The following is a 72,089-nucleotide window of genomic DNA, read 5'->3' as shown; positions in this document are numbered from 1 at the left end:
GATCTAGTTCTTCCCTTATTATTTGAATCTCATGGTCATCTTTACATGCCTCATATGTACTCTTAGGTTTAACTTGATAAATCTAGCATAATTCCTCATTTATTCTATTTCTTGTCATTACTCCTTTGTCTTTGCTTCCAATTATCTGCTCTATAGGGTGATTCTTTATCAAGTTCTTATTAGGTGTAGGATTTTCTATTTCAACTCTTATCTCTTCTCTTGGTTATGATCTCTATTCATCTCTTTGCTCAACAATTTTCACATCATTTTGTAGGTCATTGTTAGTCTCAAAGAAAACTTCTACATTCTATGTAACAATTCTAGAATTTTTATCTTCTTCATCAAAGTTATAATCCATCATCCTCTCTTTAAGTCCAAACATTTCATCAACTTTTACATTTTCACACTCAAAAATTGTCTTAGTTCTATGATTAAAACATCTATAATCTTTCTTTTCAATGAATAACTAAGGAACTTACCTTCATCACTTCTTAGTTCAAACTTACCAATATCATCATCTCTCTTTATGTAACACTTTGTTCCAAATATTCTAAAGTACTTTACTAAGGATGTATGACCAAACCACCATTCATAAGGAGTCTTTTTTTAACTTCTCTGATATGTACTCCATTCATGGTGTATACTACTATATTGATTTCTTCTCTCCAAAAATTCTTGGATACATCATTTTTAAATATCATTACTCTCACTTCCTCTTATACTGATTTGTTTCTCCTTTCTTCTATCACATTCTTCTCAGGGGTCTTAGGTGATGATAATTGTCTCATGATTCCATTCTCTTCACAAAATATGTTAAACTCTCTAGAAGTAAATTCTATACCTTTATATGATCTCAAACATTTAATCTATTTACCAGATTCATTCTCAACTCTATTCTTGAATATCTTGAACTTTTTAAATGCTTCATATTTCTCTTTAAGAAATGCTACCCACATCATTCTAATGAAATCATCAACAAAAATCATAAATTACCTTTCTCCATAGAATCCTCTCATTTTGGTGGGGCCACTCAAATCTATATGAACAATCTCTATCTTCTCTATAGTATTGAAGTTCTTGTTGGGAAATGATATGTTCTTATGCTTAGCCATGATAGGCTCTTTGCAAACAACATTAGTAGGCTTCGTGATCTTAGGAAAATATTTGACTGCAAATATACTACCAGCCTTCCCAATATTATCAAAATTTATATGATAAAACCTTCTATGCCATAACAAATATTTATCCACTTTTGCATCCAAACATGTCATCTCAATAGGATTCAATTGAAACACATTACCTCAAGATCTTGTATGTATTCCAATAAGCTTACCATCCTTATCTTTGATAATATAGTTCTTCTCTATAAACTACAATTGATAACCTTTATCCACCATCTATCCAACACTCAACAAGTTATGCTTTAACCCATCAAAAAAGTAAACATCATGAGTATTAGTCTTTCCATCAAGAGTAATAGATCATATCCCTGTGATAGGTTGTATTGTAAACAACTCTAACAATACCTCCATCTTGATTTATGAATTTAACAAACTTTTTCATATCACCAGTCATTTGATGTGAATATCCATTATCTATTATCCAATCAGATTTCTTTTCAACTTGGGAAATTAGGGATTTTTCTTCTCTAATTTCTTTATCAAGATCGTCTTCTTTTATGACTATAAATATTAGTTCATTTTTTATCACTTTAACTCTTTCCTATGACTCATCATCTTCATTTTCATACAAGCAACCTCTAAGTCTTCTTGGCTTAAAATTTCTCTTATACTTTTTCTCTCTTTTATGACACTTAGATGTATAATGACCAAATTCATTACAAGTCCTACATTTAAAGATTCTCTTACCATGAGGTTCTCTCCTTACACGTAGGGCTATACCTTCTTCAATCTTTATGTTCTCTTTGAATCTAATTTTTTTGTTGTTTCCAGCATAATCTTTGTGGGTGTCTACACTTCTAGACAAGCATGGACAAAGACTCAAGGAACTAAACATTTTCTCCACTCTTGGAAATTCCCAAAACTATCTCAAACTTGCTTCTACTACTTCCAAGAAAATTTTCCTTAGAAAATTTCTTAGTACAAGGTAGCCAAAGCTCAATCATCTATCCTACTTGCTTGAATGGTGGTGTCAAATTTTTCAAAATATTCTATTTAATCTCATCTTCTTCCTTGGATCTTCCACATGATTTGATTCCTACAATAGTCTTAAATATCCTACCAGCATATCTTCTCATAGATTCATCTTTTGACATTTTAGTATCTTGAAACAAGCATATCCAATTCTATAATTGTGTTCTCTTTGTATGTTTATCCCCTTCAAAGGTAGATTCCAAAGCTTTCCAAATATTATGAAATGTTTCTAGTGATTTTACCTAACTATGTTCATTTTTAGGCAAAGCCATCAATAAGGCTTCTCTGGCTCGCATATTACACATGATTAGATCTCTTTTAGCTTCACTGCATTCTTCAAGCTTCTCTTCTTTCATAATTTCCTTGTCACTCTTTTTCAAAAGCCAATAACTTGGACCCATACATAGAAAATGAGTTTTCATCTTTTCTTTCCATCTACCATAGCTAACCCCATCAAACTTAGGATTATCTTTTCTAAAGTGACTCGCCATTGATCTCCCAAAGTTGTTAAGCTTTCTCTATAAGCACCTAATGCACTAATACCAATTGTTAGAATATAAAGTCCACTGATATAACTAGGAAGAGGGGTGAATTAGTTATCCAGCTACTATCACAATTATCAATCTTATAAATTCTTAACCATATGAGCAATATAATCAGAAACCATAACAAGATACTCATACACAATAACACCAGATATGTTAACTGAGGAAACCCTTGATGAGAGAGAAAATCGTAGTGGGGATGGTACCCACAAAATGATGTACTAATATAAGTATTCCTTGTTAGAGGATGGATCCTATTAGGATTCTATGAAATATATTCAGTACATATCTGTCCCTATTATGAGACTTTGAATTCATGTTAGGAGATTCCAACCATATTAAGAGTTGTTCCAACCCTATCAGGAGTTGTAGAAGGAAAATGGACTAATTGTCCAAATAGCTTTAGGGGCAAGACCAATGAACCAACTATCCAAATGATCTTTGTATTATTCCTTTTTAGAATAATAGAAATTAATTAAACTTTTACTTCCTCTTCCTCTATCCTTTCAACCTTTACTCACATATGAATTTAGTACCATTTTCTCATCCTCATCAAAATATTCTTCAATAGAAACATAGGAAACTCCATCATGAATTTTAGACTCATTATCATTTTCTTCTTTAGTAATGTAACAATATTTCTTACCTTTATCTTTGTAGTCTTTTTTTTCTCCTATTATCTTAGTCATCTCTTCTTCCTTTGTAGTTTCTTTCCTTTCTCTCATCCTTGACTTATTTGTCAAGACACCTTGCAACAATATGATCAGATTTTTTACATGAAAAAAATATTATAAGAAGTTTACCAATGTATTTTCCTTTTCCTCTTGAAAGTCTTCTTGCCATCAATACGTCAAGCTCATCAAGATCATCATCAAAAACATCAATGTCCCTTTTCACACTATTGGTGCTTGTACAGTACCAAACAACAAAATACTAGATACCAAGATGGTAAAGATCAAAATAACCTAAGGATTAGCTATTTACATGATTAGCTAGATGATCTTCAAATCTAGACCCAACTTCAACAAAATCATAAAAGATTTTCTACTCTTTTGGCTCTGCAAAACCAAGGTGGGTGCACCTTAGGGATAAAAGATTTAGAACTTGATACTACTTTCACATTTCACTCATTCAATGACATTTTATAATTATACCCTGTAGTAGATTGATCACAATTCTTCTTAGATCTACAAGTAATTCTAGGTAACAATATCTAACAAAAACACAGAGATTAAGTGTAAACAAGTATTTACTAGCTATGACACTCTTCATACATTTAAATTAAAATTGATTTTGACTTTAAAATTGTGCTTGATGGTTATCCATAATTTCTTCATATGCAAACATAACTAATTGATTAGTGACTTATCCATTGGGATTCAGAGTCTATCCAACCTTTTGACCTAATTGACTACATTACAATTAATATTATCAGTAGTTCTCATTAAAAGTCATTCTTACACAAATCCTTCTTACTAATTGAAGACCTTATCATACTCACTAAATCACTTACTTAATTCATTCAATTAAAAGAAATAGTGAACTAATATACAACTTATCCTAGTTGCATTTAAATTGAATAAGCTTTACTCATACAATCTCGAAATAACCAGTCATTAAAAATGGAGACAAGATTCAAAGAGAAAAGATATGGTAGCAGTTCATCTTTGTATTAATTCTCTTTGAAAATTATGTAACATTGAAATAGAACTCAAAGAAATTTTAGACAAGACACTATGATCCTAGAAAAATTAATGTATTTTTAGATTTGCAGAGGAAATACATCATAAAACTTGCATCAAGGACTAGACCAAATAAAACAAAACTAAAAAGTTATACAATGACTTGGATCCCTTCTCTAGCCTTGGAATCTCACTTATATAATGTGAGATGCAACAAGCTTCAAGTCTAGAAAGTACCAACATCTTTCCTTAAGACAAAAAGATATTTACAAATTTATTGTCAGTAAAGACAAAAATTAGTACAACAAAAAGATTTTACATTATGAATATACTTTTGTGGGGACCACTTTCTACTACACTTTTTGCTACTAAGTGGTTCATGATTGGCTTTATTATTGTTGTTGTTCCTTAGAAGATATAACCAATGAACTTGTTGTGATGGACATTATTCTAATTTGTGTAGACTCACTTCAACTCGAGGTTCTCCATCCACATCATCATTTACTAACAAACTAACAATTACAAATTATTCTCCTATTACCATGTCATCAGTTTGGATTTTTGTGATTGTTATTTAGCTGATTGTTTTTCTTTGTTCTCTTCTACTTTAACCAATGTGTCAATTATTTTCACGTCATCCTATTCCATTTATCATCATTAGTTTCACCATATGTGAATTGTTTTGCATGAACAAAATGTTGGAAATATAGGATTAACTGAGAGGGGGGGTGAATCAATTACTAGTAAATTATATCCCAGATCCCTTAGATGTCAACAATAAAATTTAAACTAAGAAATTTGATTGTTGTTTTTATTTGGTACACACAAAAAATGTTGTAACTCAGTAAATAAAAAGTGTGATCTAATTTTAGCTGATCTTAAACATTCACAATGATTAATTTGCAAGAATAAGAGAAGTAACGTGAACACATGAGATACCAGGATTTAATGTGGAAACTCAATATGGGAAAAATTGCCAATTTAACTAGTTACTATTTTTCACTCTTTTGAAGTGAGCTCTATTAGGAGCCAACTTGGTTAAAGGTTACGAAACACACTATTAGGTGTGACCTTGTTAGAGGATTCAATCACCCTATTAGGAGTGGCCTTGCAAGAGGTCTTAAAAAAAATCAATAGAATTATCACCTTGTTAGAGGATTTAAAACTAGTTGTTAAACCAACATTGTTAAGATATTCTAGATCACTGCTACAATGGTTAGAGAGTAATAATGAGATAACCTGATTGTGATGCAACTAAATTGCTGATTACAGATCTTTATTCTACTTTGTACTTGAACCTTCTTGATTGAATAACACTTTTCTTCTCCACAAGGGTACCTACTTATCTTTTAAGTTTTCTCTCACTCTTTCCTTCTCAATACACTCAACACACTTGCACACATACTAAAAATCTCAACTTGACCTTTCATTTATATCATCCAGTTTGTTAAGTTGACTCAAGTTCAAATTATAATAACCAATAATCATCACCATAGTTAGCTAGAAACAATACTTAAAATAATTAATCTTCTTATGCCAAAACAAAAAAATCCTTCATTGGCTAACCCTACTTGGTAAACACTAGTTTTGAGATGATTTCCTATGTTAACCAATAGAAGCTTGGTTAACACTATGAAATTACAAAAATATCCTTTAGCAATCGAGTGAACTCTATGAACACTGACTCTGTCCAGCTTTTCTTTGCTAACCATCTGAACTCAGTTAACACTGTTTCCTGCTTGAGTTTGGTCGACACCCGAGTGAGCTCGGTAGACACTATTTTCATAGAGTAATCTTCAAGAACACTCAGTAGAAAAGGAAAACTATCTTGCTAACCAAGTGATCTTAGTAAGCACTGACTGACAACTGTTATGACATTTGTGTAACATCAAAGACAACACACAATTAGACAATTATATCCAACACAAAATCTTCCATCTACTTGTCAAAAAGTGTGTCATTAGGCCAATTAAAATTTAGAATATCATGTTGTTTCTTGATCGCATATTCTCCCAATTTGTCAATTTCAATAAAATCTTCACTCGAAGAATCATAAAATAATTGTACTTTTACAACTTCTTTAGTTGTACTTGCCCACCATGCATTTCCCTTTTCATTTATGACCCTATTCACCCTAAGACATAATAGGTCATCCAATTTTTGGGCTCATTCCTCTTTATTCCTCAACTTATCCTTTCTATCCAAGGCATGAGGGAAGAGTCTAAAAATTTTACTCTTATGTTTTTCTAGAGAATTAATGATTCTCCTTTGTAATGCAGTTTTGCAATCATCAAACTTAGAGAGATCACTATTCAAGTCATAAGTTTCTCTGTATGTTCACAAGATAGAGTAATAACTAAAAAACACAATAGAGTGACATTTTTTTCCCTTTTGTTCCATTTATTGACAACTATCTTTAAAGCACCATTATTACCTTTAGCTCATCCCATATGTTTATTATTTTTTATAATTTTTCATAAAATATTGGCCAACCAATTTTATCAACTAAATATATCATAGCTTTCCTCAATCTATCCTCATATTGGATATTTAGCTCTACATGCAATGCCCACAATTTATTCTTTTCCTCTTCAAATTCCTCAGTAGTATAAAATTTTAGCCTCTATGGGGCATCTGATAGCTCTACAATATGAGTTGATTTAAATGCCTTAACTAGAGGATGAAGATAAGTAATTCTAGGCTGGCTAGATTCTCCTACCATTCTTTTTCCAAGTTGTTTATCCATTTGAGCAACTTGAGCTTCTAGTTGATGTATCTTGTTTCCCCTTTCATCATATGCCTTAAGCATCTCTTCTAACTTGGCATTGATCTCAAGGAATTTGTTTTTTTTCCTTTGCTACCAGCACAATTCCAAAGTCCACCATTTCCTTGGTCATTCTAGACCCTTTTTCACTATCTGCATCCTCTACTATGTAGACCATGAGGATGCCTATATGCTTAGCATCTAAAACTTCCTAAATTCTAGTCTTGTCCCTTTTCTCAATGGACCATACCACCAATTTCTAGTGGTCATCACTATATTTCAATCCTTTGTGTGTGTTAGAGTTCTTTCTTGTAAGGAACATATCAGGTTGATTTAAACCCGATACTAGGAAACAAAGACAAGGACAAGCCTAAGGATGAGCTAAATCCTATATTCAACAAGGCTAAATCTTAGTTATGGACCAACATTAACAAAGTCATTAGGACTCACTTCACTTTAGGCTCTGCTAAGCTAAGGTGAGAAAACCTAAGGGATTTATCTTATAAACTTGATATTCTTCTCTACAAGACAATCCCATACAATAGAAATGGTCAATATTCTTCTATAATTTGTTGACAAATTTTCTAATTACAGTAGCTAATTACAACCAAAAAGTAATAGAAAATAAGCCATGACCAACACTTCTAGCTCTTCAATACATAAAAAGGGAAATTGATATTCAATTAAAGTATGAATCTCAACATAACCCAGGTATGCAATAATAGAGAACATGTAACCTCCAAGTTGACTAGTCCTTTATCCATTGGGAATCAACTAAACCTTCACATACAGATGGACATCTTAATATACTCATATGCTTAGACATATGATCTATCTACCTGACTTGCAAATAGACATCAATCTTCACAAAAATTCTCATACTTATGGTATATCCTCCTAGTGTAACCTACAACTATGTCAATGTAAACAAGCATTTACATGGATCTTTGTTCATCTAGAAAGTTTATCCAGACATAAAACCTTACAAGACTGCAAATGAGTTTAAACTCTTCGTTCTTAAGCACAAAAGATTGCAAATTACAGAAGCAGGAGATGTGAATTAGAATGAAACTAAAGGAAATGAAGCTCTTGCATTAATCTCATTGAAATCAATACATCATCTATATGTCAAAACTTAGAAAATACACAAAGAGATGACTGTGTAGTATACAATGCTTCAAAAGAAATACACTACTATTGTTAATAATAGAATAACACTAAGGAAAATGGTATCACAACTCTCAGGAAATTCTCCAACTCTAGAACCCATCTAGTCTCACAATCCTCAGAAAATCTCCAAAAAATTGGAACCCTTACAATGAGTAGAGAGGAAGAATATATAGAAGAGAAGATATTTCAGGCTCTGGAAGCTGAATTTGACATGTGTCCCACTGAAAATGTCTTCAATTTGAAGTTGTTGAAACTGATCTTCTTCGTCTGCCTATAACCAAAAAACCATAAATGATGCCACAAAAATATCTAATATATCCCTCAAAATAAATCAACAAAATATCTCCATAAGAAAATATCAGATACACATCAAATCTAAGTTGGAGCCACAAACCTAAATTAGCTAGTCACATCCACTTTTGCCATTAAATTCATCTATTTTGCTGGAAAAAAACATAATTACTTCCAACTGCCTTAAAAAATAATCAAATCATCCTCTAATTTTTTGATGAAAAACTAGCCATTTCTTATCTTAATTTCATCTAAAAACAAAATTCTACAAATTTCACTAAGAAGCCTCCAAAATCACAAAACCTCTTGTAGTAGTCTCTAACAAATACCTGTGCAAAAATTGACAACAAAAATAGAAAGTTCATTCTTTGCCAATTCCAATGGTATGCTACACTACATATTTTTGACAAAAATTGTGTTTTTATGATCAATCTAAAAATCTGGTTCCTAGATCATGAATAGAGCTAAAATAAAAAATTTAATGATTATATAGTCAGAACTATATAAAAACATTTAAATCATTTAAATCTTTAAACCATTTGAAATTTTGAGCATTGAAAATATTTTCTAAATTTTTATTTTAATATTCATTTTATATACTTCAATTTCATTTATGCCAAGTGTCAAAATCTCATTTGCCAATATTACTCAACGGGCCCCACATCCAACTTTGCACTTTAAATCATCCTTTGTAATGTCGCAGCCCCATATTTTTTCTTTCCCAATCATACAACAATGGATCTTACCTTCCCGTAACATCGCGCGCCTCAAATTTTGCTCCCCCAACCTTATGACAAGTCCACAAACTCATCATTTTTGTGATATCTTGTGCCATGACTTTGAATTTCCTGATGTCTTGACCATCCCAATCTTATGACGAAATCATAACTTCTCTCACTTTTAATTTTTGTCCTCTGATCCCACTTCAATCTCCAATCTCATAACTTCGTAGGCTTCAAAATTCCCTCTTCCAATCTCATGGCATGTCTTAACATCTTACCACTTCATAATGAGCCACATGATCTCATGCTAGGACTCCCAGATATGCCACATGGATTTCTTTTTTTGTGCAGTTAAAACTTCCTCTTGTTGCCTCCAACTAGACCCCTCTATGTGAAGGTCTCGCACTATTTAATAAGTGCATGCTTTGGACACTAAAGGCAAAGTGTGATGTGTATTTGAAATAAAAATAGAAAAAATGTTGGACACATGTGGGACTAGATCAACCCTAGACAGGATGTCATGTATGTTGGCACATTTGATCTTTTCCTATCAACATCTACAAGGTGCCTCTTTGTTGTATGTTTGGGAGTCCCCTGCCAGAAAGCTCTGGTCCTTTCCTTCAAAACTATGGAGTTTTTCCTTCCTTCGTGTGGTGCTCCCACATATGGCCTCCTTTGCAATGGACGTAGACTACCTTATCAATGTGGATGCCTTTCTAGAAGGCATAGATATGGGTCTTCGTTGTAGATCTTAAGACCCATGTCATGATCATTTTGCCTCCTCATGTGGACTACACCCTCCCATGTTGTGGCCTACTTCAAAATGTGGGCATCTTGTATGCCTCCAAATTGCAAAGTGCAGAGAATGGATTGGAGGAAGTCAAAAGGAACAAGAGGCACATTTTTTCTCTGATCTCTCCTTAATGTTGTGGATTCCTTGACACCTCTACCCTTCTTTTAGCATTATGGAGCTTATCTCCCCATGCTGCAGCTTTCATTGGGATAGATGCTACCCTTTACTTGGCATGGAAAGCCTTTTTTTGTAGCCATGGACACTCATATATCAATGAGGAAGTAGGAACAACTCCTTTGACTTTACTCAACAATAATGTTCTATTACATATGAAAAAGGATTTCAAATAAAAGTTCTTCATTCTTAAATCCATTCACATATTCCATTACTGCCTCTTTATCTTTATTCTTCTTTCCCCTCAAAAATCTAGCTAGTGTACACATAGGTATGTAAAAAGGTAGCCTAAGAAAAGAATATTGAATAGCCTTTAATTTGCATTTCCCTCAAAGGAGTTGCTATTATAAATTCGTATTTCATCAATGACCATTCTTGCATCGAGTTCAAGCACACATTTATGCAACTTATTTCCTCTGATGGAACATCCAAACATGTAGAATTTTGTGGAGACTCATTGTCGATGTTTTCATAGATTACAGCCCCAACATCAGAATATTTAATGATAATAATCATTAAAAAAACCTCTAAGAAATCTCACTCCCTAACCACTTATCAACCTGATGCAATAAGTTGGGCCCCAAAGTAGCTCTAGCTATAAAAAAATTGCTTTCAAATAATTGAAAAATAGATTGATCCATTGATCATCTCAAACTGATTGAAATTGAATTTGACCATGAATTCACCACTGAATACTTATTTTAAATCATTTATGCACCATTGTGAACTTTGTGTCATGACTCTCATTGGTTAGCTTTAAAAATTGATGAAAACATCTGGCCAGGCTCTGAAACTCTGGATATCTTGTCTATCTAACATATTCAATAGGCCTGCCAAATCTTGTCATATTACAACATCAAGGTCAAAAGATATTGACCCCCAACGTTGCTTACTTATAATCACCTGCAAATAAATGTCAAAAAACCAAAAATTGGATTTGTTTTGGCAAACTAGGCAAATGAGCACTTGAGGTTCTAGAAACTAGGGTATTGGTAGACACTAACATAAAGAATATAAACATCCAATTTTGTCTCATGATGAATGTTTGGAAAAAATTGGAAAAGGTCTAAAGTTGGCTACCTGGATTTGTAAGACTAGAAACATCAATAGAAAAGTATTTTTGCAAATGGAAACACCCTGGTAAAGTGTGCAGACGGATTTTTCAAGACTTGAAAAGTGACACACTTATAGTATTTTCATATTAGAATGCATGAGAATAAACCATTCAATCTAGGAAATCACTGATTTAAAGTTATAACATCACAAACAAGGGTATCGACCATTCTACACTTTATAACACTAGTAAAAAGTTATAAATTGCATTTAAAATCACATTTGAAAACTAATCAAACATATTCATCATAATCTCAAATCAAGAACGTAGAGAGTCTCTGACCCCTAGAGAATGATGCAAAAGGAATTTCTTATTTGGGTCAACTGGTCAAAAGTTATAACTTGTCAAGCAAGCCTGTCTGGAATTATGAACAATATGCAAATTTACAACAAAGGCAACTAAACAACTTTGAGACATCCAAAACCTAGTCAACATATGTCAAAATGACTTGAAACTTGGAACATAGGTTCTTTATTATGCATAATAAACATCCTCAAAGTGGAAAGTCATGAAAAAATTTTGGGTAATAGATATTCAAAATTCAAACTGGGCTTCTGTACACTATTTGACACTAGGGCAAAAAATGCAGAACTGAGGACAACTTAAAATGGAACTTTGTAGAATGGTTTAGAATGCAAGATTATCATTATAGAATGGATAGATAGGGTGAATGCAAGGTGTTGGAAACATAAAACACCTCCTAGACCTCAATACAATAGTCAAGTACTCAAGCAAGAAAATATGTTTATAGGGCTCAAAGTGACTCAAAATTTGAAATGGAAACTTAAAATGGGAATGCAATTTTGAGTACCAATAGTGTGCTTGCAAAACCTCTTCCTCAATCTAAAACTGAGTGTCCTTTACCTTCCTTACAACATCAAAAATCATGGCATTTCCTATGTTCCATTTAGGTAAGATCAAAATTCCTGAATCCTTTAATAATTATCTTCCCCTTTTAGGGGTTATTCATGCAAACTCTTCCATGAAGTTAGATTTAACTTCCTCTTCAATTTTAGAGTCCTTTTTATTGGGTTTCTTTGATTTAACTAACTTGCACTTGTTCTCAAAATTATCAATATTTCTCCTCTATAAAAATTAGACAAAAGCTCTAGATTTTACAAAAATTTCATCATCAATAAACTTTTTGGTAGCATGTGCTATCACAAGATCTATTTCATCAGCTTTATAGTCTCCAATAGTGAGATCAAGTGATGGCACAAGAGGTTCTTCTGGTAGTTCTTCAATATCTATAGTTGTGACCACAATATCCCTCTCTCCTTCAATTTGTTTCAACTATTCTCTCAAGGATATTACATCATCTATCCTAAGTGGAGTCTAAGTAGGCACGTATTCTTCAACATTGGAAGATGATCCTAGTTCCAACTTTTGTTTTTTGGGAGCATGTGCATCAGGTGTACTCTTAGACCTTGGTCTTTTGTATGGAGGAACGTATTGTACACTCCTAGACACTATATACCCACCTCTTTTCTATAATGTATATTGCCCCGAGGTCAAAATCATTTTGCTTTCAAGCCTTTTGTCCACCTCAATGGCCTTATCTAGGTATGCTTGCTTCAAAATTTCTTTCTTCTCATTTAATGTTTGCATAATTCTAGCAAAATTATCCATAAGAATATCTACTTTCATACCCCAATATTTTCTATCTACTAGGGGATCATAATATGGCTCAAATGAATTTATAAAATCTAGGACTTTACTATAAACTATGATCCATTTTTCCTTCCTAAGCTCTTGTTCTTGCAATGAGAACTAATTTCTAACTATATCCTTAAGAAAGTATACAATTTGCCTCTAAATTTAAGCCTTACTTCTTTCTCTGAAAAGGTCATAAAATCCCTCTGGGTCTATAAAATGAGCATGGGACTAAGCCATTTGATATCTATCTAGAAATTTCTCCAAATTTCTCCAACCCTTTTTAAGAAAAATTAAATTATGCACAATAGTAAGCTATGGAAAGAATGTAACTTTAGATTTACACAGAAAATATCTCTCCTTAACTGATCCAATTTTCCACAACAATTTAGCAATCCCTATTTTTAAAGGTACTTGGTATGGTAGCACATGTGGTTCAACCAAAAAACCATAAACTCTAAAAATAGTTGACATTGTATATGGGATGATATCTCCCCAGTTATGGTCACCGTCATCCCTTTAGTATGGTCTTTAAGTCTAATCAATTTTAATAGAGGTCATGGTATTCTACGGTTGTCCCTATTAACAACATTCTGAGCCTAGAAGAAAAATATCTATCAAACTTGATAAAACTAGCATCAATCACCTCCCATGTCATATCTATACTCCATAATTAAATAGGGAGCTTCTCTCCATCTCTCTCCAATTCCAATTTTATCTCCTTAGAGAAAAAGGTAACTCCCTCATATAACCATATATACATCAGCATGGAGTACCAATAGAAGGTCTTATCAACCTTAGCCTTTTCAATTCCTATTAAGCCATTATGAATCTCCTCTACTAAGTGAGTAGAAAAATCAAAAAATGAACTCATTCCATATTGAAAAGTTTGACCAATAATGAAAAAAATGGAGTTTGGGATGTGATCTTTCTCATACATGCCAAAGATCCTTCAAAGAGAAAAATACAAGGCCTGTTCCCTAGGGCTGAAATACTTTTTCAATAGAGGTTGCAATGGTCCTCCCCTTAGATATATTATTTGTGCATAATACCTAGCTTGGAGACCTTCCATGTCTATTTTTCCATGAACTACATGGTTAGGGTTTAGCTTAAAAACTTCTCTGATTAGTTCTAGTGAAACCCTAAAAAGATTATCACCTACATGGTTCTTTACAATTCTAGTAATTAGGTCATACTTTTTTTCCATCACTAACGATAAATCGTCATCAAAGAAAACTCCTAGAACAATCAATTTACCTATATTGAATTCTCATACATTGTTTACTAGAGTATCTAATTTTCTTTTTCCAAACCATTTTTGGAAAATCCCTAATCCTCCAATAGACACTTTAGCATCCCTTACCTAGTTTTCTTTGTCATAAAAACCCTCACTAACCAATAACCTAGGGTTTTTTGGAATGAGCTCTTTTCCCCTAGCTAATTCATTCATAGACTATGGTATTTTTTCTAGGAAATCATCATGTATCTCTCTCTTCAGATAATCTACTTTCCCTAAAAAACCCTTTTGTGGAGGCATGTTTAAAATTTACCCTAATGTAATTACAACTTCTCAATTTTCCAAAATTTTAGATGACATACTCATTTTTCTTGCTTTTTCTTCTCTATAAATCGCTCAGCAATATGTTGAAACCTTTAAAAATTCAACCCTTCACTCTGGAAATCTTTACACTGTGAGAATTTTGTAACATAATTGCTCAATAATGGAGAATTGGAAGTTTTATTACAATATTAAACTCATACAAAATACCATTAATCAAAATTAATACTTCAACAGTTACATTCAGTGTCACACCATAAAGTTTGAAATTCCATTGTTGATCTTCAAGAGTTGGATAGCTTAGTTTGAAACAAAAAAGACTGCATTAACCCTTTTTGGAAATGGTTATAGGTCAACAAGATACTTCCCTACATTTCATAATGTTTGAGAACTTCTATATTGTGGGAAAGTGTTGATCATTGATCTTCCAAAGATCGACGATCATGAAAATCCTTACAACTTTATAAGACTTACTTTAAAAAGTTAGGCCCACTAATACAATCACTTTCCAACTCATCAAACACGGAGACCACTCTACCAATCACTCTATACCATATCGGCATGTTTTCCAACTTGATGTAACTAAGCAACCCTTTATATGACTACCCACACTTTTCCACATGGCAATATGGCACTTCCCCGATTTAGTCAAAGTTTGGGCATTTTCATGAAGTGATAAAGCACCTTCCATTGATCTTTCAAAGATCAACGATGTCATATATCTTACCCCTTTATACAATCTAGTCAGCATCAAGAGCCAATAGAATGCATTGCTTTTTCCAACGCGTCTGACATTCACCAACTATTTCAACACCTTTTTAAAAGTGGGGGCGCATGACCTCACCAAGTACATATGTTTTTAGGACACTTTCTTACATTAGTTAAAACTCTCACATGTTTATATTATGGTAATGTGCCTATTGTAGATCTTTCCAAGATCAATGGTGTCATGCTATAATGCAAACAGGTAACCCCACCATTTAGCTTGAGTAATAAGATGACTCAAAATCCTTGATGGGACTCAAAATTGCATTCCCATTTTGAGTACCATTCCAAAAATTTGAGTCTTTTTGAGCCCTATAAATGCATTTTCTTGCTTGTGTACTCAGCTATTGTTTTAAGGCCTAAGAGGTTTTTTATGTTTCTAACACTTTTCATTCAGTATATCTATGTGTCCTATATTGATAAAATGACATTTTGAGTCATTCTATGAAGTTTCATTTTGAGCAGTCTTTATTTTTGCATTTTTGCATAAGTGTCAAATAGCAGTAGAAGGCCTAGTTTGCATCTGAATATCTTGCACTCGGTAATGTTTCATGAGTTACTACTTTAGGAGGAGGTAGTATGCACATCAAATAACCTATGTTTCAATTTTCATGTCATTTTGATATGTTTTGACTAGGTGTTGAATCCCCGAAGTTGGTTACTTATCTTTGTCATGCTAATGCATATTTCTTAGAAATTCAAGAAGCCCTATTTGACCGATTGTAACTTTGACCCAATTGACTATATTAAGAAAATTGCTTTTGCATTACATTTTAGAAGTTATGCACTTTCTATGTTTTAGATTTGAGCCTATCAAGAATTTGTTTAATCAATTTTCAAATGTAATTCCAAATGTAATTTATAACATTTTACTAGTGTCAAGAAATGTAGATTGGTTGATACCCCTATTTGGGATGTCATAACTATGAATCCTTAATAGATAAAATAAATTTTTTTCTACCATTTTTTTTTTCTTTGAAAATACTTTTAGTGTGCCAGCTTTCAAGTCTTGACCAATCCATCTACATACTTTCCCAGGTCCATTCCATTTGCAAAAACCATAGTTCTACAATTGTCAAATCATGTGGGTCGAAGACAGATTTGTTTGAAGGGGAAAAATAAGAATGATGGAGGATTATTTTGTTTAAAGAGAAGTTTTAAGCCACAAGGCAGCTATGCATGTAATGGGCAGTTCTTCATTCATGCAAATGGGAAAGGTAGGTTGCAATATCCCATATTGCATGTGGAGTGCTATTTTATGGTGTTTAAATGTCCCAAAATGCCATCCCATATTGTCTTCAAGACACACAACTTTTGAACCATATGCATGCATGAGGGCCCACCCACTTGGATGGATATTAGATAACTGGAGGCAACCAAGGACATATTTTGACCAAATGCATGTGGTTTACAAGGTGCCACATGATATTCTCCAAGCACCCATTGTATGATCGAAAGAGCTAGGATAAAGGCTTACAATCTTACATAAATCATCAGATTGGGATATGGAAAATGGAGGCCTATGGTGCTATGATCCATTGTAAGATTGAGAGGCCCAAAAGGAAGGTGTAAGATGCTATTCTCAGTGAGAAAGTTGTGTGGTCAAGAGAAGTAAATTTGTGGCTTGCGATGTTACATAAATGCCTAGCTTGTTAAGAGATTGTAAGTGAAAGTATTTAGAACTAAAATGATATGATTTCATCATAAGACCAAGAAGAAAAAATTTCAAGCTTGAGATCATATGATTAGGAGATGTGGGGGCCACTTGAGTAAAATGGCCAATATGATTGTGACAAGTGGCATCCAGTGGTATGAGGAGACAAAAAAAAAATTGTGAGAAATTAAAATCAAATGATTTCTAATCTAAGTGCTCACTCACATTGAAGATTTAAAATAAATTTGATCTATTATATAGTTAAAACTATACGGTCATTTCAATTTTTCCATTTATTTTCTCTATTCATGGCCTAGGGCCTGGAAATTCAAATTGACCTCAGAGGCATTGTTTTCACCCAAAATATGTAGTGTGATATATCATCAAAACCAAGAGAAGATGTACTATCCATTAATATAGTTGATTTTTACATAGGTAGAAACCAAAAGAAGTTATAGGTGGATTTGTAATTTTGCGGCGTCCTCAGTGATAAATGTAGTTTTGATGTTTTAGAGGGAAATAAGATCAGATATGATCATATTTTCATAATATTTGATTCACTGACAACTTTAAAGGAAGAATTGAATGTTAAATGTGTTGTAAATATAAGAGAAGTAACTGAGAGAGTGGGGGTGAATTAGTTACTACAAAAATAAATCCTAGATCCCTTAGATGTCAATATAAAAGAATCTTCTAAAAACTGAATGTTGTTGATGCTCGGCAAACACATTGTAAATGTTGTAACATGATAAACACTGTAATTTCTTGGCAAACACTTTATATGAAAATATTAAGATGTTATCTATGATTAATTATTGATTTAACTTAGTTGCAAACACATGAAATAAATAGCATGAATACATTTGACACTAGGATTTAACGTGGAAACCCAATTTGAGAAAAACAACCAATTGCAACTAGTTATTGATTTCCACTTTTTTGAAGTGAGCCCTATTAGGAGCCAACTCTATTGAAGGTTGCAAAACACACTGTTAGGTGTCAACCCGTTAGAGGATTTAATCACCCTATTAGGAGTAGAGGTCTTTAGACAATTCAATAGAACTATCACCTTGTTAGAGGATTTAAAAATAGCTATTAAGCCAACTCTGTTAAAATATTTAGATCACTGCTACAATGGTTAGAGAGTAACAATGACATGATCTGATTTCTAATGCAACTAAATTGTTGATTTCAAATCTCAATTTTGGCTTATATACTTGATCCTTCTTGATCAAATATATCTTTTCAGCTTCTTAAGGATATTCTTCTTATCCATCTAATTCACTTCCTATCTACATCATTAGATTTTCAAAAATCTTCCATGCATTCAGATATACTTCACACTTTTTAATCCTCAACTTTACCTTTTATTTATACCTTTCATGTCATAAAGTTAGCTCAAATACAACTTAGAATAATTAATATGCATCTTCTCATATGGTTAGAACTATCATATAAATCAATTAAACTCAATATGTCAAAACAAGAAAATCCTTCATTAGCCGACCTTGCTCACTAGACACTAACTCAGAAATGATTTTCTTATGTTAACAAGTGAACTCAATTAACATTGCATACTTGCTAAGTTCCTTTGGTAACTGAGTGAGATTGGTTAGCACTGGTTCCATCCAACATTTCCTTCATTAACTGAGTGAGCTTGGTTAACACTCATCTTCCACAAACTTTCCTTTGGTGCTCGAGTGAACTTGGTAGATACTGCCTTTTGAACTAGGCAAACTCTACATCACTCAATAGACATAGAAAACTATCTTCAATGCTTGAGCGAGCTTGGCATACACTAATTTGAAATGATATGACATTTTCTGTAGTATTAAAGACAATACACAATTAATCAATTATTCCAACAATCTCCCTCTTTGACATTGATGGCAACACAACATGTCATAATACAATGAAATTTTGGAGCAAGAATAAAGTAAGGAACATATCCTTAGTTTCATTTTGATTTTCATCAATGAGAACTCCCATTTTCAGTGTGAACTTTTTCTATAGTTTCTCCCTTTATTAAAAATCTTCTTTCTAGTAGAACTTTTGCCAAGTTCATTCTCCCTCTTTGAAAATTCTTTACAATGGTTTTATGATAACAAACTTCTCCCTCTTTTCAACAAAATTTCTATGAGATATGAAAGTAAACTTCTCCCTCTTTGACATCTCATGTCAAAGACAATGTTTAGTAAATATTAATGTAGCTTAAGTATAGATTCATTTACAATATGCCCTTGCCAATTGTGCATCAAATGATTAATCTTCAACATGCTCTGGTTGATGCATCACTAAACTTCATCTAGTGAGCTCTAGATAGGGGAATGAACCCCTAGCTTACCTCTTAGATACAAAAATGCATTCTTAGGTAATGGCTTGGTCAATATGTTTGCAATTCACTCTTTAGGATTTACATATTCCAATCTGACTTCTTTCTCTTGGACCAATTCTCTCAAAAAATGATATTTTATAGCAATGTACTTTGTTTTGGGATACATCACTAAATTCTTTGATATATTGATTGCACTGGTGTTATCACAGTATATGACTACTTAATCCCTAATCTCTACCCTCATATCGATCAATAGTTGTTTGAACCAAACAATATTAGAACAATTTACTATTGCTACCATGTATTTTGCCTCTAATGTCGACTAAGAGATACAATTTTGTTTCTTTCTTGTCCAAGACACTAGTCTTTTATTAAGAGAGAATGCTCCACCACTAGTGCTTTTTTTTTCATAAATAATTCCTACCCAATCAACATCTATAAATACTTTTAAGTCCAAATTGCCTCCTATTTTGTACCATAAATCATATTCTTGAGTATCTTTTAGATATCTCATGATTCTTTTAAGTGCCATCATGTGATTTTCTTTAGGATTTGCTGAGAATCTTGCCACCATACCAACTACTAATGTAATATTAGGCCTTTTATGCACTACATACTACAATTTTCAAATCATTGATCTGTATGTGGTCTAATCTACCTCTTTAGAATCATCATTTTTGGAAAGCTTATGTCTAGTAGACATAGGTTTCCAACTGGTCTTGAATCTTCTATTCCAAATTTCTTTAGTATCTTCTTGATATATTTAGATTGAGTAAAGTAGATACAATCTTTCTTCTATTGAATCTATAATCCAAAAAAGAATTTTCTCTCTCCAAACATAGACATCTCAAATTCCTTACTCATTTCTTCTTAAAATGCCTTGCACAAGTCATCATTTCATGTGAATAAAGTGGCATCAACAAATATTTTTTCCAACACAATCTTCTTATCTAGTCTTTCTTTGATATATAGACTACTGTTATCACTTGTTCTTTGAAAACCAATTTTTATCAAGTAATTGTGAATTCTTTCATACCAATCTCTAGGGTCTTTCTTGAGACCATATAATGCCTTGTGTAATTTGTAGACCATGTCCTTTTTACTAGGATCTACAAAACCTTCTAGTTGTTCAATGTAGACTTCCTCATCAATAATTCCATTCAAGAATGTAAATTTTACATCCATTTGATAAACTTTGAATCCTCTGTGAGTCGCATATGCTAGCAAAGTTCTAACACCTTCTAATCTTGCAGTAGGAAAAAAGGTTTCAGCATAATCAATACCTTCTTCTTGGGAATAGCCTTTACATACCAACCTTGCTTTGTTTTTGAGAAATTTTCCATCTTCATTCAACTTATTTTTGAACACCCACTTTGTGACAATTACATTTTTATCCTTGGGTCTAGGAACAAGAGTCCTAGTTTTGTTCTTCTCTATTTGTTTAATTTCTTCATTCATTTCTTTAGTCCAACTCTCAGTATCCAAAGCATCTTTCACATTTCTAGGTTCAAATTCAGCAAGTAAACATGTACCTTTCAACTTGCTTCTTGTCATTATTCCATTTAATTTGTCTCCAATGATCTGATCAGGTGCATAATACCTTTTGACATATCTTGCTAACACAAATTCTTTGGATTTGGAATGGATTTCACTAATTTCATCATGAACTTCAGTATCAAGCTCAAGTCCTATTGTCTATGACTCAGGTCCATCAGACTCAATTTTCTCTAGATCAATAGCCTCTGACTATGACTTAAGTCCTTTAGACTGTGACTTGGGTTGCACTATCTACAACTTGGTAGTTGGAGATTTTGGGAACTCTGGAGGTGAAGCCTCTTTTCCTTCAGATAAATTTGGCAAGGTATTAGGTTCATAGTAGACAAATCTTATGTAATTCTCAGGGTCTTTGTTGCTTTCTTCTTCACTCTTTTTTGCAAACTCATCAATTCTAACATGTGCACTTTCTATGATTTTATAAGTAAAAAAGTTCAAACATTTGTATGCTTTACTTCTATAGGAGTATCCTAGGAAAATGTCTTCATCACTTCCTACATCAAATTTTCCTTTTCTAGATTATTTCAAGATGTAACATTTTTTGCCAAATACTATAAAGTAACTTATATTATGGTTTCATCCATAGCATAGTTCATAAGGAGTTTGATTTGAGTCTTTTTTCAACTGTACTATGTTCAATGTATGAACTACAGTGTTGATTGCTTCCTTCCATTATTTGACTGTAACACTCTTTTCTATCATCAATGTTCTTGCATAATTCATGATGGATTTATTTCTTCTTTTAGCTATATCATTCTTCTCTAGTATACTAGGGGTTGACACTTGTGTTTTAATTCCTTTTTCAATGCATAATTCATTCAATTCATTGGAGATGAATTCACCACCTCTATCTAATCTCAAACATTTTAACTTATTTTCAATTTCTTTTTCTACTCTCGATAGATACCACATGAATTTGTGAAAAGGTTCTAATTTTTCTTTTAAATACATTATAGTCATCATTCTAGAGTAATCATCAACAAAGAGAATAAAAAAAATTCTCTATTGTAACTCTCTATTCCAATAGGTCCAATAAGTATGCATGCAAAGACCCATATCAAGTTTCCTCAAGCTATGAATACCTCTTACTCTTTTATGTTTGCTTATCTTAACCAGATTATCAAAGTTTACATGACATAGTCTTTTGTGCTATAACTAGCTTTCTTCTATTTGAGCAATAAAACATGAACATTCACTAAGATCAAGATAAAATAGATTGCCTTTTGTTTGCTTGCTAGATCCAACCAGATTTACTCTTCCATCCAGTAGTTTGGTCTTCCCATTCATAAATTCTACCTTGAATCCAATGTTATTCAACTATGCCACACTTAGTAGATTATGCTTTAGTCCTTCAACCTAATAAGAATTATCACATACAAGTTCATTGGTCAAAGAAATACATCATTTTCCTTTTATCCAACAAGGCTCAATATTAACAATATAAAAAATTATGAGTGAGAGTGGATGGAGCAGAGGAATGGAGATTTTCAAAATTTGAATTCACATAAGAGCAAGATTTCTTTGGATCATCAAGATCAGATCCCTGGATTGAACACAAATCAAAGGGGGGGATGGTCAAGAAACTTTAGGTAGTGGGAACTAGACAGAGATCATGGATGGGGACCCAGATATCCCCCCCAAGGAACTGGTCAAGATTCCTTCAATTTCCAAAGTAGACCGGCAAGGAGCTACAAAATTGTACTCTCTTTTTGAGGTCAAACCCCCAGGTAAGTCCTCTTTCCTGTCTGTCAAAACTCTACCTAAATCTGAGAAAGGCTCTTGTGCCATTGCCATCCCAGATGAGATTGTGGATCATAGCATTCAATTCATGGCTTCAACACTGATTAGGAAATTTTTGGGGCCTAGACCAAACATTGATGATGTTAGAACTCACATCAAGAAGCATTGGGCCCTCAAAGGCCAAGTCTTGGTCATGGCTATGGTGAAGGGTTTCATGTCATTTGATTTCACATGCATGGAAGATTTGGCCAATATTCTTTGTGAAGGACAATGGGCTTTTGGTCGATCCACTCTGGTGCTATAGAAGTGGTCCTCCAAACTGAATTTGAGCGACTCCTTTTTTGTTCAAGTCCCTATTTGGGTTAGATTACCTGAACTGCCTTTAGAATTTTGGAATGAGGATTTTTTTTTGGGGCTTGCAAGGACTTTTGGTGAACTCATCTCTATGGATATTGTCATGGCTTCCAAGCATTGTCTCAACTACGCACACATCTGCATAGGTGTTAGAGAAGGCATAGACATGCTTGAGACTATGGCCTTTCATTCCAAACTCGGAGTGTACATCTAGAAACTAATATATGAAACTATTCCTTTTGCCTACTTTCTTTGCTTGAAGGCTGGTCACAAGGCTCATTAGTGCCCCAGGGCAGAAAAATAGAAGACCAAGGAGCTTCCCTTCTCACTCTTCTACCAAAGGAAAGAAGAAATTGATCTAGAGGTGCAAACCCTTGAAGCCTTTAGAGTCACGGGAGAGAAAGGAAGGAAAATAGAATGCATCCAAGTAGATTAATTCTAATGTGGGTGATCCAACTCAAATGGTGTCAACTGATGTAGCCTTCCTGAGGAAGCCACGGCTAAAGAGAGAGGTATATCACCGAAAGAGCTTGCATAGCACGACAAGAGGCAGAATGAAAAGAGGCAAGAACCACCCTTCTCCAATGAGAGAGAAGCTCTAAGGATGGAGACCCCCTACTCCAATAGCAATTAGGTATCTCCTCAAAAGATTTCCCCCGGGCCTTTGGCTTCCCTAACCCATCCCTCCAGAATAGATTCTGGGTAGGAGATTGCCCCATCTATTCCCAAGGGATTGGAGGAAAAAATCCTTCAACTCCTCAACAATGCATCTCCTGACCAGATCTCTCATTGGGAAGACTAGATTGATAGTTGCTCTCCTGACAGCCTTAATAGTTGGTGCATGACAAAAAAGAAAAAGAAGAACCAACTTCATGACCACCCCCACTTTGTCCCCTATGACAACTAGAAGCAAGGTTAGGGCTGATGTTGGGACAACCCCCAAGCAAAAAGGAAGGAAGAAATCCAATCAACTGTTGCAAGAAGAAACCAAAAGAAACCTAGCAAATAGGAGCTAGAGAACCATCAAGGAATTCTTAGGAAGTAAGAAATGAAGGTCATTTCTTGGAACATAAGGCGCCTTGATGGGGCTCATAAACAAGAACTAGTTAGAATTTTGATCAAAGATGAAAGACCCAATTTTTTTTTGATCTAGGAGACCAAGATGAAAAGGGAGTTGGTTAAAATTATTTCTTTTAGAAAACTCATGAACTGTGAGGCCATTGACTCAATTGGTGCCTCGGGAGGGGTGATGATTCTTTTTAATAATAGGGTGTTTAGGTTGATCCCCATCTTCAATGATGATAATGCTCCCCTATGTAAGGTGTCTCATATCCATAGTGATGACTCTTGGTTTATCTTGAACTTGTATGCCCCCAACTCTAAAAGGAAAAGGAAAGCCTACTGCGATAAGATCTTTGTTGTCATCACCAATAATGATCTCAACAAAGGGATCATCATGGGGGACTTTAAATCTCCGCTCATTGATGATGAAAAATGTGTTGGTCTTGCCTCGAATTAGGATACCAATCTTGACCTCTCCAACTTCATCCTCAACCTAGCTTTCATGGACGTGGACCTCTAGGGAGGAAGATTCACTTGGTCTAACTGAAGAGTTGGTGGTGAATGTATCCGGGTTCATCTTGATAGAGCCCTCAGCTCTCCTAGGTGGCTATAAACACACTCTTGTAGATTTCCCTTCTCCCTAGAATAGGCTCAGACCATTCTCCTATTTCTCTCTTTGTCTCTCCTTTTTCTATCAAAAGGACATTCCCTTTTTGAATTGAAAAAATGTGGATTACCCACCTAGCTTTGGAATCCAAGATCTCTTCATGGTGGAATATTGAGGTTGAAGGCACTGCTATGTATAGAGTTCCCTAGAAATCTAAAAATGTCAAGAGAAACATTAAGATCTAGAATAAGTTAGACTTTGGCCACATTTTCCAGGATAAAGATGAGAAGACAGACCAACTCTGCATCATCCAAGAAGAAATTCAGCATTCCAGATATAATGACCAAAATAAGATGGAAGAGAGGGCCATCCTCTCTAATCTCTACAACATTATATCAAAGGAAGAACATTTTTGGAAACAAAGATCTAGAGTCAACTAGTTGAGAGAGGGTGACAAAAACTCAACATTCTTCCACTTTACCACTCTTAAACATAGGGAAAACAACAGGATCTCTTACATTAAGAAGGGCTAGGCTCAATTATACAAGGATGAAAAGATTGTGGATGAAGCTATTTAGTTATTCTCATCCCTCCTCTCCTAAGACCCTTCTCTCTTGACGCCTAATCAAGTAGACATTTTGTCTGCTATTCCTTCCTTGTTGCAAGCACATCATAATTCGATGTTGAAAGCTATTCCCTCCCCATGGGAAATCTTCTCAGCTCTCAAATCTCTTCTAGGGGACAAGGCTCTTCTCCTAGATAGTTTCCCAACCTTCTTTATCCAGGTCTTTTGGGAGGTGGTCAATAGGGATGTGATTAAGGCTATTCAAGAATTCTTTGGAGCCATAAATCTTTTGAAAGAACTCAACGCCATGTTCCTAGTTCTCATTGCCAAGATTCTGGGAGTTAACTCAATGGACAAGTTTAGGCCTATTAGCCTTTGCAATTCTTTCTACAAAATCATATCTAAGGTCCTTACTTCCAAGCTCCTCAACATTCTTCACTTGATCATTTCTCCTTAGTAGACTAGCTTTGTCCCTGGGAGGCAAATCCTTAACTCCATTGTCATAGTCCACAAGGATATCCACTCTCTTAAGGCTAGTAAGAAGGAAGGTTTTTTGCTGAAACTGGATATGTCTAAAGCCTATGATAGGGTGGACTAGAATTTCCTTATGGCTATCCTTCAGGCTTTTGGGTTTAATGCTCAAGTTTGTAAGTTCATCTCTCAACTTGTTACTTCTCCTTCTTTACTTATTTTGGTTAATGGCTCCCCCTCTCTTTTCTTCTTCCCTTTGAGAGTACTGAGGCAGGGTGATCCCTTATCCCCTATCCTCTTTATCATCCTAGCTAAGTGCTTGGGAAGACCTATCCAGAGGAAAAGTAAGGATAGGAGTTTACAAGGGCTCAAGCCTTGTTCATCTCCCTATTCCTTCACTCATCAACAATTTTTGGATGACACTGTCTTAGGAGGAGAAGCCTATATTAGAGAGGCTAGAGTTTTTAAGGATCTCCTTAACACCTATACTAGGGGCTTAGGCCAGGCTATCAATTGGGAGAAGAGCTCGGTTTACTTTATCAATACCCCTTTGGAGAGAAAGAGGAAAATTGCTCGCATCTTGGGAAGTGGCATTGGGTCCTTGCCAGCTAGCTATCTTGGCTTACCTCTAGGCACTAGACCACCAGATTCATTCTAGAATAACATCATTGATAGATTCAATAGGAAGCTTACTAGCTAGAAAGGGGCCACCCTAAGTCAAGCTGGCAAGTGTACTCTGGTTAAATCCATGTTCCAAAACCTCCCTACCTATGCCTTAAGCCTCTTTGGTATCCTGGCCAAACATGCAAACAGAATGGAGAAGATTTAGAGGGACTTCCTTTGGTCTAGGTCTAAAGATCACAAGAGATACCACCTTGTTTCTTGGGACCTTGTTTTCCTTCCAAAATGCCATGGGAGGCTAGGTATCAGAAAAATTAGACATCTCAATAATGCCCTTTTAGTTAAACAGCTATGGCACATTTTTCAAAGAACGAGTGTTTGGAGGGATATCCTATTTGAGAAATATCTAAGAAGACAATCCCTCACTTTCCTGATTTATGAGACTAAGATTCCCCAGGGCTCCTACATTTAAAATGGGATCTTGAAGGCCAAACCCCTAGCCAAATCCAAGGCCAAATGGAAAGTAGGCAAAGGTGACAAAATTTTATTTTGGTAGGACAATTGGATGTGTTAGGGACCACTAATCAACCACCCCAACTATGGAAGATGGGGAGAGCAATACATAGAAATTTTTGGCATGAAAGTTAGTGAGTATAGATCAGAGAATGATTGGCACAACCTGTCTGTGATATCCCTAGACCTTAACCCCCTAATAGTTTTACTAAATGCCACCTTCATTAACAATGATAAGGACTCCATCATTTGGGGAGACTCCTTGAATGGACTTTATTCTATTGCTTCTAGCTATTTCTCTTTGTGGGATAGGATGGAGAAACCTATTTGGGCCAAAGCCCATATTTCTAGTCTCACAACTAAAATCAACATTTTCTTCTAGCTCCTCCTACAAGAAAAAATTCTCACCTTGGATGATTTAGCCAAGAAAGGAAAAATTATCCCCAATAGATGTTGCCTCTATAAGCATGAACTGGAAATGGTCAATCATTTATTCATCCACTACCCCTACTCTTCCAAGGTGTGGATCTTCTTGACTAAGGATCTTGGATTAAGTTGGTGCCCCCTAGCCAGTATCCTAGATTTCTTCTACTAGTGGAGAAGCCATCACTCTAGTTTGAACTCTCGGTTAATGAGCTCCTAGACTCTCCCACACTTCTACTGGGGAATCTAGAAAGAGCACAACAATAGAATATTCAAAGAAAGAGAGTCTCCAGGGTTCATAATCACTAAGAAAATTGAAGGTCTCATTCTAGAGAACTTTGCAATAATGAAAGGAGGAAATATCAAGGAAGGTGGAATGAGAAAAGCCAAAAAGAAAGATAGGGCCATCAGAAGATAGAAACATGATGGTCTTTTCCCCCTGAGGAATGGCACAGAGCCAAATTTGACAGTGCGACAAAGGGGAACCCTAGTCTAGCTAGAAGCAAAGGCATAATCAAAAATAATTTGGGTGGAGGAATTGTGTCCATTTCATTCCCTCTTGGTCACTAGAAAAACCACTTTGTGAAAGCTAGTGTAGCTAGACATATTGTTAAATTGGCCTTGGTCTTCGAGATCGAGAACCTATGGCTTGATGTTAACTCGCTAAACATTCTCAATTGCATCAAAGGTCAATCTGTGCCTTCCTAGAGGATTGCCAATATCATAGAGGACATCAAATATGACTTGGGCAAGTTCAAAAATACTCATGTCAACCAAGCTTACTAGGAAGCCAACTCGGTTGCTGACTGGTTTGCCAAGGATGTCATCGCCAAAAACTCAGTGATGACATGGAGGAATGGAGATGAAATCACAGTTACGACGATTGAGTTGATCCGATAGGATAGAATTTAGGGTACAAATAAAATCTCATTTTAATAATGAAAGGATTTTCTAAATTGCACATCAAAGGGGGAGTTGTTAGAAATCATGCAGAGCCCTTTTCAAGCCATAATTATGCGTATGGAAGGCACACTTCAAGGGATGGCAAGAATAGAACCACTAAATATCATAAAAATGTTTTCATTTTATGCACCCAAAGGAAAATTGAGCACTGTAAAATAGCCAGTGGTATAGGGTTTGCAGAGCTGAAGGCAACCATGGTCAGAGAGAGGATCAAAAGAGAGCCTTTGGGGGGAGTTAGAGAGCTAGAAGGAGAAGAAGGTGTGGCACAAACTCGAAAAAGGTGACATCACTAGGTTCATGGAAAATTTTCATGGCTTCAAATCTAGGGTGGCCAAGATCATAGTGGAAACATGGAGCAATGAGAGAGTCAAAATTGATGGTGTCACCCATCAAATTTTTGAAGGCTTGATCACGAAGGTGACGGACATTCCACAGGAAGGCATGACTTTCTACAGAGACAAAAAGATATTGGCCAATGCAATTAGTGTTTTTGTCAAGGACAAAATGGAGAAAGATAATCTTGTCAAGATTGACACCTACTATGACATAGAATTCATCAAAAAAAATTGGTGGTATGTTCTCAAGATCCTCATTGAGTATATCACTCTCGACCCTAGGTTTGATAGGATAAGAATGCACCATTTTGTTTTGTTAAACCACTTTAGGCATGGTGTTAAAATTTCTCTTCCATTTTATCTTTACACTTCCATGTCTAAGAGTATTGAGGGTTTCAATAAAAAACTTGTTACCAACCCTACCCTCCATTAAGGCCTTCTTCTCCTAGTTTATGAGTTTTTGAAAACTCAAACCAAAGGAAAATCCCTCGGTGACCTAGGTTGTGCTTCAAAGGACACTGCTAGTTCTAATTCTGGGTATGTTTAGGTAGTGAAAACTGAAGATGAGGAAAATGCCACCAATTCCATCTCTACTTGAAATCCCCACATTCCCAATAGAAAGAACCCTAGATGCCTCCCTCCCCCTCTCCCCAAGCCTAAGCCTCAAGAGGCAAATAGTGAGGAAGACAAGGAGACTAACTCAGAGTCTGAGCATGAGGATAAGGGGCTAGGGAAGGATAATTTGATAGAAGAGGACAAGGGGAGAGAAAGTGACAAGTAGGAGGAGGCTCTTGACACCCCCCTAGGAAACCCTAGGTAGACTTAAAAGCCCAGAGTGTTGAGACCCCTGGCCTTTTCCCACCCACATCACCGCTTGAGGAGATGATTTAAATTATGGTGAAAAAAAGTGAGGAGGTGAATAGGAAGAACAGGAGGAGGGCTTAGAGGAATTTTAACTTGGATACTGCAAGTTTGGGTATTGTTAGAGAGCCAATGAACATCTAGTTGTTGGAAGACCTTGACAGCAGAACCCACTATGATGGGCTAATTGACCCTTCTTTGTTGGTCATTTTTGACAATGCGTGGGAAACCAGCTTCAACCTCTTGAATAATGCAAAGAATATCTTGATTGATAATTTTCGTTCTATCAAATAGTTGTTTCAAGAAATTGAGACTTTAAAGGATAAAAAAAACCAAAAAAGCAACCAAAACATCCGTAGGGACCAGGTGACCATAGGAAGGAAGAGAGATTAGGAAGGAAGTCAAAATATCTACAATGGCCAGGACACTAGAGACAAATAGGAGGGCAGACTCTCCTTGGTTGAACAAAAAGTCTAGAGGTTTGATTCCATCCACCAGATCATGATAAAACAAATCATGGATACTCTACACACCCTGAATGAGAACATTGTCAATCTAGGGGATTCTCTTATGAGAGCTAGCCTTGGTGGGGACACAATGTAGAAGACTAGGCTAGACTTTGGCCAAGAAGAAGTTTCTCAAAAAGACTCTAGGGACTAGGTGAACCAGGTGGACCAGGTGGAAACCTAAAACAAGAACTAGGAAGGAATGGACAATCAGAATGATAACAAAGCTACAAAAACTCTATAGGATTTGGGTAAGGACAACCATTAGTCTATTTCTCTTTTGGTTTTTCTCATAGTTTTGTTGGGTTTTGTCTTTTGCCTCCTGGCCTTGGGCCTTATGTTGGTTTTGGCTTTTCATAGCAGTTTCATGTTAGCTGGATTTTTTTAATTTCTATCTTTATGCTGTAAAACTTTTGGGTTTCAAGATCCCTGTAAAACCTATTTTACTTAATCAAAAACAAGGCTCAACATTTCCAAATCTTACACTACCACCATCATAATATTCCATACGTTCAAACTTTGTTTTATCTCCAGTCATATAATGTAAATAGCCATTGTCAATAATCCATGTATCATAATTACTAACATGAGAGATAAATGTCATCTTATCTCCTTCATCATCAGATTCATCTTTTACAGCAATATATACCATTTCATTTTCACTATTATTAGAATCTTTAGCCATAAAAAAGGATTTCTTAGCTTTGTCCTTTTACTTATTGAATTGCTTCTTGCCTTTGTACTTTTTACTTTTCTTTGCATCCTTGTTTTCTCTATTTGGGCACTTGGCAGAAATATGACCAATTTCTTCACAAGAAAAACAAATTAGAGGAATCTTGCCTCCATACTAATTGCTAATGCAATATCAGGCCTTGTATGCACTACATACTACAATTTTCCAATCATTGATTTGTATGTGCTCTAATACTAATTGTTGGAAATATAAAAGTAGTAACTTAGAGGGAGGGGTGAATCAATTACTAAAAAAATAAATCATAGATCCCTTAGATGTCAGTACAAAATAATCCTCTAAAAACTTAATACTATTGATGCTTGGCAAATACACTGTAAATTTTGTAACTCAATAAACAATATTATTGCTTGGAAAACACTTTATATGAAAATCTTAAGATGTTATCTATGACTACTTATTACTTTAACTTAGTTGCAAACACATAAAAGAAATAGCATGAACACATTAGACACCAAGATTTAATGTGAAAACTCAATATGGGAAAAACCACTAATTGCAACTAGTTACTGATTTTCACTCTTCTAAAGTGATCCTTGTTAGGAGCCAACCCTATTAAAGGTTACAAAATACACTATTAGGTGTGACCCTGTTAGAGGATTTAATCACCCTATTAGGAGTGGCCTTGTTAGAGGTCTTTAGATAATTCAATAGAACTACCACCTTGTTAGAGGATTTACAAATAGTTGTTAACCCAACTTTGTTAAGAGATTTAGATCACTACTACAATGGTTAGAGAGTAACAATGACATGACCTAATTTCTGATGCAACTAAATTGTTGATTTCAAATCTCAATTATGTGTTCTATGCTTGATCCTTCTTGATAGAATATATATTTTCAGCTTCTCAAGGATATTCTTCTTGTCCTTCTAATTCGCTTCCTTTCTACATCATTAGATCTTCAAAAATCTTCCATGCATTCACATATACTTCACACTTTTTCACACCTTTTAATCCTCAACTTGACCTTTTATTTATATCTTTCATATTGTCAAGTCAGCTCAAATACAACTTAGAATAATTAATATTCATCTTCTCAGATGGCTAGAACCATCAGATAAATCAATTTAACTCAATATTCCAAAATGAGAAAATCCTTCGTTAGCTAATCCTACTTGGTAAACACTGACTCAAAAATGATTTTCCTATGTTAACCAAGTGAACTCAGTTAACACTGCATACTTGCTAAGTTCCTTTGGTAATTGAATGAGATCAGTTAGCACTGGTTCCATCCAATATTTCCTTCAGTAAGTGATTGAGCTTAGTTAACACTCATCTTCCACAGACTTTCCTTTGGCACTTGAGTGAACTCGGTAGATACTAGCTTCTAAACTAGGCAAACTCTAGATCACTTGGTAGACACAGAAAATTGTCTTCAATGCCCAAGTGAGCTCAACATACACTAACTAACAAAGATATGAGATTTTGTGTAGCATCAAATACAATACACAATTAATCAATTGTTGCAACAAAATTTGTTTCAAGGGTAGTTGCAAGAGATAAGTTTTTTTCAAAAAATACACTTGAGTTTCATGGCAAAGGCTAAATAGGACAAAGAAAGATTAGATTTGAAGCTCCAACACATATTATGATGTGTATCTAATATTCCTTCAAATATGGTTTTTCTAATTACTTTTTATGGGATATAGTATATATTTTTGCAACAACAATTATGGTTTTGATTGCTGACAGATGAAGAATGTTAGTTTCAACAATATTAGGATGACTATAGTTTTAGTAGGACACATGTCAGTATCATATTATAGATCTAGAAACTTCTTCTCCTCTATAAATCTTTCTTCTCTTCGCATTGTACAAGCTCCAATTTTTCACTATGAGACCAATAGGGTTCCAATTTTGAGATTTTCTCACTATTGTGAGACCAGAAGGGTTCTATTTTTTACTGTGATAACATTTCTCCTCAATATTTCCTCTTTTATGAACAACAGTAGTGTATTTCTTTTGAATCATTTTTATATTACACAGTCTTTCATTTTGTATTTTCTAAGTTTTGACATACATATGATGTACTGATTTCAAGGAATGAATATAAATTTTTATTGGAAATTTCATTTTGAAGTTTATCTCCTTTTATATGGGTTTGTATTTTTCTATTGACTATGCCCAAAGTGCATATTATCCATTTTTAGCTTGTGTTGAAGTTTTATGTCATTATGTGTCTTGTTTTTGGGTCAAGGACCTGAGTAATTTGCTTGATATGCCACTGATAGAACTGCAAGGATCATAGGAGGATTTGATAGGTACGAACTTTCTTTAAAGATTGATGCCTATTTGAAAGATAGATAGATAGATCTATATGAGTATATTTTAGGTATCCATGTGTATGTTAATATTTAGTTGATACCCAATGGATGAGGGATTGGTCAACATAGAGGTTACATGTTTTTGTTGTTGCATACCTGGGTTATGTTGATGATTCAATCATTAATTGAATACCTTTTCCCTTTATGTTGAAGAGTTGAAGTAGTTACCCTCACTTAGTTTATTAGGTTCATGTGCTTTTTTATTAGCTATTTCATGTCCATGAATTCTTGCATAAACATAGAAGATTTGGGGTTTTTATCTATTATCTAGATTCAGTTGTATGCCTTTACATTGGTACCATATAAAGAATCCAAGGCCCACTCACCTAGGTCTTGCAGAGCTTGAAGAAGGAGAGTTAGGTAGCCTTATAGTTGGCCCCAGTGTCTGAATAGGTGCACTAAGGATGGGAGTTAGCTACCCCTTGGTGTAAACATTCTTCCACTAGGTTATTCAAAAGTTGTTAATTCATAAGCCAACAATCCCAACATGCTCTAACGACCACCTCCTAAAAATTCTAAAACCACTCTGAAAACTCCTAGATTTTGTGGTGCATCAAAGAGCTAACATCACAAAGTGCTACATGGAAATCAAGTGATTCTCTACATTTGCTAAAGGTCGAGAAAATTCATTTTTTAGGCAAGCACTCATCATTGATCCCTTTGAGATCAATAGTTAGCAAAAGTAAACCTTGTAGTGGTTAAAACACTTAGGAAAGTATTAAGGAATTAACAAAGGTAAAACCATGGTTAAGGCAATGATTTATGGAAAAAGATAATTAAATTTCATGAAAGTAATTCTAAAATAAAAATGGGAAAAGCTAAAGATAAAACTTTAGGGTAACAAGCTTCCCGTGCAAGTTTTATAAAACACTACTTTCCAAAATTTTGAAAAAACTAGGGCACATAACAAGGGTTTCATGAATATTTCTAATAATTTCATCTAGAATTTTTTAACACGTCTCACATTTTAAACATAGGACTATTGGTTTTTTCACTATAGAGTGTAACAAAATTAGGCAAGGTGAAAAAACTAGGCTAACACACACATTCTCCTTTTCTTTTCTTACTAGTAACCAATTTGACTTGAAAGAAGATTCAATAGAAGTAGGAGTGAAATTATCAACATTTGACATCTCAAAAGTAGTAATCCTACCAATTACACCTTTCAAGGTTAGGTTAGGTTATTGTCAGGAGTGCATCTCAATTCTTTTATTGTAGAAACTCTAATAGCGTAGATAGTAAGTAGAGTTCTCTATACCTTTTTTTATGACAATATCATCATCAATCATTACATTTTATCCTCTTATTCTATTAGATACTTTTTTGATTCTTTCACAACACTGAACAAGATTCTCACCTTGTTGGAAATATAAGAGGATTAACTGAGAGGGGAGGGGTGAATTAGATACTGCTAAAATAAATCCTAAATCCCTTGTATGTCAAATAAAATTCAGACTAGTAAGACTGATTACTGCCGATACTTTGTAAACACATAGAAATTGTTGTGACTCAAAAAATCCAGAGTGTGAATTACTTTAGCAGATCTTAAGATATTATCAGTAATTTACTTGTAAGCATAAAAGAAATAACATGAACACATAAGACATCAGGATTTAATGTGGAAATCTAATTTGGGAAAAATCCATTGTAGTGTCTTCCCCTAGTTTACATTTCTATTATCATTGCCGAACTCTTTTAGGCCAGTTTATGCTTAATCACTATTAGTATTGTTTTGAGATTACTAGATATATTTTTACATTCAATTGATTATACGATGATATTACTTGGTACTCTATACTTCATGTATGCATGATGATTATTTAGTGTTTTCAGTTATTGATGATGATTAGTTAGATGGATTATCATGTGTTTTCTTATGGATAGTTACCCCATTACACATGTGTATGGTGTGTGTGTGTATTTTTTCTTTATGTATGGTGTTTTTGATGTCGTTTAGGAAGGGATTCGTAGTCACCTACTAGTCGAGATCTACACGATGCATCACTTCCTACCATTGCTTGTTTAGTTTAGAATATTGTGTTTGTACATGTGTGAATTTTTATGCAAGTTGCAAGTACCAGGTATCGACTTCCCTGAATTGTCAGGATGAGCATACCCTATTGCATTATCTCAATGGTAAGAGAGGGGACATAAATTCTTAAGTTGAAATCCTAAACCTTTAAGCCATTTGTCTTAGAAAATTAGGACAAATATCTGAGTTGTTTACCTTCCGAATGTGTTAGATGATGTTAATTCGTGATTGTAACCCTTTAGTTTGATTTTGTATGTGGTTTTCTATGATGGGATTTTGTATTTTGTTTTATGAGTCTCTGGTGGCTTTTCTATTAATTAAGTCAAATTAAATAATTAAATAAATGATCTAATTTAATAGAGAATTATTATGATATTTTAATATTTAATTATATTTAATTAATTAGAAAATTAATTAAATAAAAAGAATTTAAAACTGAAGATAAAAATTATAAGAATAATTTTAGAATGTGATTATATTTATTTAATTTAATAATAATATATTTAGAGTTTATTTTTAAATAAATTTTAAATAATATTATTATTTAAGTTAATAAATAATTTATCAATTAATATTTCCAAAATTAATTAAAAAGTGAAAAAGATATTAATTTATGAAAAGTTTAAAAATTGCATAATGCATGCATGAGATTAAAATTTAATAAATTAATTGAAAAGAGAAATCAAGTGAAAATTAAATAAAGTTATTTTATAATTCAATAAACGTGCATGGAAAAGTTAGCAAAAAGATAAAGAAAAGTTAATTAAGAGTTGAAGTCCGTGAGCACAGAGTTCTCTCAGGTGATCGCACAATTAGTGCCCCAATTTTAGGAGAGAACTCCATATCACAATTTGGGGGTTCATTTTCAAAGGACCACAAATTTTGGAAGGAGAATTTTTAGAAGAAAGAAGGTTTTGGAGAGAAGAAATTTCTCTCACAAATCTTCTGGAGGTTTGCGCATTAGCATTAGGCTCGGGTAGGGTCTTGTGTTTTGATCACTGAATGAATTATGTAACTTGGTATTCCTGTCTACATCGTGTTTGTGGAATCTATTTTCCAAGTTTCATGTGTATGAATCTTTCTATCCTTTGCTCTATATCTTTTGATTCTTCTAATCGAATTTCTTTTGTATGTGTAGAGTTCAAACATCGATAGAACCCTCATTTAGTAAATTTTAAAAGTGAAGAATAAACAATAAAGGGTTTTGAAATAATATTAAATTTTTTAATTAAAAAAAATTGAATGGTTCATTGTATTTTTCCTACCAAAGTATCGATAAGAAATTTATTTTAAAAATATTTAAATTTTATATGGGGGAGGGGATCTTGTTTTTGGGAAAATGTTATCATACAAAAATGTATATAAAAAAATATTTTAAAAATATAAATTTGGGGGGGAGGTGGGGCCACCAAATCCCCACCTCCCACTAGCCACGACTAGCGGTAGTTGTACCTATTGTTGTAGGTACTATGAAAGCCATCGCAGGCCTTGCGATAGTAGGGAGGGGTCGCACAGCATCCCTTTAAAGGCCGGTAGGCGTTTTAAAACAATATGCTATGTTATTTATTATTTTTTTTATAAAAAAAATTTATAATTAATTTAATTAATAATTATTATTAGTAAGTTAATTTATTAATTATTAATTTAATTATTAATAATTTATTTATATATATATATAGCTAATTTTAATTAATGAATTTATTAATTTATTAATTATTATTAATTAAAAAGATATTATTTTAGTAAAGTATTAATTAATTTAATTAAAAATTAGATTAATTGAATTTAATTAATGATTAATATTTTTTCAAGAATATGTAGAGTTATTTTATTAATAAAATTGATTTTTAATAAAGTGGTATTATTTAAACATCAATGATTATTATTTTAATAATTTAGTAAATGATTACCCTTAGATTATTTTGGGGAAAATTTACTTAAAAATTGAATTAGGGTAATTGTGTACTTTATTCGAATATAAAAATGGGGTAAATTGTAAGGGTTAAATTGTAAATCATAGGTACTTGTAACATATATTGAAATGAAAACTGAAATCTTGCATTTAACTCAACTATATGTTTTCAAAATCAAACCAAACTATGAAACCTACACTTTGTTTTCTGTGTTGTCTATGTTTTGGGTTTGAGTTGACTAGAGTGTTTACCAATCTTAGGATGTTACTGCAGGCTTGGGAGTTTTGTGTTTCTGATGTTATGATGATTTGATTTCAATCTTTTATATCCAAACATGGAAATGTGTTTGGTATGCTCTATGATGTGTGTTAATCTATGGATTGTTATTGCCTTCCAATGTCCTTGTGTGACGCTGAGGTGAATGTATGACCTACTTGACTTAACCAATTTTGAGTCTCAATTGGTTGTATTGAATTTCTTTCCAGACACTTTTATAGGACTGAGGTGTTTGTATGATTTTTTCTTGGTGATGTCATGCTATGACATATTTGACTTAACCATTTTGTGTCTTCAATTAGTATTTTTGGGGATGCTTTCCAGTTGCTTGTAGAGAACTGATGTGTTATTATGAATTATCTTTTGATGCTTTTCAGTCACTTGTATAGAAATGAGGTGACTTTTATATGATTCTTTGATTTATACTTTCATGAGCCTAGGGTAGGTTATCTATATGTAATGTCAGGAAGTGGCTTGTAGTGGGAGCCAAGGCCCTAAGTAGCTACCAGGGTAACCAATTGTAAGTTGTTTAATAAGTGAAAACACTACACTAAATGGGAATAAAATGAACCTAATAAGAGTCTTTGTATGTTCTTTCCCATGCCTCGATTACTAGTATAGACTAGGATGGGAGTACAGAGAACGCTTGCTTGTGACCTTGCATCCGTAGTATGCCTTGTTAGTACGAGAGGATACTAGTGGTCATATAGGGATTACTAGGGGGTCGGGGTCCTAAGAGACTGCCAGAGTAACTCTAGCATGATTCATGTGATGACACTTGCGCACTTACATAGTAGGTTTCCTACGTTTCTTGTGTGCCTCTGGGTCTAGATGTTGATTTGTCTTAGAACCTTTGAGTTAAATTGCTTTTAGGATTTCCTGGACTTAGAGAGTAGAATTGATATTTGGTTTGATATCTTGTTTAAGGCTTTAGACTATCTCCTTAGGGTGGTGGGAGTGGGCCATTTAGGTTCCATGTGGTTGGGTGGTAGTGCTTTTTATTCTTACCATTGAGATTCACCCATTGATGCCATGGCTAGAGTTTCCTCATCTACATTTCCTTTCATTCTATCTATGTATCATCATGATGGATGAATATATTTTATGATGGATTTCTATATATTTTATGATGGATGGATATATCATTCATGGTGGATGGTTTCATTTATTGTATTGTACTTGTATCATAGATCCAAGGAGGGTGATGTAATTCTATTTCTATAAATGTATATTCTTTTAGCCTTTTATACCCTATGACATGTACAATGGATGATTAAGCATTTTGAATTTTATTTCTAAGTGGCATGCAGAACAAATGTATATTATTTAAATGGACTTTGGACTTTTAATTATTCTTTCATATGGATGTGGTAGTTGTTAGAGTTAGTATTAGTTAAATTTAAATGTAATTCAATGTGATGGGATCCTTAAAGAATGTAACCTGTTATGTATGCTTATAGATGATTGTATGTTGTTGATTCCACTACTTTATGTTTGATGTGTATGTTATTCTTCTTGTTCAAAAAAAATTGTTTGGAAAACTTAGTAAAACTTTAGGTTATTTCTTTTGGATCCCTTGGCAGGGCTTTACACCACCAAATGTAACTACTTACTATTTTTCACTCTTTTGAAGTGAGCCTTGTTAGGAACCAACCTTGTTAAAGTTTACAAAATGCATTGTTATGTGTGACCCTATTAAAGGAATTAATCACCCTATTAGGAGTGGCCTTGTAAAAGTTCTTAATTCAATATAATTTCCACCTTGTTAGAGGATTTAGAAATGGCTATTAAACCAACTATGTTAAGAGATTTTAGATCACTGCTACAATGGTTAGAGAGTAACAATGAAATGACCTAATTGTGATGCAACTAAATTGTAGATTACAGATCTCTATTCAAGTTCATACTTGATCCTTTTTTATTGAATAACATTTTTCTTCTCTACAAGGATACCTACTTATCCTTCAAGTTTGTTTCCCCTCTTCTTATCTCTTTCAATTAACTTGCATATCACACACTTTAAAATCACAACTTGACCTTTTACTTATACCTTCCAGATTATGAAGTCAGCTCAAATACAAATTTGAATAACCAATATTCATCACCTCAATTAGCTAGAATCAATAGGTAAAATAATTAAGCTTTACATGCCAAACTAATAAATTCCTTTGGTAGCTGACTCAACTCTTTAGAAATTGATTTTGAAGTGATTTATTGTGTTAACCAATAGAAGCTTAGTTACCACTATAAACTTACAAAATTTCTTTGGTAACCGAGTGAACTTGGTTAATAGTGACTCTATTCAACTTTCCCTTCATTAACTAAGTGAGCTTGATTAACATTCTTTCTACATAACTTCCTTTGACACTCGAGTGAGCTCGGTAGATACTACCTCTTATATAGAGTAAACTCAGGAATGCTTGGTAGACAAGGAAAACTATCTTCACTGACCAAGTGAGCTTGGAAATCATTGACTATCAACTGATATGACATTTGTGTAACATCAAAGACAACACACAATTAATCAATTGTATCCAACAATCTCCCTCTTTAGCATTGATGGGAACACAACATGTCATAACACAATGAAATTTTGAGAACAAGACTCCCTCTGTCAGAAATTTTCTCCCTCTTTGATTTTATACATAAAACTTCTACTATAGTATTCTCCCTCTATGAATTAGAACTACTTAACTTCTCCTTCTTGGAATTACAAAATTTTAGAAAGATATGACAGTAAACTTCTCCCTCTTTGACAACACATGCCAAAGAAAATTTTGATTAGTGCCAATGTACCTTGAGTACAGATTCATTTGCAATATGTCCTTGTTAATACTGCATCAACTGACTGGTGTTATCACAATACATGACTATTGGCTCTTTGACTTCAACCTTCATTCCTTCCAACAACTATTTGAACCAAACAATGTTAGAGCAATTCACTGCTACTGTTACATATTCTACTTCTACTATGGATTGAGATGTACATTTTTGCTTCTTGCTTGTCTAAGATACTAACCTTTTACCAAGAAAAAATGCTTCATCACTAGTGATTTTTCTATCATCAAGATTTCCTTCCCAATTAGCATGAATAAATACTTTTAGGTCAAGGTTGCCTCCAATTTTGTACCATAAGCCATAGTCTTTAGTACCTTTCAAATATCTTAAAATTCTTTTTATTTCCATCATGTGGTTTTCTCTAGGTTTAGCTAAGAATTTTGCCACTATCCCAACTTCTCATGCAATATCAAGCCTTTTATGTACCTCATATTATAATTTTCTAATAATTGATCTATATAAAGCCTGATCTACTTCTTTGGAGTCATCATTTTTTGTAAGCTTATGTCTAGTACACATAGGGGTTCCAACTAGTTTTCAATCTTCCATTCCAAATTTCTTGAGTATCTCTTTGATATACTTAGATTGAGTGATATAGATACCATTTTTTTTTCTATTGTATGTACAATCCAACAAAGAATTTTATTTCACCAAACATGGACATTTCAAATTATTTATTCATTTGTTATTAAAATGCTTTGCATAAGTTATCATTTCCTATGAATAGAGTATCATCCCCAAATATTTTTGCCAGCACAATGTTCTTATCTGGTCCTTCCTTGATGTACAAAGTATTGTTATCATTTGTTCTTTGAAAACCAATCTGTATCAAATAGTTATGTATTATTTCATTTGAGGCTCTAGTAGCTTGTTTGAGACCATATAGGGATTTGTGTAATTTGTAGACCATGTCCCTTTTGTCTAGATCAACAAACCCTTATGGCTATTCAATGTGGACTTCCTCATCAATAATTTCATTCAAGAATGCAAATTTAAGATCCATCTGATACACTTTGAATCCTCTATGAGCTGCATAAGCCAGTAAGGTCCTAACGCCTTCTAATCTTGAAATAGGGGCAAAATTTTCACCATAATCAATACCTTCTTCTTGAGAATATCCTTTACATACCAACCTTTCTTTATTTCTTGACACTTTTCCATCTTCATTCAACTTATTTTTTAATACCCATTTTGTACCAATCAGATTTTTATCTTTGGGCCTATGTACAAGAGTCCAAATTTTATTCTTTTTTATTTGTAATATTTCTTCATTCATAGCCTCAATCCAACTTTCATTTTCCAGTGCATCTTTAAAACTTCTAGATTCAAATTTAGCAAGTAAACATGTACCTTTTAGTTTTCTTCTTGTCATTGTTCCATCTGATTTGTCTCCAATGATCTGATCAGGTGCATAATGCCTTCTAACATATTTAGCTAATACAAGTTCTTTAACTTTTGAATGAATTCTATTGTCTTCATTTTGAATCCCAACTTCAGACTTAGAAGCTTCTATCTATGGCTCAGATTCTTTAGACTTGGTATGCACTAACTCAGCAGCCTCTAAATGTGACTCAGGTCCCTGTGACTTAGTTTGCACTTCCTACAACTCAGTAGACTTGGAGAGCTCAGGAGCTTAACTCTCTTTTTTTTTCAAAAGTGTTTGCAAATGTATTAGTTTCATAGTAGACAAATATTTTGTAATCTTCTAGCTCCTTTTTGCTTTCTTCTTCAGTCTTTTCTACAAACTCATCAATTCTCACATGTGCACTTTCTATGATTTTTTGAGTGGACAAGTTTAGACATTTGTATGCTTTACTTCTGCAGGAATATCCTAGAAATATACCTTCATCACCTTTTACATCAAATTTGTCTTTTCTAGATTATTTCAAGATATAAAAGTTGCTGCTAAAAACTTTCAAGTAACTTACATTAGGTTTGTAGCCATACCATAGTTCATAGGGAGTTTTGTTTGAGTCATTCTTCAATTGAACTCAGTTCAAAGTATGAACTACATTGCTGATAGCTTCCTTCCAGTATTTGATAGAAAAATTCTTCTTAATCATTAGTGTTCTTGCACAATCCATGATGGATCTATTTCTTCTTTCATCTATTCCATTCTGCTTAGGAGTACTAGGGGTTGATGCTTGTCTTCTGATTCCTCTTTTAATGCAAAAATTATTGAATTCATTTGAGATGAATTCACCACCTCTATCTAATCTTAATCATTTCAATCTTTTTCTAGTTTCTTTTTCTACTCTAGCCAAATACCATTTGAATTTCTCAAAAGCTTTTGATTTTTCTTTCAAATACATAACAGTCATCATTCTAGAATAATCATCAAAAAAAAGAATGAAAAAAATTTCTCCACTATAAGTTTCTATTCCAATGGGTCCACATAAATCAGTATGCACAATTTCTAAGACATCTTCTGATTGATAGTTTTTGTTCTTAAAACTAGTCTTTCCGATTTTACCAATTTGGCAATTTTTGCATAATCCAACATTAGGTTTCTTCAAATTAGGAAGACCTCTTACTCTTCTGAGTTTACTTATCTTAACCATATTATCAAAGTTTGCATGACATAGACTTCTATGCCATAGCTAGCTTTCTTCTACTTGAGCAGTAAAATATGAACAATCACCAAGATCAAGATAAAATTGGTTACCTTTTGTTTGCCTACCTGATCCAATTAGATTTCCTTGGCTTGCCTTTCATGAATTCTACTTTGAATCCAATGTTGTTTAGCTATTCCACACTCAATAAATTATGTTTTAGTCCTTCGACCTGTAGACACCTAAAAACCTTTACAAAATAAAATATTTTTATTTTCTAAAAAATTCCTGATGACATCATCATTTATTAATTTATTTATTTATTTATTTTTATGCCATTAAATCCCTTTATCTTAATTAAAAATATTTAATTAAGAAATCCCTCCCAAAAATGTTTAAATCTTATTTAAACATTATTTCCTTATTTGTTAATTATTTAATTAATAAATTGACCAAAAAACCCAAAATAAATAAAAAATTTATTTTTAGCCCAAAACTTGGCCAATTTCTTAAGACCACTAACCTCTTCCAAAATCTTCTAATCCTTCTTTAATTTTGATTAAAGGCTAATCCCATCATTTGCTACCCCCAATCCCAACTCAAAATATTGAATTAAGATTAAATATTAATCCTCATGTTTATTAGAAAAAATTTAATAAATATCTCCTCAACCCAAACCCTTGAAATAAATAAAATTTTATTTATTTCCTAAAAATCTAATTTATCCTCATCCTAAGAAGTTCTAGACTCTTCTAGAAAGTCTTCATCCTCATCCTAAGAAATTCTAGACTATTCTAGAAAGTCTTCATCCTCATCCAAAGTCTAGACTCTTCTAGAAGATAGAAGATGTCTTTAAACCTAATCCTAATCCCCTCCTAACCTTGTCACATTCCCTAAACATGGGTTAAGAACTACTAACCCAAGCCAAAGTTAACAAATATCTCCTCCTTCACCCACCCTCATTAAATGCCATCCACTTGCCATCCACTTGCCTAGTCCTAAGCCATCTCTAACCCTTCCTCTAATCATTTGCACAATCCTAAGCAAGCTTAAAACCCTCCTAATCAAGCCCAAGTCGAAATTTCTCTCATCACCCTCAAAATATCTCAACCATAAAACTTTATGAAGCCCACTAGGCCATAAATGACTCTTCCAAGCGCTTTTATTGCTCTTACAAGCCATTATGAGGGTCTTTATGAAGATTTTATCCCTTGAGCCTCCTTTTTTGACTCATCCTTCCCCTTTCCTCCATCCTCTCACCTTGTGACATGTGTCACTCCTTGATTGGTTGTAAGAAAGCACAATCCATGTGCTCTCCTCTCATGCAATCTAAGCCCTCCATGAGCTTTTTCCCATCCTTTCATCTTAGCCCTCAATCCCTCAAGCCTCTTGCCTATAAATTGGATCCTTCCCTTTTGCAAAATAACACAATCCATGAAGTAAAGTCATAATGCCATTTTGAGAAGCCATTTTACATCAAAACCATACACTCACACCCAAATTCCAACTCCATTTGAAGCCCTTTTTGAAGCATAAGCTTGAGCATACATCCTATCTATTTAGACAAAGCTACTCAACAAGAGAGCTTCTCATTGAGAGAGCCCATTAATGGCTCATATTCTCAATTGAGAGCTCATCTTAGTCTATCTTGAAGTTTATGAATTTTGTTTAGTTTGTAGAAGATTTATTTAAATTTGGTTTCTATTAGCATACTAACATTGCTCGTGTACACAACCCATTGGTATTATCACATACAAGTTCATTGGTTAATGAGATTTGGCCTTTTCCTTTAATGGAATAATGTTCAATGTTTCCAAATCTTACACTACCTCCATCATACTGTTCAAAATGTTCAAACTTAGTTTTGTCTCTAGTCATATGGTGAGAACATCCACTATCTATGATCCATGTGTCATTTTTGCTAACATGAGCAACAAGTTCCATCTTATCTCCTTCATCATCAAATTCATCTTTTACAGCAATATAGACTATTTCATCTTCACTGTTATCAGAATCTTTAGCCATGAAGCAAGTTTTCTTACTTTTGTCTTTATACAATTTGTGACCTTTGAATTACTTCTTGCCTTTGTACTTGTGGCTTTTCTTCTCTTCCTTGCCTTCTTTGATTGGACACCTAGCAGCAATATGACCAATTTCTTCACAAGAGAAACATATTCGAGAGATTTTACCTTTGTAACTTCCTCTACTCCTCGAATATTTCTTTGCAAGTAGAGCTTCAAAAATTTCAAGATCACTATCTAAACTTTCTTCAATTTCTTCCTTAATTTCTAATTGATTATCTTTTATTTTCTTGCCTTTTTCTTTGAGTGAGAGTTTAGCTTCAAATGCAAACTCAATATTCTTGGAAGTAGGAACATAGTTGTCAAATTTTTCTAGTTCAAAAGTTGTCAGTCTTCCTACTAGGGCATCCAAGCCTATCTTTTTATTTGGATCACATCTCTTTTCTTGAATAGCAAATATTCTAATTACATAGATAGAAAGAAAAGTTTTGAGTATTTTACTTACAATAGCTTCTTCTTTGATTTCTCCTCAAGATGCTCTGATTGCACTAATGCTAGCTTTAATTTGTTCCACATATTTTGCAACATTTTCATCTTCTCTCATTCTCATTTGATCAAATTTTCCTCTAAGGCTCTCTTCTTTGGCTCTTCTTACATTTTCATCTCCTCCATAGATTTCTTTTAGTTTGTTCCACATATCAAAAAAAGTTTTATAGTCTTTGAGCTCTTCATTTAGCATAATTAAGGGCAAATGCAATGTCAATCATCATGATGTTATGGTTCTTTTTTCTCAAAAATATCTTCAACTAATAATATTCCAGTGGGAGTTTTATATTCTTCATCAAGATATTTGATCTTGAATCACTGATGATAGCCAGATGAAGCCTCATAAGTCCTTTCCATGCTACAAAGTTGTCTCTGTTCAACTTTGGAATCTCTCTCTTGTAAGACATCTTGATCTTTAGCTTAGGTCCTTGAAACATTCTCTACAAGCACCAAATGCTCTTATACCAATTGTTAGAAATATAAGAGGAGTAACTGAGAGGGGAGAGGTGAATTAGTTACTGCTAAAATAAATCCTACATCCTTTGGATGTCAAATAAAATTCAAACTAGTGAAACTGATTACTGCTAATACTCAGTAGACACATAGAAATTGTTGTACCTCAATAAATGCAAAGTGTGAATTACTTTAGTACATCTGAAGATGTTATTAGTAATTTACTTGCAAGCATGAAAGAAATAACATGAACACTTAAGACACCAGGATTTAATGTGGAAACCCAATTTGAAAAAAAATCACCAAATATAACTAGTTACTATTTTTCACTCTTCTAAAGTGAGCCCTATTAGGAGCCAACCCTATTAAAGGTTACAAAACACATTGTTGGGTGTGACCCTGTGAAAGGATTTAATCACCCTGTTAGGAGTGGCCTTGCAAAAGGTCTTGAAATAATTCAATAGAATTGCCACCTTGTTAGAGGATTTACAAATGGCTATTAAACCAACTTTGTTAAGAGATTTTAGATAACTACTGCAATGGTTAGAGAGCAACAATGAAATGACCTTAATACCATAAATCCATAAAAGAAACAAAGAAACAATAGCAAATCCAAGAACAAAATATGGACTTCTTATTATTGCCACAAATGTAGAATTACAAAATTTACAAGTACAATATGCTAACCCACATGGATGTCTTAATCACAATAATCTACAAGACTAAGCTGTGAACTACCCCCTAGAGTTGTTATAGACAATGTATGGGCCTTTCTTAAATAGGTAATTTTATTTAGCCTAGGAAGGTTCTAGACATTCAAACTTAATACCTAGGGCCAACAAAACCTAACAATATATATAGAGTCATCCAAATACATCTTTGACACTTATTTTATGAATTTTAGGTAGCCCAGTTTTAAAAGACCATAACTTTGGAATGGTTTCTCAAATTGGCTATTATAACCACTTTACAAAAATGCCAACTCCTAATCTACAAGCTCAAAATAGTGTAAGTGTCCTTCTATCAAATTTTTGGACCTCATCTAGGCATTCTAAGGCCTCCAAAAATGAGCCTAAAGATTTTTCTCCTAAATTTCCTACCAAAAATTCACAATAACTTCTCTGATATTTAAGATAGAGAAATGACATTTTTATGGTAGGTTTATAATTCTAAAATGAACCTTCATCTAGAAAATGAGAACATTTTGGTCTTGTATGAAAAACTTACAAAAAATAGAAAATTTCCATAAATAGCAACCCCCTTTGTCTACTAGTCCTTATTAAAATAAAAAAAGCTAAAAATAAAATAAAAATTGAGTGAATCAAGATTGCTCTTACACCCAACATGCTCTTGCATCTGACACCTGAGATAATTTGAGAAGTGATTTCATCACATCTCAAGTGGTCAAAGGAAAACCAAGATGGTTAACCTCCTACCTTACTAGCCATGATGAATTCACTACTAACACCCCTTTCCATTTGACTGGGTATTCCTCATAAGTTTTGTTCCTTGCACTTTTTCCAACACAACTATCAAGTTTCTCCTTAATCTCCTTTGTAGCCAAACTAGCTACTAGAATACTCTACTACACTTTTGCAACTTCAGCTCCATCACCTCCTTCATAATACTCCATCAAATCTAAAATATTAAATATTAGTAAAATATTTAATTTAGTAGGCAACTTCACTTCATAAGAATTTCCAAAATCATGCCTTTTCACTATCTTGGATGGTCCAAAATTCTTCATATTTAGCTTATTATTTGTACCCACTAGAAAATGCTCCTTCCTCAAATGAACCATGACTTCATCTTCAATTTGAAATTTCTTATGCCTCCTTTTCACATATACCTTAGCCTTATATTATATATTCTCTTGGAAATATAAGAGAAGTAACCAAGAGGGGATGGGTGAATCAGTTACCACTAAAATAAATCCTAGATCTCTTGGATGACAGTACAAAATAAACTTTGAAAACTGAACTCTGTTGATGATTGGCAAACACAAAAAAGTGTTGTAACTCAGTAAACACTAAAAATGCTCGAAAAATACTTAACATAAAAATATTAAGATATTATCTAATATTACTATTACTTTAACTTAGTTGCAAACACATAAGAGAAATAGCATGAACACATTTGACACCAAGATTTAATGTAGAAACCCAATTTTGGAAAAACCACCAATTGCAACTAGTTACTGATTTTCACTCTTCTGAAGTGAGCCTCATTAGGATCCAACCCTATTAAAGGTTATAAAACACACTATTAGGTGTGACCCTATTAGAGGATTTAATCACCTTTTTAGGAGTGGTCTTGTTTAAGGCCTTTGTACAATTCAATAGAAATGCCACCTTGTTAGAGGATTTACAAATAGTTGTTAAGCCAACTCTATTAAGAGATTTAGATCACTGTTATAATGGTTAAGAGTAACAATGAGATGATCCAACTTTGGATACAACTAAATTACTAATTACAAATCTTAATTCTAGCTTGTATACTTGATACTTCTTGATTGAATGTATATTTTCAGCTCTACAAGGATATTATGCTTATCCTTCTGATTCACTTCCTCTTAGAAAATTTAAATCTTCAATTATCTTCCATGCATATATCTATTCTTTCTAATTCTCAAGTTGACCTTATATTTATATCTTTCATATTATCAAGTTGGCTAGAATATAACTTAGAATAATTAATATTCATCTCCTATGTTAGCTAGAACTAATAGATAATTCAATTGAACTTAATATGCCAAAACAAGAAAATCCTTTGTTAGTTGACCCTACTCGGTAGACACTGACTCAAAAATGATTTTCTTGTGTTAACCAAGTGAACTTGGTCAATACTGCATATTTGCAAAGTTTCTCTAGTAACCGAGTGAGCTTGATTAACACTAGTTCCATCCAATATTTCCTTCATTAATCTAGTAAGCTTGGTTAACACTCAACTTTTGTAAACTTTCCCTTGACACTGAAGTGAACTCAGTAGATATTATCTTTTGAACTAGGCAAACTTTGGAATGCTTTGTAGACACAGAAAATTATCTTCAATGCCTGCATGAGTCTGGCATACACTCACTGGAAATGATATGACATTTTGTGTAAGATCAAAAAAAATACATAAATAATCAATTGTTCCAAAAATATCCCTCTTTGGCATTGATGGCTACACAACATGTCATAATGGAATAAAAAAATTAGAGAAAGAATAAAGTAAGTAATTATCTTTAGTTTCATTATGATTCTCATCCATGAGAACTCCCTCTATCAATGTGAACTCTTTCTACCTTCAGTTTCTCCCTCTGTCAAAAAATTTCTATCTACTACAACTTCTTCTGATAGAAAACTCTGTCTTTGATATTAGACCATGTTCATTCTCCCTTTTTACATTTCTTTCTTCTTTTTTGTTTATAAAATTTCTATTAGATATGATAGAAAATTTCTCCCTCTTTGACATCTCATGCCAAAGACAATATTTGGTGAATATTAATGTACCTCAAGTATGGATTCATTTGCAATATGCACCCTTGTCAATACTACACCAACTGATTTATCTTCAACATGCTCTAGTTGATGCATCATTAAACTTCTTTTAGTGAGCTTCAAATAGGGGAATGACCTCTAGATTACTTTTTAGATATAGAAATTCATCCTTAGGTAATGGCTTGGTGAATGTCTCCAATTTGTTCTTTTATATTTACATATATCAATATTACTTCTTTATCTTGTACCAAACCTCTTAGGAAATGATATTTTATAGCAATGTGTTTTATTTTGGTATGTATTACTGGATTCTTTGATATATTGATTGCACTAGTGTTATCATAGTATATAACTACTGGATCCTTGATCTCTATCTTCATACCTCACAACAATTGTTTAAACCAAACAATATTAGAATAATTGACTACTACTACCACATATTCTACCTTTGTTGTGGACTGAGAGATACAATTCTATTTCTTTCTTGTCCAAGACACTTGTCTTTTATTAAGAAAGAATGCTCCACCACTCATGATTTTTCTGTCATAAATACTTCCTACCCAATTAGCATCTATGATTATTTTAAAATCCAAATTGGCACCTATTTTGTACCATAAACCATATTCTATTGTACCTTTTATATATCTCATGATTCTTTTGATGGCCATCATATGTTTTTTATTGAGATTTCCTGATAATCTTGTCACCATACTTACTGCTAATGCAATATCAGGCCTTATATGTGCTACCTACTACAATTTTCCAATCATCGATCTATATGTGGTCTGATCTACCTCTTTTGAATCATCATTTTAAAAAAAAATATGTCTAGTAGACATAGGGGTTCCAACTAGTCTTAAATCTTCCATTCCAAATTTATTTAGTATCTCCTTGATATATTTAGATTGAGTATTGTAGATACCATCGTTCTTCTATTGATTTGTAATCCAACAAAGAATTTTATCTCTCCAAACATAAACATCTCAAATTTTTTACTCATTTCTTCTAAAAATGCTTGCATAAGTCATCATTTTCTATGAATAAAGTATCATCAATGAATATTTCTACCAATGCAATCTTTTTGTTCAATCCTTCTTTGATATACAGACTACTATTATCATTTTTTCTTTGAAAACCAATTTATACCAAGTAGTTATAAAGTCTTTCATACCAAGCTCTAGGAGCTTGCTTAAGACCATATAATGCCTTGTGTAATTTGTAGACTATGTCTCTTAGGCTAGGATCTACAAAACCTTTGGGTTGTTCAATGTAGACTTCCTCATCAAGAATTTCATTTAAGAATGAAGGTTTTACATCCATTTGATAAAATTTAAATCCTCTGTGAGCTGCATATGCTAGTAAAGTTCTAACACCTTCTAATCTTGCAACAGGAGAAAAAATTTCACCATAATCAATACCTTCTTCTTGAGAATAGCCTTTACATACTAACCTTGCTTTTTTCTAGAAATTTTTTGATCTTCTTTTAGCTTATATCTAAATACCCATTTTGTGCCAATTACATTTTTATCCTTGGGTCTAGGAACAAGAGTTTAGGTTTTTTTCTTCTCTATCTATTCTATTTCCTCATTCATTGCTTCAATCCAAATTTCATTATCCAAAGCATCTTTAATATTTCTAGGTTCAAATTCAGCAAGTAAACATGTACCTTTCAATTTGTTTCTTGTTATTGTTCCATCTGATTTGTCTCCAATGATCTGGTTAGGTGCATGATACCTTTTGACATATCTTGCTAGCATGGGTTTTTTGGACTTGGAGTTTGTCTTACTAATTTCTTCATGAACTTCATTATTAAGCTCAAGTCCCACTATCTGTGACTCAAGTCTATCAAACTCAGTTTTCTTTAGCAATAGCTCGGTAGCTTTTGACTATGACTGGGGTCCTTCATACTATGACTCAGGTTGCATAGATTGTAACTAGGTAGCTATTGGAGATTTTGGGAACTTGGGAGGTGAAGTCTCCTATCTACAAGATAGATTTGGTAGGGTATTAGGTTCATAGTAAAAAAATATTATGTAATACTTAGGCTCTTTGTTTCTTTCTTCTTCACTCTTTTCTGAAAACTCATCAATTCTCACATGTTCACTTTCTATGATTTTATGAGTAGAGAAATTAAAACATTTATATACTTTATTTCTATAGAAGTATCCTAGGAATATGCCTTCATCACCTTTGACATAAAGTTTACCTTTCCTAGATTCTTTCAAGATATAACATTTGTTGCCAAATGCTTTCAAGTAACTTACATTAGGTTTATAACCATACCATGTATTGTTGACATTTTCAGAGAAAAAATGATATAACAAGAGAATAAAAACAATAAGTTGATGTTCATCCTGATGATGGATCACTGTGTGTGATCTAAAATGTTGATGCTAAAAAATTGCCTATGACTGGAGAAAAAAAAAAGCTTGAACACATAGAACATTATGATGGTGGTAGTGTGAGATTTGGAAATAATGAACCTTGTTGCATAAAAGAAAAAGGATGTATCTCTTTAACCAATGAACTTATATGTGATAATGCTTATTGGGTTGAAGGACTAGAGAACAACCTACTAAGTATGGCACAGTTGAATAACATTGGATTCAAGGTAGAATTTATGAATGGGAAGGCCAAACTGTTGGATGGAAAAGGAAATCTAGTTGGATCTGGAAAACAAGCAAAAGGTAACCTATTCTATCTAGATCTTAGTGAAAGTTAATATTTTATTTCTCAAATAGAAGAAAGCTAGTTATGACACAAAATATTATGTCATGTGAAATTTGATAATTTGGTTAAAATAAGCAAAAAAGAGAGAGTAAGAGGTATACCTAGCTTGAGGAAACCTGATATGGGTCTATGCAAAAGCTATCAAATTGGTAAGATGGAAAAGAATAGATTCAAAAGCAAGAATTATTATTTTGAAGAAGTCTTAGAGCTTATGCATATAGACTTATGTGGACCTATTGGAATAGAGAGTTATAGTGGACATACATTTTTCTTTCTTTTTGTTGATGACAATTCTAGAATGATGACTATAATGCATCTAAAAGAAAAATTAGAACCTTTTCAAAAACTCATGTGGTATTTGGTAAGAGTAGAAAAAGAAATTGGAAAGAAGTTAAAATGTTTGAGATCACAAAGAGGTGGTCAATTCATCTCCAACGGATTCATTGAATTCTACATTGAAAAATGAATTAAAAGACGAGTATCAACCCCTAGTACACCTCAACATAATGGTATAGTTGAAAGAAAGAACAAATCCATCATGGATTGTGCAGGAACACTAATAATAGAAAAGAATGTTGCAATCAAATACTATAAGGAAGCAATCATTATTTCCGTACATACCTTGAACAAAGTACAACTGAAAAAAGACTCAAATCAAACTCCTTATGAACTACATGGTATGTTTATATTCTGGAATTTGATTGTGTGCAATTTTTTAGCATCAACATTTTAGATCACACACAGTGATCCATCATTAGGATGAACATCAACTTATTGTTTTTATTCTCTTGCTATATCATTTTTTCTCTGAAAATGTCAACAATACATGGTATGGTTATAAACCTAATGTAAGTTACTTGAAAGCATTTGGCAACAAATGTTATATCTTGAAAGAATCTAGGAAAGGTAAATTTTATGTCAAAGGTGATGAAGGCATATTCCTAGGATACTTATATAGAAATAAAGTATATAAATGTTTGAATTTCTCTACTCATAAAATCATAGAAAGTGAACATGTGAGAATTGATGAGTTTTCAGAAAAGAGTGAAGAAGAAAGAAACAAAGAGCCTAAGGATTACATAATATTTTTTTACTATGAACCTGATACCCTACCAAATCTATCTTGTAGATAGGAGACTTCACCTCCCAAGTTCCCAAAATCTCCAATAGCTACCTAGTTACAATCTATGCAACCTAAGTCATAGTATGAAGGACCCCAGTCATAGTCAAAAGCTACCGAGCTATTGCTAAAGAAAACTGAGTTTGATAGACTTGAGTCACAGATAGTGGGACTTGAGCTTAATAATGAAGTTCATGAAGAAATTAGTAAGACAAACTCCAAGTCCAAAAAACCCATGCTAGCAAGATATGTCAGAAGGTATCATGCACCTAACCAGATCATTGGAGACAAATCAGACAGAACAATAACAAGAAACAAATTGAAAGGTACATGTTTACTTGCTGAATTTGAACCTAGAAATATTAAAGATGCTTTGGATAATGAAATTTGGATTGAAGCAATGAATGAGGAAATAGAATAGATAGAGAAGAACAAAACCTAAACTCTTGTTCCTAGACATTTTTTTCCAAGGGGCCCAAGGGGCCATTTTTTTTGTCTCCACTTTTTGTATTATTTTTACTAACATGAGAGATAAGTGTCATCTTATCTCCTTCATCATCAGATTCATCTATTATAGGAATATATACAATTTCATCTTCACTATTATCAAAATCTTTATCCATAAAAAAAGATTTATTACCTTTTCCCTTGTATTCCTTGTAGTTTTTGAATTCCTTCTTGCTATCTATTTATAGATGATGTGATGAACTGAACTTCAACTCCATCTTCATTTTCTTCTACAATGTATGCCAGAGATACCTAAAAAATTTTGTATCTTGATCTAAAAATATACTCTTTGGCAGACCATGTAATCTCACCACTTCTCTAAAAAACAACTCTATCACATGAATAGCATCACTAGTCTTCTTGCAAGGAATAAAATGTGTCATCTTTGAAAATCTGTCAATGACCACAAAAATAGAATCATGCCCATACTGTGTCCTTAGTAATCCAAGAAAAAAATCCATGTTGAAAACCTCCCATAGCTTCTTTGATATAGGTAATGGCTGATACAACCCTATATTTTTCTTCACTCCTTTAGCCATCTGACATACTCTACAACTTTGTACAAACTCCTTTACATCTTGTTGCAACTATGACTAGTACTAATTCTTAGTATACAAAACAAACTCCTTAGGAAGAAGATAGTGTCTCCACTTCTTCAATGCTTGAACTATAGCATAAAAATTTTGATCATAAATAGAATATTTTCTTTTAACATCATTCAACTTCTCACTAAAATAAGCAACAGGTCAAGGTTCCACAAATACTGCTAAAACCTCTTATGTACTTTCTATAAAAACTAGCCAGTTTATGAAAATATCTTATCTCTATCACAGTCTTTGGAGTAGGCCATTCAAGGATATCCCTCACTTTCTCTGGGTCCATTTTTAGATCTTCTGTTGAGACTATAAATCCCAAGTCCACCAACTTCTTCTTTACAAAACTGCAGTTCTTCAAGTTTATTAGCAACTTTTCTTCCCTCAACTTATCAAACACCTTGTGAATATGAATCAAATGCTCCTCCAATGTCTTACTAAAGATAAAAATATCATCTAGGTAAACAATGAAAAACTACCATGCGATACTTTCTAAACTATCACACAACTTTTTGATGAAAAACTATTTTTACCTAGAAAAATGTGCTAAAATTCTCTTAAAATCACTCAAAATTCTTGAATAGTCAAAAGCATATTAGTGCTCTATACTATGGAGGTTGATTGTGCAGCCTGTTGTGCTCAAATTGGTGTTAGTGGATCAAAATTCCTTGGTGGGCCATCGTAATCTCTCTCTAGGTTCTCTAATCTCTAAAAATTCAATAAGATAAATGAATTAAAAATGGCCCCTTGGGCCCCTTTTATATCTTTTGTCCCCATTTTAACCTAATTTTTGAACTCCTTTGATTTGTGGAAAAATTGCACCCTTAGCTAATTTTGATGTCCTATATCCATTTTTGGGATCAAAATCAAAATTTGAGTTCATCTTGATGGTCAAAATCACATTTTCAAATTTCTTCCTTCTTCAACACATTTGGCTAATCTTTTGAGGCCATGTATCCACTATTCTTATTCATTCTATTTCATTTTTGTTTCACCTTTTCTTCTTATTTTGACCCAATTTTAATGCTTTATTTTGATTGGTCCAACTTAGTCAAACTAGGGCATAATCTCACTTCTTTATGGTCACTCTTTGGTTTTGATCTCTTATATAGTATCATGGACCTTAATTTATCTTAATTTATTTCATTTCTACATCTCCTCTACCTCATTTTGATTTTGATCCCATGGGGGGCACAAATATTCTATCATCACTACAATTTTGTTTTTCTTTTATGGCTATCTATTTCTTAAGAGCATATGCCTGAACTTTCCATTTTCTCTTGATCTATCTGATTGCTTTACTCAACATATTAATAATCATCTCAAGTTCTGATTCTCTCTCTCTCTCTCTCTCTCTCTCTCTCTCTCTCTCTCTCTCTCTCTCTCTCTCTCTCTCTCTCCCCCCCCCCCCCCCCCCCCCAGTGTTTAGTACTACCACTAATAGACCATGCATTCAAGATATGCTATCTCTTTATGCACTTCATTCTTTGAAGTACATTTTTTCTATCATCTTGGCTTCTTCATTCTTTAGCGTAATGTGTTCCCAGATTGATCATACATTAGTCAAAGAGGGGAAAATGTAATTACCCAAAAATGGTCACCTAGACTATTAGCCCCCTTTCTAGTATTTTTTCTAAAATTATTAAATCACATTAAAAATAAAAGAAAAGCCTTTTGGTCTCACATGGGCCACAAAAGTCAACTCTTGATTACAATTGGTGGAAATGCTTGTGCACATGGATATCTCCACTTCGATCCTCCAACCTTGATTACATTCCTCTTGCCTTGTGATGTCCATCATCCATTATTCTTGAAAATTGAGAGCTCTCTCCTCATCTCACATCACTCATTTTTGTACTAGCATTGAGTTGTAGGAATTCTAGGTACTCTTTGGAGCTTTTGAATACTTGTTGCATCACTTCATCTCTTGCATATCATAGTAGCATATTTTGTATTAGAATAGTACAACTAGCTTTAAAAAGAGGATTATAATACTTCATGCTTTCTAGTTAATCTTGAATTTCATATTCTCTTAGTTTAGCTTCATTTGCATTGCATTGCATCTTTGGTTCTTGGACATTTGCACTCTTTCACTTGTTCTTGAATCACCTATTTCATGGTGCTTCTCACAAGGATTGTATATCTAAGCTCTTTTGAAAGTCATAATATTCCTTTTACACTCTTTTCATGTCAAGTCTAGGGAGCTCTAGGTTGACATTCAAACTTCTCAATCTATGAGATCCCTTGGATAGAAGAACTTAGAGAAGTGTACTCATTTGTATGTATAGTTAGAAGGCTCTATAATTTCGTAATGAATCTATTAAATGGTAATTACAAAGCCTAATGATGTGACATTTTAACCTTCTTAGAGTATTGATTGTTTAATAGATGTAAATTTCCACAATCCATAGCAATTTTGTTACTTAAATAAGCTTGTGTACATATTTTTAACCATCAACTTTTCAAATCATATTCTATGATCTATCCCCAAAATATAAAAATTAAATAATGCAAATCTGGTTTTAATATTATCAATATCATGCTCTTTATATGGTTTTTACTCATAAATACTAACCAAAATTATTATTATTTTATTGCACTTATTTTAAAATATATATTAGCGAAGTTGTTTTTTTTTACAGGGGATTTTCTATTAAGGTTTCTCTACAACCCAGAGCACAATTCTCAAGGAGACCTTCCCACTAATAGAATGCCCCTATAATTTATTGTGATACAACCTCTTAAGTTATCTAACTTTCTGTTATGGGCTCTTCAAAATAGAGCAATGCAATCTCAAGGTAAAAGTGCAAGATCATCCTACCTAAAATAAGAGTTAAATTGAGATGTGGTGGAGAGTACAATTTCAATCTCTAATGGTGCATGCTTCTACAAATAAGCCTAAAGACCTGTCCCATCCCTTAACTTCTGAAGTAGGAGGTAAGATTTTTAACACCAGATCAATCATTATTAAGAAAAATGCTTCCATGGTCATAACTATTGATTCTAAAAAAATAGACTTAAGGATTTTGTAAATTTTTTGGCTATTCAAGACTTAAATAATACCCCTTCTACAAAATATATGAATGACTAGACCTAGAATCAATGGAACAATAAATTTGGCTTTTAATTTACATAATTTTTTATTAATTTAGAAGAACTTGTTTCTAGTTTTCTTCTACAATCCTAAGCATAAAAAGAATATGGTTGAAAAACAATACTAAAAAATTGGCCCAAGTATCTTATGTGTCCTACCTTGAGTTGGCTCCTAATTTAACAGTGATTTTAACTACTAGGTAGCCAAGAAGACAAGATTGCATCTAAGGGTATCTATCCCCTATGACGGACACAATTTTTCAAGATCCTAGAACAACTATAAGGCTGAACTCCTTCTACTTTGGGCTCTACAAAACCTAGGTAGGTAGACCTTTAGATTCGTTCATATGGTACCAACTCAAAGCATACATTTGAATCTATAAAAAGAAGATTAAACCCTTATTTCTCCTATACTTGTACAATAAGAAAGGTATGCAATAGAAAGTTTTAAAAACCTATGAAACCACAAGTTGATTAAGGGTATCCTTTCAGCTCCTAAATAGAAAGGGAAAATAGATAATTGATATTTGATTTTGGATCAACAAAAAGCCCATATGCTAAAAAACTAAATTGATTTTGTAGCTGATCAGTGCCCTATCCATTGGGTATTCCACAAATCACAACTTACATCCAGGATATTAGTGATCAATCACATACATCAAGATATCATATCTATCCTATCACTTTGCGAATTGGACATCAATGTAAATATTGAACCTCATACTTATTAGACATCATTCTCATGAAATATGCAACCCTATCAAAACATATCAATCTTTTACTTAATTCTTTGAACCAAAAACAAAACACATCAAAATATATAGCTCAAAATGAGATGCAATTGGACTTATTTTCTTTGTCCACATCACAAAAGTTTGCAAACACCAGAGGCAAGAGATAGGACTCAGAGTGAAACTAAATAATTTTTTGCTCTTTTTATTCATTCCCTTGAAACAAATATATTAAAGATGTATGGAAATAACTCATAAAACACACAATAGATCATAACTATACACTAAAACTCCATTAATGATGTTCACACAAAAAGAATATGTTGAGGTGAATGGTGGAATCATAACTAGAGCTCAGCTCAATAGCCTAGAACCAGCAACATCTAACCTTGGTGGTATTATAGCTATGGAAACCTGTCCAAAAGTTTGCAACCCTTTACAATGAGAGAAGGAAGAAAGATATAGAAGAAGGGAGGAAAATTGGATCTGGTCTGATGATTTCATTTGTCCACTTGAAATTCTTCCACCTTTTGAAGCCAAACTCTCTCTTCTCTCTTTAACTGAAAACTAGATCAAATCCCCTGACTCTACATAACCAATTCTGAAAATATCTCTCTATATGATGGGAAAGGCCCCTTTCTGATAAAGTATCTAATTTTTTGACAAAAGTTCTCAAAACCCCTACCAAACTTATTTGGAGGCAAAATCATATTTATAGAATAAACCTCTTCAAATTTGGTGCATATCCATCTAACCATTTTTCCAAAAACTAATTCTTAACTACTTACACCATGATGTAGTTCAAAAAGTGTACCTCGAACAAAATTGATTATTACTTTTCCATATTGACACTTGTGTAGAAACTGATAGAAAATTTGGAAAGTAGACTCTAAGATCTTTTTGATGATATATGATAATCCTATTTTGGCCTCAAAGAAATTCCCAGGATAGCCATTCGAAGTTGTAGGTTGAAAATTGGTTATCAAACCCTGATTTCTTGCAAATATTACATTTTATGCTAAAGTTTGAACTATATAAAAAGTTAGTTTTAATTTAAAAAGCCTGGAAATTCATTTCTAAAGTCTGCAAATTTGAATTTTATTTACTAGACTTTGGAGAATATAATTTTCACACACACTTAGGGAAGCTAATTCACTTGTGGACAAAATTTCAACTGTTGGAGTGGCAAGGACACTTTAGGAAAATTTTGAAATTTGGAAGGACTTTAGACATTGTGCTATTGGTGAACTTAGGGAAATCACTCCCACTACATTCAAATTGGATTGAGATGTTTCTTTCCTTTTTAAAGTAGGACTTGTGATATTAATACAATTACTATTATTGATCAAAAAAAATGAATAAAATAATAATTTTTTGAAACTTTGAATTTTAGCCCCATTTTCCAATTTGGGTCAAACTTGGTTGACCAACCACTTGACATGTGGTGCTCTTTGATTGGTTGATCTCTTCTTAGTCATTGATGATGTCAACATCCACTTGGCACCTCCACCACATCATTACCATGTGTCATAATTTTATTTTCTCACACAATTGCATGCCATCTCAACTTCTCATGGGAACCCTGGTACCATGTGTCATTCTCTTGTGCCTTTGCAACTCTAACCTCTAACTACAAGCTAACTGTAGCAACCATGTGACTAATCAATAGTGATTAGTCATGATGTCAGAGTATTTTTCCTCTATCCATGCTTTTGACCACCAACTATGTGACTAATTACCACTTTAATTGCATCACATGGTTGAAACCATCAACTTAAAATCGCTTCCTTAACTGTCGACCATGCCAAAATTGCCAACTGAAAGCACTTCGCACTGTCATGACTATCAGCCTCAAATTCTCAACTTGACCATTGATCATGCTACCATTAGGCCCACCTCGATATGGGCACCATGTGGCATGCTCTCATTTACCTATCTACCTCAAAATTTGTGCCACATCATTAGTTTCCCAGCTCAGCCTCCTCAAACTATGTACCACATGGCACTCTATCATTAATATAGTTGGTTGCCATGTCATCCTCACAACTATATGCCACTTTGGTCAAAGTTTCTTAACTTGTCCACTGAGTTAACTTTAAGCCCCATGCACATGCATTCTATGCCTCAAAAGGCTTGTGGCTTTAAGACACTATGATATTGTGTGTTCTCATATAAAAACATTAAGAAGGCCCTTAACATGCACAATGTGGGATAAAAGCTCCTACATTTTTTGTGCATTGACTCAAAATGTAAGCAAATGGGATGGTTGTTTTGGCATTACATCTTTATTCACAGTGCTTCTCTAGACATTTGGCCCCCCTTTTTTTTTTAGTTCCCTTTCATTAGACATTCACAATGGACCCTTCTAGAAGTCAATACACATCTTTTTATCATTTGCAAGTCAGATTCTGTTAAAAGCTAGTAGAAAATACGAGGGCAGTTGGAATGATCCATCTCTTATTCTATGATTGTGTTCTTTGACTCCACTTAGGTATGAGTTCCCTCAACTAGCCCATATTCCACTATTCAATACATGCATCATGTTTGATGAAAATCTATATAGAAATGAACTAGGACTTGTTGTCATATGTTAATAGGTGTTGCTTTAATACCTCCATTTTTATCTTCTCAATTTGTGCCTTTGAATGGGGGGGAAATCTTCACTAAGCCATGGCCAAATATCTTGCCTCCCTCAATGAAGCATCTTCCCCTTTCTCCAATTCAACTAACAATGAATTCTACCTTTCTGGAACTTGTATATGCACCAACTAAGGTATTAGATATTGCAAGACCAAGGTCAATCTAGTAGTGTGTTGAAAAGACAACATTCTCAATACCATGAGCATTGGCTTTGATGTCCTTTTGAAGACTAAATCTCCTAGTTTTCTTTGATGACACCCATGCATACAAATTAGTTGCATCTTCCACACTAAAATGACATTAGAGACACTCGAGTCCACATGGGAGAGAAATCCCTTCTTAAACAAATATTTTCTTAGAACATTCTCTCATTAGAAAATATTTATCAATCATTTCAAATCAAGGGCCACAATTGGGAGTAAATTCTAGCAAGTGTAGGCTTGAGGATTTTTCTAGTATGTTCAATTAATTCTATCATAGATCCAACTAAGGCAATTTGGAAATAGCGAGAATAGTATACTAGTTCACTTGTGTTACTGATGAGAAAATTTGAGAACAAATAATAAAATTTTCATCATGCCTTGGTCTCAAGCATAGTTTCGTTGCCTCTCTCCTTCCTTTTATCATCGGTCCTAAATAGTTCCACCAATTTATTCTTATGACCCATAAATATCTCAGAGTGGTTGAATATTTTGTGCATTACAAACACCAAACCTTATCCAAATTAAAAGAACAACTTGTGTTGCTGCAAGCAAATATGGAAAAATTTAACTCTGCCTATAACTTTGTTTCATCACTTCATTGGAGGAGGAACAAATCTCTTCATTTATTTCTATCTATCCATTCTTCTTAACCTAGCCTTCTCATATGCAAATCATCTCCAATCTACCATTTGAGTTGCTTGTTGAACTTGGATTATACAAGTTATTCTATCAACTTATCAAACTTGGTACAAAAATTAATGGTAGCTGAAGTAATTAATTAGTTATCCTTTGTGATTGCAGGCATATTGGGAGAAAGATTAAATAACATAGGCCTTTAACTTTTGTTCCACTTATGAAAATTGCATGACCACCACTTTGATCTGGGCTCCATCATGTGGAAAAGAATCTAAAAAAATAAGGTTAAAATGTATATCTTTAAAAAGGTACGTCAAAATAATATATTGTTGGAATAGATCCTAAGATTCACTTGGATGTTCAATTTCATCCTTATGTTTACTAGTTGCATACTGTAAGGAAACTTGCAAGAAATAATATAATTATTTCCACATAACCCATAATAGATCTAAAATAAACATGGAATTAAAATCCACATGCAAGAAAATAGACAACATACCTACAAAAATGTGACATAAGATATACCATGGGAAACCCTAATTGAGGGAAAAACCTAGCCTCCAAAAGCATCCATCACCATGTATTATTCAAAAAAAATACCATTGCAATACAACCACGGAAGCCTTCAAATCCAAAGCCACAACCGAGCAAACTCTGTGAACAAGCATGAATCCACACATCCCATGCCATGCTTCTAACCTTAACAAATGCTCTCTTGGCTAACCTATCAAGCCTTGTCCCACTTGACTCTTGCCTTTTCCTTCTCCTTATCACACAACAACTACCCTTGTGGTTTCTTATATAGTAGCAAGTCCCACAAAACCACTAAGTGGTATTACATAAACCATGTGCTAAAACCATGTGCTATCTAACCCATTGACCCCACATTTGATATTGGGGATTTAATTATTTTCCCTAATATTAAATAATTACATAAAATATTATCACAATGTTACAATACAAATCCTCAAGAATATTCCATGGGAATATTTACATGTTGCACGTCCATCTAGGTGCTCCTAGATACAACATTACATAATAAAATTTAAGAAATACATCACACAATTATCTCAACACATACTCCTATGACTATTTTATCTCAAAATATGACAAATACATGCTTATGATCCACTCTCACTTTCACTAATAATGATCTCATATGCTTTGATTTAATTATGCCCTTATTTTTTATCTTCAATACTTAAGTTTCAATACTTTTAACAAGAAGAATCATTATAATATCTTTAAACAAACCTACCCCCAAACATCATCTCAGCAACTTGGTGAAAACAGTCAGGATCTAAAGCGGGTCTAGCTTAGAAAAACATTGCATTTCAAACAACTAAATCTTAGAGTGATTCATTAAGTTCATTTTACTAATAGGAATCTAATTTTATCACAAATTCAATCTTTAAAACTCATTTTCATGTTTTCTAAACATTGTCGCTCTTTGTGTCGGGAGGTGTCTGACTTGGCCTTAAAAACTAATGAAATCAAACTATCTAGAGCTAAAACTTGGCACACTCTCTATTGTCTATACATATTAACCCTAAAAATTCTTAGCTCTTGATGGCATCTATATCAAAAGATATTGACCATAAATTTTGTAGTTTTCAAACTACCTACAATCAAACATGTTAGAAAACAATGAAGTGCATTCAATTTTGGCTTGAAAATAGGTTATATGATCACTCTAGGACACAAAATCTAGGGCATTGGTTTATTTTCATGTAGAGAGTATAATTCTATGATTTAGGCTCATTAAGAATATTTGGGAAAATTTGGCATGCATTTAAAGTTGGGTACTCAGAAATGCAGAACTAGGAACACTAGCAAAACAATGATTTTCACAAACGGAATGCACTTGGAAAAGTATGCAAACAAATTCACCAAGACTTGATAGTTGGCATACTTAATAGTATTTTTAGAGTATAACATATTGGTAAAATCTATTTGGCTCAACCTATCATGGATTCAATGTTGTGACATTTCAAACAAGGTTACCAATCAATCTACACTTTTAGATACCAATAAAAATTTAAAAGTTGCATTTGGAATCGCATTTGCAAACTAGTCAAATGTATTTTTCATAGGCTTGAAACTAGAAAATAGCATGTCTTTTACCCCTAGAATGTAATGAAAAAATAATATTTTCATTTTGGTCAATTGGATTAAAGTTATAACTAGTCAAACAAGGCTTCCTAGATTTCTGAACAATATGCATCAAAATGACAATAGTAAACAACCGACTTTGAGGGATTCAAAATCTAGCCAAAAAAATATTGAAATGAATTGAAATATGAAATATAGGTTCTGTAATATGCATACTAAACACTCCCAAAGTGGTGAGTCATGAAAAAAATTTGGGTGCATGATATTTAATTACAAACTATATAGTGCCTACGCCTAGTTTACATTTTTGCTATCATTATCAAACTCTTTTAGGCCAGTTTTAGGTTTGATGATTAGTAGCATTATTTTGAGATTATCATATATTATTTCAGATTCAGTTGATTATATGATGAGATTTCTTGGTACTCTATACTTCATGTATGCATGATGATTATTATAGTGGTTTTCAATTATTGATGTTGTTTAGTTAGATGGATTATCGTATGTGTTTTCTTATAGATACTTACCCATACTACATGTGTATGGTGTGTGTTTGTCTTCTTTATGTATGGAATTTCTGATGTGGTTAAGGAAGGGAGTCGTAGTCACCAGCTAGTCAGGATCTACACAATGCACCCCTTCTTGCCATTTCCTGATTAGCTTAGAATATTGTGTTTGTACATGCATGGATTTTATGCAGGTTGCAGGTACCGAGTATTGACTTCCCTGAATTGCCAAGATGAGTGTACCCTATCGTATTATCTCAATGGTAAGAGAGGGGAGATAAATTCTTAAGTCCAAATCCTAAATCTTTAAGTCATTTGTCCTAGATAATTAGGACAAGTATCTGAGTTGAGTACCCTTTGAATGCGTCAAATGACGTTAATTCATGATTATAACCCTTTAGTTTGATTTTGTATGTGTTTTTCTTTGATAGGTTTTCATATGTTGTTTTATGATTCTTTGGTAAATTATCTATTAATTAAGTATAATTAAAAGATTAAATTAATGATTTCATTTAATAAAAAATTATTATGATATTTTAAATATTTAATTTAATTAATTTAGAGAATTAATTAAATAAAAAGAATTAAATTTGAAGATAAAAGTTATAAGAATAAATTTAGAACATGATAATATTTATTTAATTTAATAATAATATATTTTGAATTCATTTTTAAATAAATGCTAAATAATATTATTATTTAAATTAATAAATAGTTTATCAAATTAAATGTTCAAAAATAAATTAAGAAGTGGAAAAAAAAATTTAAATCAAAAAATTCGAATGGTTTATTGTATCTTCCCTATTAGGCTAAGATTGCAAATGTTCACAAAATAAAAGTTAATAAGAGTTAAAGTCTGGTGTGCAAGGAGTTATCTCAGGTGAACGCACAATTAGTGCCCTAATTTAAGAAGAGAACTCCATATCACCAATTGGGGGTTCATTTTTTGAAGGATATTTTTTTGGGAGGGGACCACAAATTTTGGAAGCGAAAAAGAATTTCGGAAAAGAGAAGGCCTTGAGAGGATGGATTTCTCTACAATCTTGTTGGGCATAGTGATTAGCATCAGAGTCCAGGTAGACGCTTGTGTTTATTTGCTCAATTTATTACGCTCTTCTTTTCCTATCTTCTTTGTGACTATGAATTGATTGTCTATATTTTATTATGACAAATCTTTCAATCATTTAATCTGAAATTTATTATATGCATGTTGTTTTCATCTGTATATGAGAAGATTAAAACATTAGAGCAATCTACCATCCATAGAATTAAGATTGAGAAATTAAATCTAGGTAGGGTTTCAAAAGAAAAGAAAATGATAAAATGGAAAAATTCGAATGGTTGATAGTAATTCTTCTATCAGACTATATTTGCAAGTGATATATATATATATATATATATATATATATATATATATATATATATATATATATATATATATATATATATATATATATATATATATATATATATATATATATATATATATATATATATATATATATATATATATATATATATATATATATATATATATATATATATATATATATATATATAATCCTTTATAAAATAAAATTATTAAAAAATAAATTTAATTTTTTACTTTTTTAAATTAAAAATATTAATATATATGGGTCCGGTGGTGGAAACCCCACACCCCCCTTCTCTTAAATGTCATCGGTAGTCAACTACTGGTGTAGGGACTACGTCAACAATGTTGTCGTAGGCCCTGCATTAGCAGGAGGCCGCACAGGGTAGTGGTTTTAAAAGAATGGCTAGCGGGCCATAAAATAATACTCCTTTTTTTAAATTAAAAAAATTATTAAATTTTGTTTTTATATAATTTAATTTTATTAAAAAAATTTATAAATTGATAAAAGATATTTGATCATTTTATTAAATTTAGTTTTTTTTAATTGTTAAAAGATATATATATAATTATTTAGTAATCTTATTAATTACTTATTACTTAATAAGATATATATGTTAATATAGTTCGTATAATAATTATTAATTAATTTAATTGAATATAATTTTTAATTAAGTTGAATTAATAATATGTATTTTCTTAATAAATTCTAAAATTATTTAATTATTATTATCGTTATTAATAATTTGACTTTCAAATAATACGGAAATTATTTTTGAATCAAAAATTATTAGTTTAATAATTTTCTAAATAATTACTTTTAAAGTATTTAGAACGTGTAATTCTGATAAGGGTAATTGGACTTTTATTCTAATTTAAGATTGGAGTAAATTGTAATGGTTAAATGGTAAATCATAGGTATTTGAAAACTTACATTGAATGGAAACTAAAACCTTACATTAACTCAACAATATATTATCAATCAAACCCAACTATGATATTATCTTGTTTTCTGTGTGATGTCTATCTTTTGGGTTTTGGATTGACCTAGCTTTGACCAGTCTTAGGTTGTTACCAGAGGCTCGAGGTTATGTAATTGTGATGCTATGCTATTTTAATCTCGATTCTTTAAAACCCAACCACGATAATGTGTCTAATATGCTCTATAATGTGTGTTGATCTATTGATTGTTATTGCTTTCCAATGTTCTTGTGTGACACTGAGGTGTATGTATGACCTACTTGACTTAACCATTTTTGAGTCCTCAATCAATTATATTTGAATTGTATTTAAGTTGCTTTCCAATCAATTTGATAGGACTGAGGCATTGTTTCTTTGCTTTGATTTTGGTGATGTCATGTTGTGATATATTTGACTTAACCATTATGAGTCTTCGATCAGTATTATTTTTGGGATGCTTTCCAGTTGCTCATAGAGAACTAATGTGTTATTATGATTATCTTTTGATGCTTTCCAGTACTTGTATAGGACTAAGGTGATTTTTATACAATTCTTTGATTTATATTTTTATGAGCCTAGGGTAGGTTATCTATATGTAGTCTGAGGAAGTGGCTTGCAATGGGGGTCGAGGCCCCAAGTGGTTCTCAGGGTAACCCATTATAAGTTGTTTAATAATTGAAAATACTACACTAAGTGGTGATAAAATGAACCTAATAAGAATCTTTGTATGTTCTCGCCCATGCCTCAAGTGCTAGTACAGACTAGGATGGGAGTAGAGAGAACGCTTGGTTGCTACCTTGCATTCAGTAGTATGCCTTGTTAGTACGAGAGGATACTAGTGGCCACATAGGGATTACTAGGGGGGTCGGGGTCCTACGAGATTCTCAGGGTAACTCTAGTGTGATTCATATAATGACACTTGCCTACTTGCATAGTAGGTTTCCTACATGTCATGTGTGCCTCTGGGTATAGGTGTTGACCTATCTTAGAACCTTTGAGTTAGATTGCTTATAGGGTTCCCAGAATTAGAGAGTATTTTTGATATGTGGTTTAATATCCTATTTGGGACTTGAGACTATCTCCTCAGTGTGGTGGGAGTGGACCATTTAGGTTCCACACAGTCAAGTGGTAGTACTTTTTACTCTTACCATTGAGATCTATCCATAGTCACCATAGTTGGAGCTTCCTTATCTATATTTCCTTTCATTCTATCTTTGTATCTTATGATGGATGTTTATATCTTCTATGATGGATGGATGTATCATGTATGGTGGATGGTTTCATTTATTTTATTGTACTGTACTTTGTATCATGGATCTAATAGGGATGATGTAAATTATATTTTTATAAATGTATATTCTTTTAGCCTTTCATACCGTGTGACATGTACAGTGGATGATTGAGCATTCCAAATTTTATTTGCCAAGGGGCATTTGGAACAAATGTATATTATTTAAATGGACTATGCACTTTTAATTACTCTTTCATATGGATGTGGTATTTATTAGACTTAGTATTAATTATATTTAAATGTGACTCAATGACTTGGGATCCTTAAGGAATGTAACCTATTATGTATGTTTTTAGTTGATTGAATGTTATTGCTTCCGCTACTATGTGTTTGATGTGTATGTTATTCTTCTTGTTCAAAAAAAAAAGTTTGGCAAACTTAGTAAAACTTTAGGTTAATTCTTTTCGATCTCTTGGTGGTTCATTACAAACTAGGCTTCCTAATGTTGTTTGGCACTTTAGAAAAATGCAAATTTGAACATTGCTCAAGATGACACTTCACAAAATGACTCAGAATAGAAATTTATCATCATGGGACACATGCTTATACTAAATGAAAGGTATTAAATACATAAAACACATCATAGACCTCAAAATGGCAGTCCGGTACACATTCTTGAAAAGCTCTTATAAGGGCTCAATTTGATTCAAATCTTAGAATTGTACTTTAAATCAATGCTTCAATTTTGAGTCCCAACACCTTGGACACCAGATATAGTATTTGATAGAATTATTTCCCTTTCCTTACCTAGGTGGGAAATTTTTTCTCCCTTCCTTTGGAATTTTATCCCTCAAACCATGGACCCTATTAGAAATATTATTAGAGTTGATCATACCAATAGCCTCATATTACAAATGGATTCTCATGTACTTATAGCCTTTAACTTGGGATTTTAAATTCTTGAACAAATAATCTTTGATATAGAGGGTGATGTTTATTCCTATCATGTTACCTTCTTCAGAGAGTTTAATGTATGTTTCTTATACAAGAAAGAGGGACGCAGAAGAAAAGAATGGTCTTTAATAAAATTCAAGAGAAAACCAAATTACCCTAATTAGAATTCTATGTCTATTCATCCTAATCAACCTTCTTTGACTTCTAACTACTAATTGTAGGAAGATCTTGATTCTCTCCAAGATAAATTTGTATATAATAACAAGAAGGGTAAATTTTTGCATAACCCTTAGCCCCTGATAATTTTTGAATACCAAATATGTAAACCCTAAGTTTTGGTCTTGATATCACCACATCCAAACTGAAACATAGGACATTAAATGGCCAAAAAAAATCCCTTCAAAGAATCTAGACTTTACTGTCCTCCAAGAACACCAAAATCTTTCAATTTTGGTAGCATTAGACTAGATAAAGTTTCTCCCTACAGAACTGGGTGTGGAGAGTAGTGGGTTAGGTGTTGAAACCCTGCTAATGGAAGAGCCACCAAAGAAAGGGTAAAATGTAAGAATGTCAAATGATAATATCTCCAATCCAAACACTGGTAAAAAGCTAATGGAACTTTAATATATGTATAAAGGATTTGATAGATTATCTGACTACGAAATGGTAGTTATCCCTACTAAAACTGACATGCATCCTTCAGAGGTGCCCCTGCTGATGGATTGCAATACCTCCACCTCTAGGCCCTCCCCATGTTGGAAATAGGGAATACTAAGAGGAGGGTGATGTAATGTCCCCATCTTTTTAGCAACTAAGTGCAGTTCTTAGCCTTCACATTCTCCAAAGGCTAAGTGGAGCATAAATTAAATTAATTTCCTATAAAATAATTAAATAAATTAAAATTAGAATGTGACTTTATATTTAATTAATTTAATTAATTATTGTATTACAAGGGAGAAGCTTCTAGAGTGTGTATTAATTATTGGAAAAGGGGAAGCCTCTAGTAATTTAATTTTCTAGAAGCACAATTAATTATTGTATTGCAAGGGAGGAGTTTCTAGAGAGTGCATTAATTATTGGAAGGGGAAAGCTTCTAGTACTTGCAATTAATTAATATTTGATTTCCTTCTAGAAGGGTCTAGGGAAAGTATAAATAGAGGTGAGAGCTTCATTGTTTAGCATCGGAGGATGGTGAATTACATTTGATAGGAACTTGGATGCACAATTTGTTCTTGGCATTAGAGGACATTCATCCTCTCTCATGACATTCTAGATGTCATTACCTTAGGGTTTGGCCTTTGGAATTCATTGATATATATTTGATTTTATTAGTTTGAGAACTAATAATATTTCAATAGTGGTCCAATTTTTTGTTTGCATGAATTCTTTTGTTTATATTCATGTTATGTGGTTTTAAATCTATGCAAAGACATTAAAATCACTATCAGCGGTTGGTTCAATTTTTTGGGCATTTCTAGGGTACCCATTACAGTGGTATCATAGCTATAAGTCTAGCCCATTATAGTGGTATCATAGCTATAATTCTAGCCCATTACAGTGGTATCAGAGCGCATTACAGTGGTATCAAAGACTTAAGTCCTATCATCCTATGGGGACCTTATAAGGAATTTGGAATAGCTGGATAATGGGAAAAGTGTTTGACAAAATTTATATCAATCCAGATCAAGAAAATGTATTGTTTAGGTTATTGGGTACATTAGAGGAGGGGTAGCATATGCAACAAGAGCATAATAGGTGAATGGATATGATGCAACAGGAGTAGAATAGGCAAATGGATATGATGTTGCAACTTATGGCTAGACAAATGGGCATCAATATTGATGATTTGTATGTTGCGCCAATGTGGGAGGTAGTTGATTCCTTAGGTGGGATCGAGACACATATAGAGCCACCCAACTATGATGTTAGTGATGTGGGCATTTTAGTAGAGTCAATAGATGTGGGTTTATGTTCTAGTATTATTGATTCACAATATAGTGGGATTAGGAGAATGTGAGGATATTGTCATATCAGCAACCACTTTTGTACCATCCAATGAGGAGTTTAGTAGTATGCATGCAATGGTTGATGTATGTTCTAATGATGGTGCACATGTTGATTATGAGTTTGCATCAACTATAAATTTGGTTCAGTTTTTTGCTACAGCAATTAGTTTTGTTCCTATGTCTATATATTTTGATGCAACTACACCTATTGTTGATATAGTTAGCATGAGTGCATATGGTTCACTTGTAGCTACATCTTTTTTAATGCATTTTGGTGATGATCAGGATTCTATTCCAATATATATTATGTGGGTGGATACAGGGAAGAAGAGGTCTCATAGATCTTCTACAGAGTTTCCTTCTGGTGACATTTTGACTTCTACATTTGGGTGCTAGGTTGCATGACATGTGGTTGGTCATAGTGATGTTTTTTTGTAGTTGGTTTAATGTCCACAGAGATGTCATATATTACTTCATTTGGGATCCAAGGGAGATTGGAGTTCATTGTGTTGTTGGATTGCTTGAAAACAAGCAATTTCAAGGAGGGTGGACTATAATGTCCCCATCTTTTTAGCAACTAAGTGGATATTTTAGCCTTCACATTCTCCAAAGGCCAAGTGGAGCATAAATTAAATTAATTTCCTACAAATTCATTAAATAAGTTAAAATTAAAGGGTGACTTTATATTTAATTAATGTAATTAATTATTATATTACAAGGGAGAAGCTTCTAGAGTGTGTATTAATTATTAGAAAAGGGGAAGCCTCTAGTAATTTAATTTTCTAAAAGCATAATTAATTATTGTATTGCAAGGGAGGAGTTTCTAGAGAGTGCATTAATTATTGGAAGGCGGAAGCTTCTAGTACTTGCAATTAATTAATATTTGATTTCCTTCTAGAAGGGTGTAAGGAAAGCATAAATAGAGGTGGGAGCTTCATTGTTTAGCATCGGAGGATGGTGAATTACATTTGATAGGAAATTGGATGTATAGTTTGTTATTGGCATTAGAGGACATTCATCCTCTCTTGTGACATTCTAAATGTCATTCCCTTGGGGTTTGTCCCTTGGAATCCATTGCTATGTATTTGATTTTATCATTTTGAGAACTAATATTATTTCAGCAGTGGTTCAATCTACAATTTTCATAAATTCCTTCTTGTTCATGTTATGTGGATTGAAATATATGCAAAGACATTATAATTACTTTAGGCGGTTGGTTCAATTTTTGGGTATTTTGTGGATGCCCATTACAAGTGAATTATTATTCTACAAATTTAGCACAAAAATGGATATTATTAATTGCCTTACAATTCACATATGAAAGTAAACTACCAATTTTGAACAATAAACATAACCATGAAATAAGAGAACTCATGACACCATATTTTGTTAACTAGAGAAACCCTAGTCAAGGGAAAACCCTAGTGTGGATGGTGCTCACAAAATGATCCATTAAAGATATTGACTCTGTTAGGAATCTATTACATGCAAATAATGTCTCAGTCCTTGTTAGAGGACTTAGGTCTCATTAGAACCCTCAACCCTATTAGGATTTCTT

This window comes from Cupressus sempervirens, chromosome 8 (genome assembly GCF_028749045.1).
Source record: "Cupressus sempervirens isolate cs-2001-9-10 chromosome 8, ASM2874904v1, whole genome shotgun sequence".
NCBI classification, from domain to species: Eukaryota; Viridiplantae; Streptophyta; class Pinopsida; order Cupressales; family Cupressaceae; genus Cupressus; species Cupressus sempervirens.
Note: the sequence above shows the minus strand (reverse complement) of the source record.